Source organism: Staurois parvus, unplaced genomic scaffold (genome assembly GCF_062004578.1).
Source record: "Staurois parvus isolate SC_StPar_1 unplaced genomic scaffold, SC_StPar_1.0 ptg001002l, whole genome shotgun sequence".
NCBI lineage: Eukaryota > Metazoa > Chordata > Amphibia > Anura > Ranidae > Staurois > Staurois parvus.
Genome location: NW_028318798.1, coordinates 1,014,234 through 1,086,322, shown reverse-complemented (window position 1 = coordinate 1,086,322; position 72,089 = coordinate 1,014,234).

Sequence of the window (72,089 nt, the reverse complement as noted above, 5' to 3'; positions counted from 1 at the left end):
AGAGGCCACCCCACAAGTCCCCTGCCTTGCTTAAACCTAGGGGGGGTAGCCCCATCCAGGCAACCTCTGTACCCCACTAGAAGACCGTTAAGAAAACAAACAAACAGGAGCAGTTCTTCCTGGTCCGGAGGAAACACTAGTACTGAGGGTCTCTGGGGGAGAGAGGCTACTTGTAGGAAAAGAAGGTGGAAGGGGTGTTTCCTGGGAGGAGCCTATCTCTCATGTGAAGCTGTCCTAGAAGATGACTAGGGAAATAAATAATTAACAAATGGGAAGTGCTGTAAAACACACTGACTCTACTTCACTGTTCTTCACAACACCACACTACACTCCTAACACACCACTAACTACACTAAACTCCAGCAACACACTACACAAGGCTTCTGTGTCAGCAGCCTTATATAGTGTGGGGCATGGATTTAGCCATGAGCCATGATTGGTCACCATGACTTTGGCCAATCATGGCTCTCACAGTGCATTGTGCTGTGATTGGCCAAAGCATTGCACCTGACTGTGGTCAGGTGCATTGCTTTGGCCAATCATGGCGCTCACAGTGCAAGTCATTTAACATGGAAAAATAGGTTTATGATGTCCTATGCCTCTAAAGATCATTTTAAAACATGATTTTTTGGATGGAGATTGTTCTTTAATTCAAATATAACACATATTCAAAAAGTATTTTAATGTTATTTATATATGTATAAAGTCTATCGGATTGTTTATGTTTGTATATACTTCTGTAGTACTTTCCCAGAACACGTCTTCAAGTGAATAAACTTACAACAGAGGTAGTGAGCCAGTCAACAGTAAATCGCTTCAAAAATGCTTTGGACAAGCATAGATCAATACTCAGACAAAAAAGTTAACAAAAACAAAACAAAAACCAAGAAAACAACCCCCCCAACCCCCCCCCAAAAAAAAAACAGGCAGACTCAATGGCCACTCAGTCTTTTGTATGTTTCTATGTAAGTGTCAGACAGTGGCGCCCTTCAGCTCCAAAAGACAGCCTTGGCTGAGTAAGGTAAAGGCCAGGATCATTTTTATGTGTTTATTGGGAACCAAACATAGTTATATAGTTAGTCTGGCTGAAAAAAGACAAAAGTTCATCCAGTTCAACCATAGAAATAAAAAAAGTTATAATCCTATACCCACAGTTGATCCAGAGGAAGGCAAAAAAAAAACCAGCAAAGCATGATCCAATTTCCACCGGCTGGGAAAAAAATTCCTCCCTGATCCCCCGAGAGATATTCCCTGGATCAACTTTACCTATAAATGTTAGTATCCAGTTATATTCTGTGTATCTAAGAAAAGATTCACGCCTTTTTTGAAGCAATCCACTGAGCTGGCCAGAACCAACTCTTGAGGGAGTCTATTCCACATTTGCACAGCTCTCACTGTGAAGAAACCTTTCCATGTTTGGAGATTAAATTTCTTTTCCTCCAGACGTAAAGAGTGCCCCCTTGTCCTCTGTGTTGACTTCAGGGTGAATAGCTCTGCACAGAGTTCACTATATGAACTTCTGCTGTATTTATACATGTTGATCATATCCCCCCTTAATCTCCTCTTCTCAAGAGAGAATAAATTTAGTACCTCTAATCATTCCTCATAGCTGAGCTCCTCCATGCCTCGTATCAGTTTAGTTGCCCTTCTCTGTACTTTCTCAAGTTCCCCAATGTTTTTTTTGTGAATTGGTGCCCAAAACTGAACTGCATATTCCAGATGAGGTCTTACTAATGATTTGTACAGGGGTAACATGATATATCTCTCTCCGGAGTCTATACCTCTTTTTAATACAAGATAGGATTTTGCTTGCTTTAGAACCCGCTGTTTGGCATTGCATGCCATTATTAAGCTTAGGATCTACCAGAACTCCCATATCCTTCTCCACCATTGATTCCCCCAGTTGTACCCCCCCCCCTAGTATTTAAGATGCATGCATATTCTTAGCCCCCAAGTGCATAAACTTACATTTATCAACATTAAATCTCATTTGCCACATAGTTGCCCAATTAAACAGTGCATGAGATCGGCTTGTAAGTTGAAGACATCCTGTCAGGACGTTATTCCACTGCACAGCTTGGTGTCATCTGCAAAGACTGAAATGGGATTTTTAATCTCAGACCCTATATTGTTTATAAATATATTAAAAAGTAAGGGTCCCAACACTTAACCCTGGAGTACACCACTGATGACCCCAGACCATTCAGAGTATGAATCATTAACTACTACTCTCTGAATACGATCTTTTAGTCAGTTTTCTATCCATTTACATACAGATTTTTCCAAGCCTGTAGACTTTACCTTTCAAATTAGCCGTGTGTGGGGAACTGTGTCAAACGCTTTTGCAAAATCCAAGTATACCACGTCCACCGCCACCCCTCTGCTCAAGGTTTTGCTCACCCCCTCATAAAAAGAAATCAGATTTGTTTGACAACTTCTGTCTTTCATGAATTCATGCTGTCTGTTGCTTAAAATATTTTTTTCCAGCAAGAAATCATCCATGTGGTCTTTTAGTAGCCTCCCTAGCGGTCTGATTATGTCCATATTTCTGTGCTTGAAGCTGTAAATTTTTTTGCATGCAAATATGTATTTTTTTTGTTGTAGGCCTGTAATTTTTAGGAATAACTCACTGAAATCTGTCCGAACAAAAGTCTAGTAAACATCCCGGGTATGTTAAATTTTGAAACACAAAATCATACATTTTAATTTAGTAAATAATCATAAAATATAACAATATAATAATAAATGTAATTCAATAATATAATCAAACCAAAAACACTGAAATTTTAAATATAGCGCCAAGTTCACACATCACTGAGCAAAGTCGCAAAATCATTTTCAGTGTCTGATGACAAATTTCCCCATGAATCATACAGTAATGTTTTACTATGTTATTTTAGTGAATTTAGTGAATGTCACTTTTGCAACTTTCAAATTTCCCGCCAGTTCCGTCCCCTGTACGTCCCGACATCGCAGGGAACGGAACCCAGAAGACAGATGCCATCATCCGCCGGAGGACATTGCAGGGGACACTGCAGAGGGACATCACGGGAGCGCAGGACAAGGTAAGTGAAGAAGAGGTCCTGGAGCTGTGCTGCAAGGTATTCCCGAGTGTAGCTTTTTTCTTGCAGTACCATTACTCCAGTCAAATTCCAGGTAGTTAAAATCCCCCATTATTATCACTGTCCCAGCCCTTTCGATCTGTGCAAGGAGCTGAGTTTCCACCTCCTCATTAACACTGGGAGGCTTATAACAAACTCCAATGATTACCTTTGTAGTATGCACCCATGTGCAGTTCCACCCACAATACTTCAGCCTCATCACACTCACTCTGAGATCACTTCTCACATAGAGACATACACCACCACCTTTCCTATTTATTCTGTCTCTCCGAAAGGGAACATAGCAAGGAATATTAATGGCTAGTTATGCGAAGAATGAAGCCAATATTCAGCAATACCAATTAAATCATAGCTCTCTTCTTGCAACAACCTATTTTGCTTGGCAGACTTTTGGCATTGGTGAACAAACACTTTAATTGATTGACACCTTGCTCACACGTATTTTGCATATTTTTTATTTTCATACAAATGGTACCAATTCCACTGGTTGTTTGTAACATGGGAACCTTCTTATCATCTGCCGTAGCCTTCCCCCCATCTTTCCCCATTCCACCCACCAATCAGTACTGACCCCTGTCTGATCTGTCTACCCTGTTATAATCTAATTCTCCCTCCCCCCTCGATACTAATTTAAATACTCCTCCAGCCTTCCCATAAACCTCTCCCCCAGCACAGCAGACTCCCTTCCATTTAGGTGCAGACCATCTCTAGCATATACCTTGGAGGTCCTTCCCTTCAACTTGCAGCCTAGTTCTTTAAATTGATTCTTAAGAAGCCTCCACCTTCCATGTACTCTGTCATTGGTTCCAACATGAACCAAGACAGCTGGGTCATGCCCAGCCCCTCCCAGTAATTTATCAACCCGGTTCACCACATGCAGAACCCTGGCACCAAGGAAACAGCAAACCATTCGGTTGCGGCAATCCTGGCGACAAGTTATTCTATCAGTCCTTCTGATCATAGAATCCCCTACTACCACCAGCTGTCTAGGCCTTCCTGCACTACCCTCACCACCCCTCCCAGATGGTCTGCCCCTCCGGCTGTTAGGGATAGCAGTGACATCCAGGGCTGCCACCCCTGAGCTTACCACCCCCACATCTTCAACCAACTTGGCCAATCTGTTTGGGTGCTCAAACCCAGGGCCAGCCTTTCTTTTCTGTGAGCCCCTACCACTCCCTCTCATTACAGTAACCCATCTTCCTGCCTGATAATCCTGATTAGCCCCTCCGCCCCCCACATCAATCCCATTAGCTACCTGCTCAGAGAGCAGAAGACCCCTTTCAAGGTTGATAGCTCTGCCCAGTGTTGCAACTTTCTCCTCCAGACCTCTAACACAAGATTCCAGAAGGACAAGCTGCTCACATCTGTCGCAGCGGTATCCATCCTGGAGCTGTTGCTCCATTGCTGCATACATGCGGCACACTGTGCACTGCACAAAACCTTCACCCCTGCTAGCACTCATATCCCAGTTACAATATTAACAGATAAGATCAGTTGTCACTTACAGGTTAATAGACTCCTGTTATAATCTCCTGTTTTCAACTCCGTTTTTTTAACTCCACTTATCAAAGGTCCGGCAAGCAAAATACAGGCAAGCTCAAGAGTGAGCGCTACAGCAAGTTATATAGGACCTGTATCACCTGTGACCAATTAACCCCTCCCCTTAATTAGCAGAGTGAAGGAAGACAAGGAAAGGAAGAAAAAAAATGCTATTCAAAAAGTGACAGAAAAAGGGATTTAAAAAAGTGAAAGCTTTTAGCAAGACCCAAAGAAGAAAATAAAACAACTACAAGCACCAGCAATCACCAGCAGTCAAAAGTAAAACTTTCCCACTTTTTTTAGTGATCAGCCAGCATAAAATGCCAGACATAAAACATCAGACTGAATACTACGCCTATAACAAAAAAAAAAAGATTTTATTTTAAATACCTTGATTGCATACAAAAAGTACAAATACACTAATTCAGTTACAGCTCTGATATCTTTATGGGCTTTGTATAATGTTAAACATAAAAGATCTAAATTTGGATCTCATAGAAACTAAGAAGAAAAGCAGATTCTATTGCTGATGATTCTATTGCTGATGATTTACTAAAGAAGTATTTTCACCCTAGCCCTAATGCTATTCTCAAATCAGGTCTAGGGGAAATGTCTATTCTTTCAAGTTCCCAAGAACCTGATTGAGCATTTGAAGAAAATACTTTATAGAATAAGGTAAAATTATTCCTTTATTACCTAAAATTCAAATAGGTGAAAATAGCCAACATTATGCTTCCATTGTTTCATGCATGCTACAGAAGCAGATATACAGTAGATATATGCTACAACCTATATAAACATCTATGAATCAAATTGAGTTTCTCTAGTGTCTAACTCATGTAATATAAAAGCAATATTTTTTTTCTGCAAAAAATTATTTTTACCTGACCTATGGGACAGATACATTAGTTACAGTATATTAACCCCTAGATGCCGAGCACACACAAATATGCGGACTCTCGGTGTCTGGGCCTTGAAACAGAGCGGCCTCATATTTGAGTACCGTTTAAAAATACATATGTGATGAGAGCGCACACTGTGCACGCTCCCAGCACATATGTCCGTGACTCACGGACAGGTCCCGATCTCCCCTTGCGACGGCGACCTTTTCCGATCATGTGACCGCTGTGACAGCGAATCACGGCGGTCACATGACCCTAAAACCCCGCCCCGCCTCCCGGCTTCTGAAACCTCTTAAAGGGTCAGGAGGAGCCTGCGCAAAGGGGTTAAAATAACTCACTACTACTACATTAAAATTACTATTGCAGTTATGCTGGGTACACATCTCATGCTAGTTTAAACTTGATTACTTATAATCACTATTTGAAAATGTATATGCAATGCTTAGCTTTACAAAGAAAATGTGTTTCTGTGTGAAAATGGTAATCTTAGTAGAGGCAGGGATATTGCTTCCACATGCCAGAGCCTCCAACAAGAATGATAATGATAAGTTGTTGCTCTGCTGAATGGAACCTTGGGATGGCAGTGGAAAGCGATACCTTTACTGCTGCTAAAGGTGACAACTTCCCCTGGTTGTAAGAAAGCCTGCAGCCTCTGGGTCCTAACAACCATAACTCATCCCTGCCCAGCACATTCAGTTGTCAGATGGGGATTCCTATCTGACAAGACAATGTATACAATGGAATGTGGATTGTGTAGAAAAAGTTGTGGGGTCCCCCCATGGGTTGATAGGTACAAGGGCCTCTTCTCCACATCCCTGACCCAGTGGATGTGAGAATCTGTGGTGAGGGTGTACTATTCAGATCCTGGAAACCCCATTTAAAATAATATCCACAAAAAATTAGGTAGTAAATAAACACACCACGTATTTGATTAAGCCCTTTATCTACTTGCAGACGGGCCACAATATTCCCCCCCCCCAGCCCCACAATTGTGGATTCTGGTAATCAGTATGTGATCACATGATCAAAATGTTAACAAAGCTGTTATGAATCAATCTGATTCATAACAGCTTTGCTTTTCTTCCGTATGAGCTGTGATTGGCCCACAACTCTCACATGGTACATATGACAATCACAACACCCCATACCATGTGATTAGCTGTAGCCACCACACTGTGAGAGAACACCACACTGTGAGTAAAAGCACTACATTTTACATACACACATTAGATTAGCACATTTAACCCTTTGATTGCCCCTATTAACCCTTTGATCATCCCTGCCACCCAGCCAATGCCATTAGTACAGTGTCAGCATTTAGAATTTTTCATAGATATAAAAAAGATAGGTAAGTGAGCGCTAATTGAGAATAGATATTAATATTTAAGTAGCTGTTGGCACTCAGGGTGTAGGCAACGATCTCAGCGCCTGCGCACCAGCAAAGTGTCCGACAGCATAGATGGAGATGAGACGGGCTGAGCAGACGGGAAGTGACTGGACATTTATACACATTTAGAATTTTTCACTGATCACTTTATTACTGCCACTAGCAACATCAGTGTCAGGGTCAGCTAGCATTAGATTGCCCGTACACTATCGCACTTACGCTATAGGCTGTTGATCACCACCATTTCTCGTATAGTATTTGTACAGATCAATATATTGATCATGAACAGAACTATACTAGTGCCCCCCAAAAATGCAGCGTTAGCAGGATCAGCTCCATTTGCTTCCAGAACTAGCATTTAGCCCCACCACTGTTTTTCACAGAAGATTTGTAGCAATTGATTGTGGACCAATACCCTGCCGCCCACCCGAATTCGGCTCTTGCCAGACAATTCACATGGAAACCTATCACAGTTTCTGAAATTAAAACTTTTTTGAGCCTAACTCTCAATATGGGCATTACAAAATAGAATATTGGTCCACAGTCAGTAATCCTCTCACATTGGTTTTATACATTTGATCACTTTTTTGTACATAGCCTTTTGGGTTACTTTATCATAACCATTCACTTGTATGTTGCCCTTTGGCAACTTTGAACCTTTTTTCTCTTTTTTTTCTACAATTTTGGTGTGATTTTCTAGCACATAAATAATTCATATGAAATTTTATGTATTTAAATATATTTTTCCTGATGTCATGTTCTGTTCAAGATTTTCTGCATATCATCTTTTAGGTTTTACCAGGATCAGTGTTGTTTGATCACCTGTATGATGCCATGGTATTTGATCTTGTGTTCCTGTTTTGCCATTTGAAGAATAGATACAGTATCACCGTATTTATTTTAAAGATCTTCGTTTTACTGTGTAGGCATGAATGTTGTTCTAAATCCTGGATGATGCTATGTTATCTTCTATCTTCTGTCTCTAACTTCAGATTCTTTAATTAAGTTTTGACAATAAAGAGCAGAAACTGGTTAATATGCCCAACTGCACTAGATTCTGTATGCACCAGTTTTAGGGCTAATTCACACAGTGTGCAGTGACAGACGTTTTACTGCATTGTAAAATGCCTGTTACCACAAGGGCTCTCAGGAAACAATTGTTTCCTATGTGTCCTAGTCACACTGCAACACAGCCTTGGGCTTCACTGCAGCATGCTGTTACAAATCACAGTGCACTGTACAGGATCTCATAGCACAGTACGGCAGCACAGTACATCAGGCTGCTGTACAGTGCCACGAATGAAGATATGTTTTGTACACAACAAATAAAGTTTGTAAAGAAAAAAAAAAAGGGAGCCAAGTGATGCACTGAATTGCTCATCACACTGCCCCCTACTGCTGCTAGCAATGGACAGATGCTGGAGTTGTAAAGAGATCCTGGCCTTAGTACACTGTGTGCACAATTATTAGGCAAGTGAGTTTTTTTTATGAAATCATAATTTTTATGCATGTTGTCTAACTCCAAGCTGTATGAACTTGAATGCTTATTGGATTAAAGCATGTCAGGTGATGTGTATTTGTGTAATGAAGGTGAGATTGTGGCATAAGGAGATCAACACCCAATATCTAGGTGTGCATATTTGCTAGGCATCTTATTTTCCTCAGGCAAAATGAGCCCAAAAAAATATGTAACTGACTTCGAAAAGTCAAAAATTGTAAAAAGTCTTTCAGAGGGATACAACACTCTTGAAATTGGTAAAATATTGGGGCATGATCACAGGACCATCAAACGTTTTGTTGCAAATAGTCAATAGGGTCGCAAGAAACACGTTGATAAAAAAAGACGCAAATTAACTGCCAAAGATTTGTGAAGAATCAAACGTGAAGCTACCAGGGACCCATTATCCTCCAGTGCTGTAATATTACAGAACTGCAACCTACCTGGTGTGCCCAGAAGTACAATGTGTTCAGTACTCAGAGACATGGCCAAGGCAAGGAAGGATGAAACCCGACCACCACTGAACAAGACACATAAGTTGAAAAGTCAAGACTGGGCCAAGAAATATCTGAAGACAGATTTTTCAAAGTTTTTATGGACTGATGAGATGAGGGTGACTCTTGATAGACCAGATGGATGGGCCTGTGGCTGGATCAGTAATGAGCACAGAGCTCCACTCAGACACCAGCAAGGTGGAGGTGGGGTACTGTTATGGGCTGGTATTAGTACTGTAATAATACCAGCCCATACCAGAACCCCATCTCTACCTTGCTGGCAACACCCTGTTCAGGTGCTTTGTATTAAGAAAAATGCAAGCAAGTCTGGAACAGGAGTCACGTGACCTGTGATGCAACATGTCGGGCAGAGCTTAGTGATGTCACTTCTGATCTGCTCAAACTGGCATGAGTGATGTGAGGAACCATTTTGATTGATGGCTATGATATGCTTTTGATTCACTATTTTTGTGAGTGCATTTTTTACTTGAATAAAGTGTTCATATTTCATGGGGTTACACTATGATCTATTCCCTTTATCTTTGATCATATACACCTTATTTACACTGGATGTCTGAGAGCATGTTTCCTTAACTACTTGCCCTCTAGAGGATTTACCCCTCTTAATGACCAGGCCTGTTTTTGCTACTCAGCGCTGCATAATTCAACTGATAATTGCGCGGTCATGCAATGCTGTACCCAAATGAAATTTACATCCTTTTTTCACACAAATAGAGCTTTCTTTCAGTGGTATTTGATCACCTGTGCACTTTTTATTTTTTGCTCTATAAACAAAAAAAGACTGAAAATTTTGAAGAAAAACTATATTTTTTGCTGACGGCTATAAAAAGTACCGTATTTTTCGCTCCATAAGACACACTTTTTTCCCCCCAAAAAAAGGGGGGAAAATGTCAGTGCGTCTTATGGAGCGAATATGGAGCGGCCGGTCCGGTATTTCCACCGACGCCGTGTCAGAATACCGGGCCGGCCGCTCAGCTCTGCAGCGGGACCTTATAGAGATGACTGCTGACCTTTGGGGAGGGGGGGGAGCGGGTACCTGAATTGGACAGGTACCCGCTCTTACTTCTTTGTTCTTTGATCTTACCGGTTCCTCTATCCAGCGGCGCGCTGTCTTCCCGGCTTCTGTAGTGTGGGCATGACAGCCGGGTGCCAAGTGCGCATGCGCAAGAAGCGGTGCTTTTTGTGAATGGTAAGGCGGCACCTGGGACACATGACAGATCCCAGAAGCTGCCGGACCAATCACAAAGTGCAAGTGCTTCTCGCTCATGCGCACTGGGCACCCGGCTGTCATGCCGAGCGCCATTACAGAAGCCGGGAAGACAGCGCGCGGCTGGATCGAGGAACAGGTAAGATGAAAGAACAACTCCGCGGAAGTGGGAGCGGGTACCTGTCAAATTCAAGTACCCACTCCCCCCCCTCCCCAAAGGTCAGCAGTCATCTCCTGTACTATCCACAGTCTCTGGTCATCCCTGTGCTGTCCGCAGTCTCTGGTCATCCCTGTGCTGTCCGCAGTCTCTGGTCATCCTTGTACTGTGTCCGCAGTCTCTGGTCATCCCTGTACTGTGTCCGCAGTCTCTGGTCATCCCTGTACTGTGTCCGCAGTCTCTGGTCATCTCCTGTACTGTGTCCGCAGTCTCTGGTCATCTCCTGTACTGTGTCCGCAGTCTCTGGTCATCTCCTGTACTGTGTCCGCAGTCTCTGGTCATCTCCTGTACTATGTCCGCAGTCTCTGGTCATCTCCTGTACTATGTCTGCAGTCTCTGGTCATCCCTGTACTATGTCCGCAGTCTCTGGTCATCTCCTGTACTGTGTCCGCAGTCTCTGGTCATCTCCTGTACTATGTCCGCAGTCTCTGGTCATCTCCTGTACTATGTCTGCAGTCCATTAGTTCAGAATTTTTTTTTTCCTGTTTTCTGCCTCTAGAACCTAGGTGCATCTTATGGTCAGGTGCGTCTTATGGAGCGAAAAATACGGTATATAGTAATCTCAAAGTTAGTTATACATTTAGGCCAAAATGTATTCTGCTACATGTTTTTGCTAAAACATTTCCAATAAGTTTATATTGATTGCTTTGTGTGAAATTTATAGCATCTACAAACTATGGTATAGATACTGCAATTTATGCCATTTGTTTTGCTCATTTCTGTCATAAAAAAAATATCCAAAACAAACCTAAAATTTCATCATAAATTTAGGCCAAAATGTATTCTGCTACATCTTTTTGGTTAAAAACCCCAATAAGTGTATATTGATTGCTTTGTGTGAAAGTTATGGTGTCTACAAACTATGGTATAGATAGTGGAATGTACACAGCTTTTACTTTCTGAGTGCCCATCACATTTCTTGAGGTGCTAAAACACCAGGATAGTACAAAGACCTCCAAATGACCCCTTTTCAGAAAGTAGACACCCTAAGCTATCTGCTGAGAGGCATATTGAGTCCATGGAAGATTTATTTTTTTCCCACAAGTTCCTAGAAAATGACAAAAACTTTTTTTTTTTTACACAAAGTTGTCATTTAAATGATATATTTCTCGCACAAGCCATGGGTATATGTAGAATTACACCCCAAAATAGATTCTTCTACTTATAACGAGTATGGGGATACCACATGTGTGAGACTTTTTGGGAGCCTAGCCACATGGAACCTGAAATTCAATGATAGCCGGGATAGCACCAACCCCCCCCCCCAAATTACCTCTTTTTGGAAAGTAGACACCCCAAGGAATTTAAAAAGAGACATGGTGAGTATTTTGCAGTTCTCATTTTTTCTCGCAAGGTTTTGAAATATAAAAAAACAAAAGAAAAAATATGTTTTTGTTTTTTTCCTAATATTCCAAAAACTTGTGGCAACAAACGAGATCTGCAAAATACTCACTATGCTTCTTATCAAATTTCTTGGGGTGTCTACTTTCCAAAAAGGGGTCATTTGGGGGGGGGGGGGGGGGTTGGTCCTGGCATTTCAGGACCTCCAAAACTGTGATAGGTAGTCAGGAAGTGTAATGAGGATATAAAGCCCTTTAAAAGCCTAAAGTTGCTTATTGTATTTTGGGGTCCTGTACTTGGCTAGACTACCAAAACATCTCTCACATGTGGTACCCCCATACTCGGGAGAAGTAGCAGAATGTATTTTGTAGAGTAATTCCACATATACCCATGGCATGTGTGAGCAATAAATCATGTAAGTGACAATTTTGTGTAAAAAATAAAAACATTTTTTGTCATTTTCCAAAAACTTGTGGTAAAAAAATAAATTCTTCTATTGATTCAACATGCCTCTAAGCAAATAGTTTGGGGTGTCTAATTTCCATAAAGGGGTTTTTTTGGGGAGTGGGGGCATTTTATGCCCAGCATTAGAAGTTTATGCCACACATCACTAACTCTTCAAACCACCTGAAGACCAAGCCATTTCTGACACTTTTTGTTCACATGAAAAAAATCTGTATTTTTTGCTAGGAAATTAATTTAAACCCCCAAACAGTATATATATTTTTTTAAAGCAAACACCCTAGTGAATAAAATGGTGGGTGCTCCAATTTAAAAAAAATTTTTTTTTTACCTTTAATGCACAAAAACACAATATATTGGCCAATTATTTGGTAAAATATAAAAGATGATGGTATGCCGAGTAACTAGATACCAAACATGACATGTTTTAAAACTGTGCCCCATGCAATAGCGACAAACTGCATACCTTTTTAATATCCATAGGCAAAGTTTTAAAAGCCTTTACAAGCTACCATTTTAGATTTACAGAGGAGGTCTAGTGTTAGAATTACTGCCCTTGATCTGACATTTGTGGTGATACCTCACATGCATGGTGCAACTGCTGTTTTTATACTGGCACAGGGTCAACGCTCACGAATGCAGGTGCGCACGTGCACGGGGGGGGCAAAGGTACTTTTTTTTTTAAAGTTATTTTGATTTTTTTATAATTTTTACACTGTCTCTTTAATTTTTTTATCACTTTTAATGCTATCACAGGGAATGCAAATATCCCCTATAACTTCAATGGGCATAGTCATATATTCTTTTTTTTAGAAATCTGGGTTCTATCAGATTATAGATATCTCCTCTGGCCTTACATTATCTAATCAAACCAAAATCGGTGTGATGAGATGCTTTCCCAATTTACAAATGGTGCTGTTTATATCCTGTGAAACTGAAGTGATGAAATGCTTGTAGCTTCCAATTTCTTAGGCTATAGATATGATCGACACCATTCTGCTCTCCAATCAGCTCTATGGTCAGATGGCAGAAACACCGGCTGCAATCTCAGTGTCAGGACTCCGGGTATGACCAGAGGTATGTGAACTGACGCAGGGAAACGCAGGCTTCAGATATGTTATAAACAATATAATTTATTAAAGACTAACAATACAAACATAAACGCAGTGCACCAAACCCCAAGCTAACACAAATACATACAACAAGGTGAAACAAACCCAAACCTAAACTGATACAGATACACAGGTACATACACATATAGAGCACAAAGTAATCAGGCAGGCCGGGTCGATAACTATAAGGCAGGTAGGTACAGGAGGAGCAGGCGGAGAGAATGGTCAGGGTCACAAGCCAGGGATCAAAACAGGAGAAGTCAGCAGAGGTCAGGATCAGGCAGGGTCAGCAACAAGTCAGGCAGAGGCAGAGGCAGAAACAGGAACAGGAACAGGAACGCAGGTTTACAAGATACAGGGGCCCATGGAAAAACACACACCAAGGCACAGACTGCAGGTCTGGCCATTCCTTAAATACACCTGCATAATCAGCTTCAGGTGTTTGGCTGACTGCAGGGTTGAGTCTCTGATTGCTGAAAGCACCCGCTGGACAGCCCTGGTACTGCAGCCCACAAGGCAGGTGAGTCCCACCATTACTGGCAAGTCCATTCCTGACACTCAGGTTCCCCCGCTGCTTGTTAAAGCTAATTAGCCACTAGGATTGCTTTTACATGAAAGCTGATCGCTGGCTGAAAAAATGATACCAGGATGATGCCTACACCTGTAGGCATCATCCTGGTATAGCCAATCAAAATCCAGTGATGTACCAGTACATCGCTGGTCCTTGTTGGTTATATATGCTATGTTCATTTTTTTATTGTATGCAGCCTGTGGGCTGAATGAAAAAAAGAGAAGAAATCTCTGCCAGAAAAAGTGTGCGGTGTGCCCACCATTAGAATATACCGCTCTGCATCCACCCACTTCTAATGGTGGGCACACATTAGGTCACACGGTGCCACATGTGCCAGTTCTAAGATTGTACAAATGTCTAAATGGTGGCATGCTTGAATAACAATTGTCCACGTATAAGTGGTACCCCATATGGAAAAAGGATGACGCCAAGTCCCAAACTATCTTGCCTCTGCTCCCCATGTAGTTTGGGCATGTGGGGGGCTCTATGTGACTATCTTTTCCCTCGTAAATCTGAAACTTATAAGTATAGCCTGTTGTCCTCTCACAGGTCTTCTACATCTTGACCCAATATCTGGCACACTTGCTGGGGAGAAATTGTTTGAATGCAAGGCGGCCAGAAAAAGGAATGAGTGACTCAACAATGCAGTTTTTTGCTGGGGAGAATAGACATCTGCAAATCTTTGGTTAAGGTGATTTACGAGGGGCTGAAATTTGTGGAGCCGGTCAAATTCAGGGTCACCTCAAGGACGACAGAGTGTATTGTCGTTGAAATGCATAAAACACATTTTACTCCCATATCTATACCTGGCCATGGCAGAAGAGAACACGGGCATATGATAAATCGCGTCTGTGGAGTAATACAACCACAATTAATTTTTTTTAGTAATGCCCATGTTGAGGGTTAGGCTCCCCAAATATTTTAATTCAGAAACCGTAATGGGTTTCCATGTGAATGGTCTGGCAAGGTTTGAATTTGGGTTGGTGGAGATAAATTGTTGTGCATATAAATTGCTTTGATCCACAATCAATGCAGAATGATATTCTGTGAAAAACAGCTCCAAAAATTAAGGGGAGTAGTTAAGTTTGCTGTTTCCACCTGAATTCCGGGTAGGGCAGTGAATGGGGGAAGTACGGGTGCTGCAGAACTTGTGGGCTGCCAATTAGGATTTGCAAGCACATCCAGAAGGACACTAGGTGCTCTATGGGCCTGTGTGCGAATTCTTGGTGGTTGCGGAACAATACTTGTGCTTGCCACCGCACCAGCTTGTACTGCACTTATGGGACTCGCCACATCACCAAGTGATACTGCAGTGCTGGTATGTGAAAGACCAGGATGTACTAGGCCGCTGGTGCTCGCCAGTTCACCTAAAGGTATTGTGGCACTAGTACTGGCACTCTGCTGCATATGAGAGTCATCAAAATTTACCGGCAAGTGGTAACAGAGATCAGGCCTGATTCTGCCAACACTGCAGTTTTGTTTGCAATGTATCAAGTGACAGTGACCTACTGACACTGCACTTGCTGGGGGAGAAGGGGGGGGGGGTAAGCGTAAGGGCTAAAGGTGCTGGCAGGTGCCGGGGCTGACCCCGCTAACACTGCGTTTTTGGGCACTCTATACAAACGTGAACGCTGATATAGTGATGATTTGATCAAAGATATTGATCCATTCAGACACTATACTAGCAATGGAGGTTTATTGTGTATGAGCGTGTTCTTTGCAATCAAGGGGTTAAATGTGCTTACTGGTGTACTGATGCTATCTGGGAGGGGCGTGAAAACCACGGGAGCGTAAATCACACACATATGTATATACTGTATATATATATATATATATATATGATTTTGCGCACCCATGCCACTCAGTAGCAGTATTTCTGCTATAGGGCGGTCAGGAAGTGCTTACATAAGCGGTTTGTGTTATGGCGCTGTGTCACTTTGACTGACAATTGTGCGGTCATGCAATGCTGCACCAAAATGAAATTTACGTCCTTTTTTCCCCACAAATTGGACTTTCTTTTGGTGGCATTTGATCGCTTGTGAGTTTTTTATTTTTTGCGCTATAAAAAAGAAGGTCGACAATTTTAAGAAAAAAAAAATATTTTGGACATTTTGCTATAAAACATGTCCAGTAAAAAAAAGTAAAAATCAAATTTCGTCATAAATTTAGGCCAAAATGTATTCCGCGACATGTCTTTGCTAAAAAAAAATCCCAATATGTGTAAATTAATTGGTTTATGTGAAAGTTATATTGTTTACAAATGGCGATATAGATACTGGGTTTTTTTTTAAATACTAATAATAGTGGCGGTCAGCAACTTATGGTCGCAATCAGCGGCTTATGGTGGGACTGCGGTGGACATTCTGACACTGGGGGGGAACTGACTTGGGGTCACTGACATCCCCAGTTACAACAATACAGTGATCAGTGCAAAAAAAAAACACTGACACTGTACTAATGGCACTGGGGAGGAAGGTGTTAACATTTGGAGGCAATCAAAGGGTTAACTGTGTGAGGGGAGTGTTTTTCTAGGGGGCAAGGTTGTTTTCTTCCTTCTGTTACACACTGTTTCAGAAGGCTGTACCCAGCAATCCGGAACAGTGTGCTGAAAACTGACAGGGAGGAGAGCTCCACTGAAAACAATGCAACCTTCCTCCCCGTCAGTGACCCGGGACCCGGTGATTAACACCCGTGTCCACGATCGGTGCCGCAGGTAGGGCTGTTGTGCGTTTATATACGTGATACTGCTCACAGGGGCCACCTTGTAGCAGTATATGTGCTGTGGGTTGTCCCCTAGTAGTTAAAGAGCCAGAACTAATGAAACAGCTACTAAGGATCAGCAGTGGATAAGCAGAATCTGGTTTCATCCCCAAGCATGTATGACCTATCTGTTAGGTCAGGGAAGAAGGTGGGTGCATGGTGCACCTACCCAGTGATGGGAAACACCACAACATAGTCAGCACGGTGGAGTAATGCATATATATTCACCATAATTTGGAGTCACATATAATTTGTTTAATGTGAGTGGATATTGTAACACGTTTAATTTTTGGTTATATAAAACAGTGTTGCACTATGGTATGTTTTTGTTTTATTTTGCACGGATCTGGAGTTTAAAGTAGCATAATACATGGAAGGAACACGTCATGGAACAGAAATTTTAGAGACACATTCTCCTTCTAAAGCGTGTTTTTGGCCTATTATAATTTATAGGTCAATGGTCAAGGTGAGCAGGGAGTGGGGCTACAAGTCAAGCACGGTGTTGATTATGGCTGGATGCAACATATGATGAATTGGAATGTTTATTATCTGTTAAACTTTTTTGGACTGTCACTTTATGCTTTCAAAGCTTATGGTTATATTTATGATGAGATAGCGCACCACATTTATTTAATTTATTTATTTTGAGTGTGAGTACATCAGAGGAGTGAGTGCAGCAATCTTCTTCCCTGATATTATTATTATAGTTAAAACATAGAAGCGCAAAGGTCTTTAGCATTTGCAAGTCTGGAACAGTGGTAAGCAATAAAATGTAGTGGGAAATTGGGTAAACGTGCATCAGAAACTTTGGAAATGGTGAGAAAAGCTTATGGAGAAGCTGCACTATCATCAGCACAAGTGTACTGTTGACACAAGGCTTTCAAGGAAGGAGAAGAAGGTGTTGAAGACAAACAATCAGGATGCCCCTCTTCATCAAAAACAGAACAGAATATGGATGCAGTGAGGTGTGTTCTCTTATGTGACCTACGGCTTATTATCATAATGATTGCAAACAAAATGAAAATTACCAAATGTATGTAAAACATATTCCAAGAACTTGACCAGAAGGAACACTGTCAACTCGTTTGCCAAGACATGTTGGCCCATTTGGAAAGACAGTCTGATTTTTTGAGTTGAGTGATCACGGAAGATGAATCCTAGGTGGTTGAGTATCCTGAGATGAAGAAACAAAGTTCAGAATGGCCCACACCCACATCACCTCACCCCAAGAAAGCTGAAATCAGCAAATCATAAGTCAAATCAATGGTCATTGTTTTGTTTTTTTTTTTTCACGTGGAATTATCCATAAGGAATTTGCACCTGAGATCATCTCAACTTGGACCCTTCACAGTGCTTTGGAGAGTTTTTGGCTGACAAACACATCATGGTGCTTCCACTCTACAGCCCCAACTTGGCTCCATGCGACTTTTTCATATTCCCAAAGATGAAGAAGGGTATCCTGGTGAATACTTAGCGATCCTCGCCAGGACCAAATACCATTGGGATAAGACCTTCATCTCGACTGCTACTACATTCTGTGAAGAGGATTTAGTCGCTTGCCAAATGCGGTCCCAATCCTCGGAGCTCGGCAGGGAGCCCAGATCCTTCTCCCAGTTGATGACATATGAGGGTCGAGGGGAGGACTCAGGAGTTGAGAGTTGGGCGTATAGAATAGAGATAAGGCCACGTCTGTGTGGGTCATTTTTACAAGCACTTACGAAGGAGGTTGTGGATCTAGCAGAACAACAGGTGGTAGAGAGGGGGGAATAAAAATGTTTTAATTGGAGGTAGCGAAAAATTTCGGACGTCGGAAGAGAATGGGTTTCTCAAAGAGATGGGAAAGATCGAACGTCGGAGTTAGTCAAGAAGTGGTGAGCTCTAAGAAGATTAGCTGAAGACCAGAGAGCAAAGGAGTGTGGGGAAGACCAGGCAGGGGGGAAAGCAGGGTTGTCGGGCGATTGAAGAGGGTATCGGGATTTGAGTCTATCCCAAAGAGCTACAAATTGGGAGGTGACTGGATTTTGGATAGCGCGTCGGTGAGCAGGATGAAGCCAGAGTAAGTTAGCTAAAGAGAGGGGGTCAACCTCAACGGACTCTAAAATCACCCATTGCAGGATCTCATAGGATGCATGATACTTTGGGAGTTGAGCCAAATGGGCTGCTTGATAATATTTTGTAAAATCCGGGAGACCCAGACCCCCTTGAGCTTTGGCAAATGGATGGTAGTGCGGGGAACTTGAGAAAGAACGGATCCCCAGATGTATGTGTGAACACGGCGCTGGAGTGCGCGGAGATAGTGTGTTGGGACAGGTATATGGAGAACTATGAAAAGATAAAGAATCTTGGGTAAAATGGACATCTTCACCACTGTAATTCTACCCAGCCATGCCAGTGGAAGAGAAGACCAATTGCACATTAAACCGGTGAGGTGAGCGAGCATGGGAAGGTAGTTAGCGGAATATAAATCAGAGAGGGAGGCTGTCAACTTGATACCTAGGTAAGGTATAGCGTGGTGAGGCCACCAAAAGGGAAGAGCTTGTTGGAGATGAAGAGTCTTTTGAGGGGAAAGGGAGATGTTTAGGACTGTTGACTTTTGAGGGTTAACTTGAAGACCTGAGATAGTGCCAAATACTATAAGAGTCGAAGTAAAGGGGGAGCAGAGGTAAGTGGCGAAGTCAAGAAAAGAAGTACGTCGTCTGCGAAAAGACAAAGTTTGTGATGGGACCTGCCAACCTCTAGGCCACGGATATAGGGGTCAGCTCTTATCAAAAGGGCTAGGGGCTCGATTATTAGGGCCAAAAGGAGTGGGGAGAGCGGGCATCCCTGACGGGTACAGCAAGCTATCGGGAAGGGGGCCAATTTATGACCTAAGTAGTGGACCTGAGCTGAGGGATTACGATACAATGAAGAGATCTATGTCAAGAAATGAGGACCGAAGCCCCACCGGTGCAGGATAAAATTAAGAAAGGACCAAGAAACTGTGTCAATGGCTTTCCTAATGTCTAAAGACAAGAAGCAGGTAGGGATATTGAGAGCGCGGGCAGATGGGAAAGAAGGGCCACGCGACGTATATTGTCACCAGCTTGTCGGGAGGGGATAAAGCCAGTCTGATCATTATTGATTAGAGAACCTATAATGGGATTTAAGCGGGTAGAGAGAATTTTAGCAAGGATCTTGACATCGATATTAAGAAGGGAGATCAGCCTATAATTGGACCAAGTCAAGTCATCTGTATGAGGTTTCGGAATCATAGTTATAATGGCGGAAACTGTATTTGGATTCAAGGAATGGCCTGAGAGGATGGCGTTGAAAGCTTTGGTAAGGACGGCAGAGATTAAGTGAGCAAACTTATTATAATAAGAGGCAGAGAAGCCGTCCGGTCCGGGGCGCTTTCTGAGCTTAAGGTCTTTGATAGCAGACAATGTTTCAGTTTGTGAAATTGGCTTTTCCAAGACTACAAGGTTTTGAGCTGTTAAGGTAGGAAAAGAGAGGTGGGCGAGGAGGCTCTCGGCTCGAGATTGGTCAAAGGGCTTGGTCTGGGAGTATAAAGAGGCTAAATGTTTACAGAAGACACAAAGTATTCGGGTAGGATTGTTGGTATAGTCACCATTGGAGAGTTTGAGGCAAATTGGCTTAGCGATATGATCCAAACTATGGAGTGAAAGGGCTAGGAAAGTATCAGGTTCATTTGCTTTAGTATAATATTTGTGACGAGATCTGCTTAAGGAAAGCTTAGCTTGGTCTGTCAAAAAGAGGTCAAGTTCTACACGGGCCAGCTCCAAAGCTTTGCGGTGGGGGGGGGGGAGAGTTGGACTGAAAAAGGGGATGAGACTGGTTATATGCCACCTCAAGGCGGAGGTGAGTTTGTTGCCTTTCTTTGCGTAGGAAGGATGATTTACTAATACAGAGCCCTCGAAGGACAGGCTTATGTGCTTCCCATAACAAGAGAGGGGAGATATCCGGGGTGGAGTTCAACTCTAGGTATTCTTTTAGAGCATTTTCAAGATTGAAGCTATGTGTAGGGTGGGAGAGTAAGGTTTTGTTAATTACCCAAGAACTGTCAGAGGCTGGGGGGACAGTGATGAGAGGGATGTAAGGACTGCGCAATGGTCAGAGCATGGAATAGTGAAAATGTCAGAGGCTAACAGTCTGGAGGAGGTGCCAACGGTTACAAGAATGTGGTTGATACGAGAGAATGATTTATGTGGGTGGGAGTAGAAAGTATATCTGCGCTTTACCAGGTGAAGTTCTCTCCAAGAATCTACCAGAGAGTGGTGATTAAGGAGTTGTTGGAAAGAGCGTGGGGGGAGGGGGGTTGAGGAGACTTATCAAGAAAGGGGTATATTGTAAGGTTGTAGTCTCCGCAAATTAGCAGGGTGCCGCTTTTGTGGTAATCTACAGTAGTCAGCAAGTGGTATAGGAATGGGAGGGGATCTTGATTAGGAGCATAGTACAAGACTGTAATGTAGATGTGGGATTCAAGTGATTGGACTGAGATGTGATCAGTAGCAATATGTAATTGTAAATTTAGTTTCATTCCTTGTTATTAAAGAAATATTCAGTCATAGGTATTCAGAGATATGTGCTCACCCATTAGCATCTGAAAAGACAGAGCAGCTTCCAGGCTGGAAGTGACAACTGGGTGCCAATAAGATTTGTCTATATATATATATACTCAGACTTTGCTACCTTCCTGAAGTTTAAAAGAGGAACGTCAGATATTTCGGCTGCAGGAGACCAGGGGGCTCCGATCTGTCGGGGGAGCTTTAAAGTATATACACAGATCAAAGGAATAGATTTCATCTCTCATAAAAGCTAAAATGTTAGTTGCAGAGAGATGAAAATACTTCCTTCTGATTGGGCACTCTGCTGGCTGCATCTGCATGTAAAAACCATATTTGTGGAATATATAGAATTCCAGAAAAAAGGAGGCAATAGTTATGTGGCGCCGGATTGCGACAGCTGAACAGTGATTGGTACTGTTGCTATCGGACTGATGTGCTGGTGTCGGAAATTCAACCCCTGACTTGGTGATTCAAGCCGTTCCTGGTCCAATCGACTTTGGGCATTTCAGCACCCAGAACGTCCTGTGGGCTGGTACGGGAACACCCCCAGGGTTGATTGGCCAAGGAGTAATGTCCAGCCTACGTCCATATTCCCATAAATTGAGGACTTGAGGTATGGACATTGGGATTCGTACAGAGCCCGTCCTATTGACTGACGTATCGTGGACTTTCTCTGACTTGCTCCAGTCGCAGGATAAATCTTGGTAAAAGTTTTATTTCTGTTTTATTCCCTTTTATTTTATAGTGAATAGTCAATTGTGCGTCTTCTTGTATTTTTTGTATTTTCTGTAACTTTTTATACTTTGTACATATTTTATGCACTGCCCACTTTCGGGATATTAAATCATAAAATGAATAAGTGACTTCTGGGTACTTAAGCAGGCTCATATCTCTGGAGAGATTAGATTGTATTGTATTTTAGTGCCTTTATATGCTCAGTCAAGTTCATTGCCAATCTGTATGCAATTGCACTGCGTGTTGGCAGATTGCGTGCAGATTGTAAGAGTGGCAGGTCTGCCAGACGGAGATCTGTGTGTGTGTGTGTGGTGTCCCAGCAGACCGTTCTGCGGATAAACTGGTGGGTGGTGGCAAGCTACTGTTTGTGGTGTATCTGGTGTGGGGGTATGTGGACAGGGAAGAGTGATTAGCACCAGGGTTCTGGCTTGTAGGATAGCTGGAGGAATCCTAGAAGGGTGTGTGATTGCTGGGCTGCTCCTCAACGCTAATTAGTGCACCAGATTGTATGTAAGATATTGTCTGCCTGTGTGTTTGGTCAGCCAGCTGCATTGGAGTCGAGTCTCCCTCCAGTGGTGGCCAAGAGGTAGTGCGGGCTGTGAAAGTGTATCACGGCCGGTCTTATATACTTAGATATATTCAGATTAAGTCTCCCTTATTCCCTCTTACCCCAAGTCAGGGCCGCACGTGCGCACCTCGGTTAGCTAGTCGCTGTGGGCGTGTGCGTGTGGGTTGGATCTGTGACAGATTGGAAGCAGCGTGCAGGATCTGCGTAGTACATTAGTGCATGGTTTATTCATTTAACTCATGTACTAGAGGTTGGAAGCTTGGTAGAAGTAACTGACCCACAGAAGCTCACTCAGTGCATAATTTTTGTTTTGTAGTAGATATACTTGGCTATTTGCTCCCCACCCCTTCTTTGTTTTTCTTGTTCTATCTTTTATTTTGGCAAAAACGTGTAGATGGTAACCCAGGAAGATAAGTTAATATGCTGCTACCTGAGACAATCCAATGGCTGCTGTTTGACGACTCCCCGGACCATCGTGCCCAGTCCCAGGGATGCCGCTTATAGTGTGGAGGAGTCTGTGAGGGTGGAGCGGGTTGGGAGTGGCGTAGATGAGGCTGCTTCTCCCGCTCTCCAGCGGAGCCTCAGGCAGGCATGTCAGCGCATGCACACCCGAATAAAACTATTTTTTAAATATAATTCGCACTACTATCTGGACATGCCTTGTATGTCTCACATAATTTTGCATGTGCATATATCTAGGCTTTGAGTGCTTTTGTATAACCTGGGTCTCTCCAGTGCAGGTTTTTTTTTGAGTCTCTCAGCTCTTGGTTTCATATAGTGTGTTACCAGTAGAATTTTGCTTCAAAAACAATAAAAACATGTCACAAAACCTACAAAATAATTACTACTGGTAATACCTACAAGCAGGGCTTTTTTTCAGTGGGAACGCAGGGGAACACAGTTCCAGCACCTCCAGAATTGAGTGTAATGGCCAGGGGTGCTGGGGTGCGCTGGAATGTCTATTGAAGCTGGTTGCAGGGGGATCTATTGTCACTGGAGGGGATCCTTTTTTACATTAGGGTATATTGTTGCCGGTAGGGGAATATTTTATTGCTGGGGGGTTAGTTGTTGCTGAGAGAGATTTACTGTTGAGGAAAAGGTCATCTGTTGCTGGCTGCTAGAGGGTCTATTAATGCTGGGGTAGTATATTGTTGTGGGGGCCATTGTTGCAAAGGGGGTCTAAAAGGGGTTGTCCTGGGAGGTGAGTAGGGGTGAAACCAAGGCACAGTTCTCAGAGGTGATCAGATGGGGATGGCAACAAGAAGTGAGTCAGAGGGGGGAGTTCCTGCACCTATTCTCTGAGAAAAAAAAGCCCTGCATACAAGTATGGATTTTATTGCATAGTTACATTGGTCCAGCTTGGACCATTGTGAGTATAAATATTCCAATGTAAAATATGAATATGCCATACCTTTGAGACTGCTGTGGAAACAAAGCAGCACTGTAGTAATAACTGATACTACAGTGATCGCTGCTGCCCTTTGAGTCCTATAGTAACCAGTAGGGGTCGCTCACTCAACATGGGCACCATTCATAGAATGCCTTGCATTTTTCCTGATGAATGCAAGACGTTCTCTGATTGAACGAGGTGGTGAGGTGGGATGGGGATGTCACAATCTCCACCTCATCCAATCAGAGGACACTTTGCAGTTATTGAGAGAAAAATGCACTAACACATTCTCAGAGCCCATTAATGCAGGCTCTTAGGTGCCTATATCTTTAGGTTAGTATTAACTCAATCTGGCTGTTTTTCTTAATTGCTGCTTTCCAATGAAAGTTATTATTATTATTATTATTATTATTATACAGGATTTATATAGGGCCAACAGTTTGCTTAGTGCTTTACAATATAATGGGAGACAATACAGCATCAATACAGTTCAATACAAGAGGGTTAAAAGGTCCCTGCTCCTTGGAGCTTACAATTCTCACATACCATAAAAACTCTCAACATCAAAGCTTTCCTAGATGCAGTGATAATGCCAGGAGGATGTGTGGGTGTGCTATAGCACTCAAAAACATTCTGCTAACACCCCCATCAGCATTGAATGTCAGCCCACTAAGTCTAACAACATTATTAAAATATACATTTTGCAGTTGCAAATTTTGCTTTGTTCCCTGTTAATGGTAGAGAGGGGGACTTTTTTTATATAAACCATCTGTCTATGGAATAATTCTGTGGCTGAGGTTCATTTTGGATCCTGACAATTTAAATAAAGTTTCACTACCTGCTAAGTCAATGAAGGATGCAAAAGGGCTTAGCAGGGTGGATTGATATTGAACTTAAAATAGCCAAGAATTTTTTCCTTCCAACATTTCACTTCGGATATATTAATTACATTATTATAGCAGAACGTTTTTCCTGTCAGAGTAAAAAAGTAAAACTATTGAACACTTTTGAATTCTGGGAGTTTATTGCTATGTTGGTGGTTATTAATGTGCTTGGGGTTATTACTTCTCCTGACACTTTGTGCTTACTTTTAGCCCTGGTTCACACTGATGCAAATTGCATCCAATGATCACCAATGAAACCATTCTACTTCGCCAGAGTCGCACCAATTAAAAAAGTAGTTACTGCACTACTTTTGCCGATTTGGGGTGTGACTTGCATAGACATCTGTGCATGACGTCTCACAAATGTCTATGAAGTCACACCTGAAGTCGGCTGCCATCCGACTTTGAAATCTTGCAACTTCAAGTGAAGTTGCACAATTTCAAAGTTGGATCCAGTGTGAACTAGGGCTTACTGCTGGGGGTTATCCTTGCTGGCCCTGATACTTTCTGAAGGTTATCATTTGCTGCCTTTGTCACTTATTTTTTGGGTTATTTTTGGTAGCCCTGACACTTGCAGGGAGTTATTATTCAGGATTTTCATTGTTGCCCCTTAGACTTGCTGAGGTCTATCATTGCTCACCCTAACACTCATTGATGGTCATCGTTGTTGGCCCCAGTTGGGCTTATTTTACTCCCACAATCTCCTCACAGTACCCCCACACCATATATTTTTGTTTTTACAAAGTAAAAAGCTTGCACATTGCCAGCCATACGCAGTGAGGAAACAACCACTTAATGAACCATGTCCACTTTTTACCAAACCTAGTTTTTGGCCATGCCGACAACTACGCAGTGGATAGTGCCACATTAGCTACCTCACTTCAAGCACTAGTATAGCATCCTCCAAACAATTGTCTGCAGCAGCCCCTGCCTCGATGTTTGTTAATGGGAAAAGGGGTAAAATAAAAGGTGACTAAAAAACTTAGTAGCATGCTGTTTCCAACTAAAAAGGAATACTGAGTTAAACTAGCAAAAATGCATAATGGGAAAGTAAATAATGACAAAAAATTATTCTGCAAATTAGATTGTGAAGGGGAAAACCAGCAAACTACCACAATACCAGTTGTTATAAGTCCATTAGTTTCTGTATTCACTGAGACAATATTGAACTGTCCCCATCAGCTAACTTTTACAGAAACACTAGTTGCTTGAAGTTTAAGTTCTCTTAGTTTTGGATAAAGTAACATTAGCTTCCATTATGCAAGGATACTATGAGAGTGTATTCAACTTTATAGATAGAGTATAAGTGGTTTCTTTTCTAATCAAAGGTCTACTATCTGCAAAGACAACTGATTCACAGTTTTAAAAGACGGAGCTGTGATTATAATCAGATTCTTGAACACATTACGGGAGCTTCTTTTAATTTAAATGTACGTGCATTTTGGTATGCTGATTACGAAAGACACCCCAATTCTACAAGATGAATGCATCTAAATGGTAATGGGGAAAAGAGACCTTCTACAAATCAAATCACTGTTTCACTGGTTAGAACTTGTAATTTCCCACTTTTCTTTAGATTTATGGATTTGATTAAGAGGAGTAATAAGGACTTTGGAATTATTCAAACAGAAGCCATAAAGGATTTAGATTATTTCAACAATATGAGACAAAACCAGGGCATCTCTTTAAAATGGATATTTTCCTTTCCTTTTTTTTTTAAATAAAGTCAAAAGACTGAATTTTGAATTTGGAATAACAATTTCATAGTATCCACTATTCTTAATCCTTGTAAGCTAACATAATGTCTTTTTCATTTGTTTATAGATACACATACTGATCATATCCAAATATTACTGCTTTTAAGCTTGATTCCCAAAGCAGATGTTTCCAGTACACAAAAATGCGACATTAGTGTTTTGAGTTCAAATATCTTATTAGGTAGTAAACATGCCATCAGGTACAAAGCAACTATTGTTAAGTATCTCAAAAAGATATAAAAGATTTACAGAAAGATGCACAGTAAACAATGCAGATCCAAACTTAAGCTCCTCAGCGAGGTCTGCATTTAAAGCCCGTTTGTGGTCTGGTTGACTGTGGCATCAACAACAGGTTAAATACATTAGAGGTGAAGAGTGAGAGATAGCCAGCATTTGAATGTTCCACCCCAACCAAAGCTCGGGGAATAATAAGGAGCCAATAAATGGTGGGGAATTGAAGAATGGGATGGGAGGAATGAGAGAGGAAGGGATGGTTTTGGAGACTGTACTGGTGATGGTCCTAGAGGTGAACATTGAGGACTTTAATGAATTATAAAACAGATTAGGGCTCCAAGAGTGCTGTGTCAAAGTCAGGGGGCAAGTATCTGTCAATCCAAGGCCAGACTTTAACTACTTGCCTACCAGGCACTTATTGCCCCCTTCCTGCCCAGGCCAATTTTCATTCACTTTGACTCCCAATTGCAACACTGTACCCAAACAAAATTTTTAGCATTTTTTGAGACAAATAGAGCTTCTTTTGGTGGTATTGGTTCACCACTGGGGTTTTGTCTTTTGCTAAACAAAAAAGACCAAAAAGTTTGAAAAAAAAAGTTTTTTTTAGTTTCTGTTATAAAGTTTTGTAAATAAGTGATTTTTCTCCTTTACTGATATGCACTGATGAGGCTGCACTGATGGGCACTGATGAGGCTGCACCAATATGTGGCACTGATGGGCACTGATAGCCAGAACTAAGGAGGCACTGATAGCTAGCACTGATGGGTACTGATAGTCAGCACTGATGGACACTGATACAAAGCACTGATGGTGCTACACCAATCATCAGGGCACTGGTGATCAGTGTAGATGTCCCCTCGGAGAAATGATGCTTACTGGATCTCCTCTCCTCACGTGCTGTCAGTGTGAGGACAGGACTGCCGCTGTCATTTTTGAGTTACACTGTGATCAGCTGTGATTGGACACAGCTGATCCCATAGTAAAAGGTGGCTCATTACCTGGACACGTAACCAGCTGTGTCCAAAGGACACAGCGATCACAGCTCGTACCCGGTACACACCCCAGGGGGCAAGCATGGGGTGTGGTTCTGGGAGGACATCCATGGATGCCCTCTCAGAACTAGCCAACCATGTTGTAGCTGTCTTTTGGCTATAGCGCAGTCCAGAACTGGTTAATATATCATTGCACCCTTTCCTGGAGTGTTGAATTGATTTTTGTATGTACCATCGCCTGAGTAACTCTGGTTTTAGTAGCGATCATACAAAATGCAGGTATCTTTCAAGATCTGGCAATTGTCTGTTTTGTAGCTTTGTGATGTAAAAAAGGAAGCAAGTTTTGCTCCTGGTCAGCTCCGAGGGGAGACATTTAGCAGTACTCTCTGTGGGTCGAGTGAATGGTTCTGTCAAATAGGTGCGATAAAATAGAAACTTCCGGAGCTGATGGTGCAAACTATGATGAACTAATAGATCCTTAGTGTCGAGCTGACACTCACCTATTGTAAGTGTGATACGTTTGTGTGGCTAATACATTTATTATAATTTTTACACTATTGGCACTTCTCTCTTCCCTGACATGTGACCGAGCATCATAATGGGGAAGAAAGGGGATTTAAGCAACTTTAAATGTGGCATGGTTGTTGGTGCTAGATGGGCTGTACTGAGTATTTCAAAAACTGATGATCTACTGGGATGTTCATGCACAACCATTTCTAGGCTTTACAGAGAATGGTCCAGTGTGTGGCAGTTGTGTGGACAAAAATGCCTTGTTGATGCCAGAGGTCAGAGAATGGGCAGACTGGTTTGAGATGATAGAAAGCAACAGTAACTCAAATAACCACTTGTTACAACCAAGGTATGCAGAATACCATCTCTGAATGCACAACACGTCGAACCTTGAAGCAGATGGGCTACAGCAATAGAAGACCACACCAAGTGCCACTCCTGTCAGCTAAGAACAGGAAACAAGGCTACAGTTCACACAGGCTCACCAAAACTGGACAAAAGAAGATTGGAAAAATGTTGCCTGATCTGATGAGTCTCGATTTCAGCTACGACATTCAGATAGTAGGGTTAGAATTTGACATTAACAACATGAAAGCATTCATTCATCCTGCCTTGTATCAATGATTCAGGCTAGTGGTTGTGGTGTAATGGTGTGGGGGATATTTTCTTGGCACACTTTGGGCCCCTTTGTACCAACTGAGCATTGTTTAAATGCCATGGTCTGCCTGAGCATTGTTGCTGACCATGTCCATCCCTTTATGAGTATAGTGTACCCATCTTTTGATGGCTTCTTCCAGCAGGACAATGCACTATGTCACAAAGCTCAAATTATCTCAAACTGGTTTCTTGAACATAGCAATGAGTTCACTGTACTCCAATGGCCTCCACAGCCACCAGATCTTAATCCAATAGAGCACCTTTCGGGTGTGGTGAAATGGGAGATTCGCATCATGGATGTGCAGCTGACAAATCTGTAGCCACTGCATGATGCTACAATGTCAGTATGTTCCAAACTCTTTGAGGAATGTTTCCAACACCTTATTGAATCTATGCCACAAAGAATTAAGGCAGTCCTGGAGGCAGGAGGGGTCCAATTCGGTACTAGCAAGGACATCACCATGCTGCAGCTGGCTGACTACAGGTACCAGCATACCCACAAATAGAAACTTTATAAAAAGGAAGCAAAGAGGTATGCCACTATCTCCTGACTAGCCATAACCTTAAGTAGTTTAAACTGCTGTAACAGTTATCCTTAGCTGCTATTCTTGACTCAGCCTTGCAACCTAAAATAGGGGGTCTTCCACCCAGGAGTGGCTGAACCTGGACAGAGATGGAAAAACACCTGGAATCTCAATCTTCAGTGTGTCTGGAGCTGGAACAGGGATAGAAAAAGAAAGCTGATGAGGGGCTTATTCAAAATTATGGCCAAGTTTATATATATATAGTGGGGCAAAAAAGTATTTAGTCAGCCACCAATTGTGCAAGTTCTCCCACTTAAAAAGATGAGAGAGGCCTGTAATTGGCATCATAGGTAGACCTCAACTATGAGAGACAAAATGAGAAAAAAAATCCAGACAATCACATTGGCCGATTTGGAAAGAATTTATTTGCAAATTATGGTGGAAAATAAGTATTTGGTCAATATCAAAAGTTCATCTCAATACTTTGTTATACAGTATATCCTTTGTTGGCAATGACAGAGGTCAAATATTTCCTGTAAGTCTTCACAAGGTTGGCACACACTGTTGCTGGTATGTTGGCCCATTCCTCCATGCAGATCTCCTTTAGAGCAGTGATGTTTTGGGGCTGTCGCTGGGCAACATGGACTTTCAACTCCCTCCAAAGGTTTTCTATGGGGTTGAGATCTGGAGACTGGCTAGGCCACTCCAAGACCTTGAAATGCTTCTTACGAATCCACTCCTTTGTTGCCCGGGTGGTATGTTTGGGATCATTGTCATGTTGGAAGACCCAGCCACGTTTCATCTTCAATGCCCTTGCTGATGGAAGGAGGTTTGCACTCAAAATCTCACGATACATGGCCCCATTCATTCTGTCCTGTACATGGATCAGTCGTCCTGGTCCCTTTGTAGAAAAACAGCCCCAAAGCATGATGCTGCCACCCCCATGCTTCACAGTAGGTATAGTGTTTTTTGGATGCAACTCAGCATTCTCTCCCCTCCAAACACGACGAGTTGTGTTTCTACCAAACAGTTCTATTTTGGTTTCATCTGACCATATGACATTCTCCCAATCCTCTTCTGGATCATCCAAATGCTCTCTAGCAAACTTCAGACGGGCCCGGACATATACTGGCTTAAGCAGGGGGACACGTCTGGCACTGCAGGATCTGAGTCCCTGGCGGCGTAGTGTGTTACTGATGGTAGCCTTTGTTACGTTGGTCCCAGCTCTCTGCAGGTCATTCACTAGGTCCCTCTGTGTGGTCCTGAGAATTTTGCTCACCGTTCTTGCATTTTGACCCCACGGGGTGAGATCTTGAGTGGAGCCCCAGATCGAGGGAGATTATCAGTAGTCTTGTATGTCTTCCATTTTCTAATTACTGCTCCCACAGTTGATTTGTTCACACCAAGCTGCTTGCCTATTGCAGATTCAGTCTTCCCAGCCTGGTGCAGGTCTACAATTTTGTTTCTGGTGTCCTTCGACAGCTCTTTGGTCTTCACCATAGTGGAGTTTGGAGTGTGACTGTTTGAGGTTGTGGACAGGTGTCTTTTATACTGATAACAAGTTCAAACAGGTGCCATTGATACAGGTAATGAGTGCAGGACAGAGGAGCCTCTTAAAGAAGACGGTACAGGTCTATGAGAGCCAGAAATCTTGCTTGTTTGCAGGTGACCAAATACTTATTTTCCACCATAATTTGCAAATAAATTCTTTCCAAATCAGCCAATGTGATTGTCTGGATTTTATTTTCTCATTTTGTCTCTCATAGTTGAGGTCTACCTATGATGCCAGTTACAGGCCTCTCTCATCTTTTTAAGTGGGAGAACTTGCACAACTGGTGGCTGACTAAATACTTTTTTGCCCCACTGTATATATATATATATATATATATATATATATATATATATATATATAAAAAAAAACATTTTTTTAATTTATTGTTTATGGGAGGGGATCAAATTATTTTGCCTCTTGACAGAGGTGATTTAATAACTATACTGAGTCATAGAAAACAGCAGCCAGACTGGTCCTACTGTTAAGATGAAATGATATCTGCACCCTCTGAGCCAGGCTCAAGCTATTGGAAACAGCATCCAAGTCTGCAGAGGCAAGTGTGAAAAACCTTTTACACTCATTGCCCAATCAGACAAGCTTTCTGCCCAAACTCTATGGTGGTCAGTCTTTCATCACCCAGGTCCGCTTAAAGCGTGATCCATTGGGATCATAGGTTTTCCTTATTGGCCCCTCAGGTCACCAAGAATTTTGCCTTGATCCCACCACTCATGTGGGTTTTTGGTATTCAAATCCCATTCCTCCACTCTAGCTGATGTGCAGGCTTAATATGAGTGTATTGGGCAAAGAAAACACTATAGCAAGATTATTCAGTCCAGGATAATGCAATTGAGGTATACATACTGCTTCACTTCTGCTTTTCTGTATAGGTCTTCACCCCTAAAAAAAAACAACTTTTTTACATTATAAATTAAGATTTTCCTGAAAGACAAGAATCACTTTATACAATTTACCCTACTAAAGGCTAGATCACAAATATAATTTTATGTGCTTGAAAGTAAATTAGCTTCAGCCAATCAAAGACAATATTACCTACATATCTCTATTTTCTGGAAGACCAAATACCTTCATGCATAACAAAATCCGTTTGTTACATTGCAATTTCATGTATTCATTTGTTTTGTTTTAGAAAAATGTGCATAATATTTCTTTAACAAAGACATTTGGGATTTTTATATAAAATGTCACTGAAATTATCAGAGTAGAACAGTTCTGACAGGTCAATTGCCACAGATGGCATGTTCTTTGTTAATTATACAGGAATTTAGAGACAAATGCAAAATGCCTATTCTCAAGAGAAATTTCTCAATCAATCTGCCTGAAGCAGTCCCATAACTGAATTAATGCAGTATTTGTGAGCATAAGTTAAGAATCTACTTGTACAAATAAATCACTTCTACTCATTGAAAAATATAAGCGTAAATAATGAGCGTTAACGGGCAATGGAGAAATGGCAGGGTTTAATACAACATTGTGGGCTCCAGGGTGAGTGAAGTTAAGTGGAGTGCATAGGAACGATTGTGTAAAGACAAATGCAGGCATTAGAGAGATGGGAATTATGAAAGTGTTTATGAGCTGATCAGTTTGAATATCAGGAGAAAAAACATGGCAACACTGTCTCAAAATGACACAGGACAAATGTAATATTTTTTTATATTTGATTCTAAGAAAAAAACTCTTAACATTCAACCAGAAGAGTAAACGAATATCCAACCAACAAAGAAAATAACCTATAGGCTCAGAACATTTGACCAGAAGGGAAAACACCATCACATCTTTGTGCAGTGAATAACATTTATGAGTTGCAGATTCATCCACTGTTTGGGAGGTTCAGCGATCAGCCAAACGAATGGGTGTTCAGCCAAGCAAAACCTCCAGGTGAAGCAAGAACTGAAACATTTAGCAGTAGTATTACTACCGCTAATAAATGTGAAGGTAGGCTAATTGGATCCTGTCTAAATTGGCCCTAGTATGTGTATATATGAATGTAAGTTAGTGACTTTAGATTGTATGCCCCTTGAGGGTTAGGGACTGATGTGAATGTACAATATATATGTAAAGCGCTGCGTAAATTGATAGCACTATATAAGTACCTGTAATAAATAATAATAAATAATGCTTCCTGCGAAGGGCTCAGAGACGTTTGCAAAGAAAATTTGTTATACTGTTCATAGACACCTATGTATCATAGTAGATTTTGCAATGCAGATTATTTCAGACTGATCATATGTAAAGTGGTAAGAAAGCACTGACATCCATTCTAATGGTCTGTTCTGTCATAACTACTTTCCCTGCCTGTTGCGCTAAAAACACGGCAAAAACATGTATGCAGAGCATGTCTGTCAATCACAGGAGAGGGACGTGGCGACAACTGTTTTTTTTTTACTGTGTCAGATATTTTTACTGTAGGAAACCGGGGTGTATAACAGATGACAGGCTGCTCCTTTTCTGGCCAGACTGGGTACAAATGAGTTCTCCTGCTTTACTGAGTGAAATGGAATGTTTAGTTTAATTTTGTTTTTTTCGGGTTTAAAACCAGTTGAAAGTAGAACTCCGGGCAAAAACATTTTTCCATGTCCTTGCTGCTGATCTTATACCTTCACTGAATATGTCCTCCATCTACTGGTTCACTCAGTAGTTACTCTAAAATAAGCTGATGATTTTCAAATAAAACCATTAATCCCCCATGGTTTCCTGTTTGTAAGACCAGTGTCTGCTATTCCTCCTATTTCGCCAGCTACTGGTCTTGGCACAGCCCCTGTGTAGGTCTTCCTCCAGGAAGCTGTGCTGTATTTCCTCCCTGCTCACTGTAGTGGGAGGAGTCACACTCCTGGTCTGTACCTCCCACCCAGGCAGTGTTCTAAGAATGACAGCTCAGGACACTCTGGGGTTTATTTACTAAACCTGGTTGACTCAGAATCTTGTCCACTTCTGCATAAAAACCAATCAGCTTCCAGGTTTTATTGCTGAAGCTTAACTGAACATGCTAAGGTTAGAAGCTGATTGGCTACCATGCACAGGTGCCCAAGATTCTGAGTCAACCAGTTTTAGTAAATCTCCTATTCTGGGTCTGTCCCGTTCAGTATATACTATACATACACATACGTATATACATATACATACTAGGGATGCACTGATATCTCAGCGGCTAAAAATTGTTTTATCGGCACTTTGCCGATAGAAAAAATGTGCCAATAGTGGCCACCGAAAATGCGATTTTACCCACGAGTTTGCTGTGATTTTATCCAAATTTGTACCCAGGATTTTGCCTCAATTTTACTTGCAACTTTGCTGCACTTTTACTCCTGATTTTGCCACAATTTTACCTGTGATTTTACTTGTGATTTTGCTGTGATTTTACCTGGAATTTTGCTACAATTTTACCCAGATTTTACCACGTTTAGGGTGCATTTTTCACAGGTAATATGACTCAAAAAACACATCATTTGCTGCATTTTTAAAGCATTTCAGGTCTGGTTCAGAAAAAAGCCAAAAACATTGTGTTTTGTCTGTTTTGCAGTGCTTTTTGCACTGTGTTTTGCATTTTTGTATGTGCATTTCTGGTTGATTTTTTAATGCGTTTTTTGAATTTTTTCTTTTTTTTGGGGCAACTTGTTGCTGGGCAGATTAAAAACACAGATTCAGCTCTATTCACACTAGCGTGTTTCAAATCATGGGCAGAATCACTGTAATTAAAAAAGCACTGTGAAATGTGAAACTACACGATCGTGTGTTCAGATGCCATTCATTTCAATGCAGGGCATTTTTGCTGTGATCACAGTGCATTTTTCTGCTTCGACAAGTGCGCCACAATCGCACAAACAAAACCGAGGGACATAATTGCATTGTGCAAAAAAACACAAAACACATCAATAAATGCGCCAAAAACACATATGCAAAAATGCAAAACTCAGTGCAAAACGGACAAAATGCAAGCTACATTGGTTGTTTCATTTTTCTGAACCAGGCCTGAAATGCAATGAAAACGCAGCAAAATTGCACGTGTTATATTTTTAATGTGTTTTGTGTTTTTAATCTGCCCAGCAACAAGCTGGCCACAAAAAAAAATAAAAAATAAAAAACCGCATCAAAAAACACATAAAAAAAGTGCATGCAAAAACGCAAAATGGACTCAAAAAAGCATGGCAAAATGGACAAAACACAAACTACATTGATGTGAACCAGGCTTGAAATGCATTGAAAACACAGCAAAAACACTTAAAAAACACACACGTTATGTTTTTGATGCGTTTTGCATTTTAAATCTGCTTAGCAACAAGTTGACCCCCCAAAAAAAACTTTAAAAAATGCAAAATGCATCAAAAAACAGTTCAAAAATGCACATGAAAAAATGCAAAATAGACAAAAAGGAAACTGCATTGGTTTTGAACCGGGCCTGCAATGCACCGAAAATGCATCAAAAACACACATGTGCCATGGTTTTTATGCATTTTTTTGAGTCACATGACCTATGAAAATGCACCCTATACATGGTAAAATCATGAGTAAAACCATGGCAAAATCACAGCAAAATGGCAGGTAAAATCACAGGCATAATTCCATGTAAAATCATGGCAAAATCACAGGTAGAATTGAGGCAAAATCACAGGTAAAATTGAGGCAAAGTCATGGGTAAAATCGTGTCAAAATTTTGAGTAAAATCATGGCAAAATCGCAGGTAAAATTGTGTCAAAATTCTGGATAAAATAGCGGAAAAATTGTGGGTAAAATTGCTGCAAAATTGCAGCAAAATTCTGGGTAAAATCACGGGTAAAATTGCGTCAAAATCGCAGGGAAAATCATGGGTAAAATGCAGCAAAATCACAGGTAAAATCACTGCAAAATGCATTTGTCGAGCAGAAATATTTATGGCAAAAACAGCCTGTGTTTTCAGATGCCATTGAAATGAATGGCACCTGAACACGTGTTACGTTTCACATTTTCACAGCATGTTTTCAAATGAAAGCAAATTCCAGGCCACAATCAGAAACATCCTAGAGTGAATGCAGCCTTATGTCCTAATGCTTTGTTTCTGTTCCGTTGTGACCGAGGGTGTAATGACATAGAAGCATACACACAGCGGAAGAAGAATTCTAATATTTAATTCTAGCAGACAACAGTGGATAAACAATCTAATTATGGACATGTGACCATATTTATTCTGGGATTAAAAACAGGATGTCAGGGCAATTAGTTCCTATTCTGTTGCGACTGGAGGGTGAGTGATCACATGTGAGGATAGCAGTGGCAGCTGGGGAATGTATGGGCATGTTTTCTGTTGAAGTGGGTGAGTGCACATTCAACATGTACAGGCCTAGTGTACCCACCCACATTCACTACAATTCCCAAAGGTTGATGGGAAGTGTAGTTTCCTGAGAGGAGAAGATATGATGTAATCTCTGCTGTTACACTTCCTCCTTAGCAGAGCATATGCTGTTATTTTTTGAATTACAGAGATGACTTCCTGGAAATTCAATCAGACTTTTATCTTCAATTGTAAGGAATTTCACAAATGTATTAACTGTTTAGTGGTTTGTGTAGGGTGGTGTACTAATGGGTGATTTTTTTTTTACGTATCCTGGAGTTCTTCTTTAAGTTGTCCATTGGGCTGATAGACCTGATAATCATCACGAAAATCTCAGGGTCCTTATGAGTCCAGGACATGCCTTGATGATGGTTGTCAGGGTTGGCCTCAGCAAATATGTTTACTGGTGCTGTGCTGGTAATGAGAGTTTAAGTGGAGGAGCAAAGTCACCAATCCTGATAATGAAGTTATCATAAAACAGACATACCATATTGAGAAACACTCAGAAAATAAAAATAAATAAATTATAGCACCCATAGGCATGCAGAAGAGAGAAAAGCTGGGAGCTATAGAGGATGGTGTGCATGGCCACTTTTCAGTGAACAGTTGGTGTGTCTAAAAGATTATGGTTAGCTATAATGTGTTTTTTTGCCTATTTGGCTGTCCAATTGTGGTGAGTGTTTTCTGGAAAGACTGAGAAAGTGGAAGGACAAACACTTGCAAACACTGGTACAATATTTGAGTTTATTAGGGACATTATTATTATTATACAGTATTTATATAGCGCTATCAGTTTGCTCAGCGCTGTACATTACAATGGGAGACAATACACGAGACAGTACAAAAACAATACAATGCGATACACAAGGGGTTCGAGGGCCCTGCTCCTTGGAGCTTACAATCTAGGAGGGAGGGGATAGTGGTACGGGAGGAATAGCTGTGGGGATGGAGTGGTAGGAAGAGTGGAGAGTGGAGCCCTCGCTGAGGGCGAGGTAGGCTTCCCTGAAGAGGTGGGTTTTCAGGGTGCACCTAAAGAAGAGGAGAGTAGGTGATAGTCTGATGGATTGGGGTAGGGAGTTCCAGAGGATGGGGGAAGCCCTGGAGAAGTCCTGGAGATGGGCATGAGAGGAGGAGACCAGGGAACTAGAGAGTAGGAGGTCTTGTGAGGAGCGGAGATTACGTTTTGGGTGGTATTTGGATATCAGGTTGGTGATGTAGTTTGGGGCAGTGTTATGGACAGCTTTGTACGTCAGTGTTAGCATTTTGAATTTTATCTGTTGGGTAATCGGAAGCCAGTGGAGGGATTGGCAGAGGGGGGTGGCGGATACAGAGCGGTTAGTAAGGTGGATGAGTCTGGCCGTGGTATTCAGGATAGACTGAAGCGGGGATAGCCTGTGGTGAGGTAGGCCGGTGAGGAGGGAGTTACAGTAGTCAAGTCGTGATATGATAAGGGAGTGAATGAGTTGCTTAGTAGTTTAGTAGGGTTAGGAACGGACATATTTTGGAGATGTTGGGGAGGTGGAGTCTACATGAGTTTGTCAGCGATTGGACCTGGGGCTGGAAGGACAGATTGGAGTCTAGGATGACACCTAGGACTCTGGCTTGCGGGGTGAGACTGGTGGTGGCATTGTTGGTTGTGATGGAGAAGTCAGGGGGGGGCGCGGGCTGGGGGGAAAACTAGAAGCTCGGTTTTGGAAAGGTTCAGTTTGAGGAAGTGGAGTGACATCCAATCCGATATGTCATTCAGTAGGCTAGTGATTTGAGCGGAGACTGAAGGGGTGAGGCGAGGGGTAGAGAGATAGATTTGCATGTCGTCGGCATAGAGATGGTAGTTGAAGCCGTGAGAGTGTATCAGTTGGCCAAGGGAGGAGGTGTAGATGGAGAGGAGAAGGGACCCGGGAACAGAACCTTGAGGGACCCCAACAGAGAGGGGGAGTGAGGGGGAGGTGGCAGCATTTTAGGTAACACTGAAGGAGCGCTGTGATAGATAGGAAGAGAGCCAGGAGAGAGCGGAGTCTCTGAGGCCAAGAGAGTGTAGTTTTTTGAGGAGGAGGGGGTGGTCGACCTTGGATGGGTCGAGGAGTAGGAGCACTGAATAGTGGCCATTAGCTTTGATGGTTAGCAGGTCGTTGGTGAGTTTAAGTAGGGCAATTTCGGTGGAGTGTAGGGGACGGAAGCCAGACTGTAGGGGATCAAGGTATTTGTTGTCGGTGAGGTGGGAGCTTAGGCGATTATAGACTAAGCGCTCAAGGAGTTTGGATGTAAATGGCAGCAGGGAGATGGGTCTAAGGTTGTTCAGGTCGGTGGGATCCAGGGAGGGTTTTTTAAGTATGGGAGTGATGTGCGCATGCTTCAGAGGGGAGGGGAATGCGCCAGTAGAAAGGGAGAGATTAAAGATGTGAGTGAGGGAGCGTAGGATGGAGGAGGAGGGTGATCGTAGGAGTTGTGAGGGGACAGAGTCGAGGGGGCAGGTGGTGAGGCGGGCTTCAGAGAAGACCTTAGTGACTTCTTCAGTGGTAGCAAGGTCGAAGGAGTGGAGTGTTGAGGGGGTTTTAGTGTGAGGAATGTTAGGTGGGGTGGAGGTCTGGACAGTGGCGAGGTCGTGGGAGAGGGGTGTTGAGGGGGTTTTTGTGTGAGGGATGCAGTGGCAATGTCCCTATGAATTGCGTCGATCTTGTTTTTCAAGTGGTTGGCAATCTCGTGGGCGGTGAGTGAGGTACTGGGTGGAGGTGGGGGCGGAGAAAGTAGAGAATTAAAAGTAGAGAAGAGCCGGCGAGGGCTGGAGGAGAGGGTATTGATGAGGGTCACAAAGTAGGCTTGCTTGGCAGCGTGGAGGTAGGAAGTGTAGGTGAGGAAGGCAGATTTATATCGGGTGAACGCTAGTTGGGATCTGGTTTTGTGCCATAGGCGCTCCAGCGCACGACTGCGTCGTTTGAGATTTTTGGTATGATCAGTCTGCCAGGGCTGAAGCGGTCAGGGTCTAATGCTTTGTGTGATTAGAGGCGCTAACGAGTCTAGAGCAGTTGATAGCGAGTTGTTATAAACAGTAGTGGCCAGGTCAGGGCAGGACAGGGGAAGGATACTGTCGTAAAGTTGATCAGCTGCAGAGTGGAAGGGGGCAGGGTTCATGTTGCGGATATTTCGGCTGTTGATAGTTTGACATTTGGAGGGGTAGGTGTTTGAGGACGAGGAGATGGAGAAGGTAATAAGGTTGTGGTCAGAGAGAGGAAAGGGGATGTTTGTGAGGTTGTGGGGAGTGCAGAGATGAGAGAAAACAAGGTCCAGGATGTTCCCGTCGGAGTGAGTGGAGGACTGTATACACTGTGCGAGTGCAAAAGAAGAGGTTAAGTGGAGGAGTTGGGATGTAGCCGGGTTATTGATGTTGATAGGGATGTTGAAGTCTCCAAGGATGATGGTGGGTAGCTCGGAGGAGAGAAAGAAGGGTAGCCAGATGGAGAAGTCGTCGAGGAAGCGGGACACGGGTCCAGGAGGCGGATAGATTACAGCAATCCTCAGAGGGGTTGGAGAGAATAGTCGGATGCAGAGGGCCTCAAAGGAGGAGAAGGATAGAGAGGGGCTGTTTGGGAGCACTTTAAGGAGTTTAGGATCCTTGCTGTATGGCACTGCCAGGTTTGAGCATTCACAGGTAATCATCGCATGTTTTATTACATGTGAATGTCTGCAAATGGTTGTGGGAGCTTTCCGTCTCCCATTGCTGTGAAAGGGCCTTCACACTCACAGCTTTTAGCAGGAAACCCTACTGAAATTTTAGTCAGCCACATACATAAGTGTGAATGAGGCCTAAATCAACCACCTGTGACCTTTCAGCCAATAATGACTTCCACAACCTCAGTGCTATGTAATCTCTGTCCAAGAATAGATCCTAAGACTTTGTTTCACATTATAACTGCATGAGTTTTTTTTCTTTCATCTCCTTCTGGCGTTTAGCCTTAAAGGTGTAAAAAAAAAGGAACAAAATTAGCAGCAGCAACTGTTTTTCTGGTTTCAATCCATCTTCATGTACAGTCAGACACACCTCATTACCTGCCCCGTTAAAGGTAATGTAGTGGCTACTACGGTGCTCCATTTTTGTTAAGAATAAATGTTTCCAAGTAAGAATCAATCCTCATTAAATGAAGAAACAGATCACACTAATTTAGTCAATATTGCTGCTCCATTTGTGCAGTATAATAATTAAAAATAAAACGATGAAATTATATATAATGTAGCGTTATTATTTTCTATTGCTGGTAAATATACTCCATAAGGTGAAAAGTGTATTCTAGTTTTAATTTTGTGATTGCAATTATTTCATTTGTTTACAACAGAGGAGGTATAGAATTGTAGTTGAACAATGAATATGAACTGGGGATGCAGATTCTAAAGATTTCATACATAAGGAAATTGTGTTTTTTCCATAATAGTTTAAAGGATAAGTTCACCTTTAAAAAAATAAATAAATGCACATTTATTTGCAGGTAAAAAAATGTGAAGTTATTATTTTTGTCTTGAGGAGCCTGTAAACCATTGCACTAGCGATCAGCACATCGCTGGTGCCATGCAGGTCTCCTGCAGATCTGTCAGTATATCTACTTGCTCTTACGGGATGTACGAGCAAGCAGATATACTGACAGGGGAAAGAATAAATGAACTACCACGGTGCTTCACAGCACCGTGGTAGTTACATATACACATATAGTTCATTGAGGACTACAAGCCGACAGCCGCTAAGACTGTGAATGAGTGACAGGGGAGAAGATCCAACTGCTAGCTGTCACAGCGGGGGCCGGTCTGATCATAACTTGTTAGACCCTGAATATGAGTGTAACATGTTAAGAAAAGTGAACTTATCGTTTAATGGCACACCCTATTCAGAACTGAAAATGAAACCTTTAAATGCATACAGCAAGCATTGGCATGCCTGCTGAGTAGTTTGGCCTATCACACACTGAGAGCTGGATGTTAAAATGCCAATACTAGTCAGTTTCTCACAACCACCAATCAGATTTAACAGTAAATTGAAAGTTTGATGTGAATAGGGATGCTAAGAGAGAGAGAGATCAAAGCTTTAGGAAGTACAATCCTACTACCCTCATACTTAATCTCCATAGAGTTGGGTGTGCTTTTTCTCCAGGGAATTTTAGGAGCTCAGATGGAGGTAAATACAGTGACCTTTTTGGCTTTGTCACAATTGAGTGTGGACTTAATAGCATTACAAGCTCAATGAATGCTTTAACTTGTGGCCCTACCACCCCTCCTGTCCAAGTTCGCTTTCCTTCAGCTGCCTGGGCCCTCTGGCTGCTGTGGGGATTGTTTCAGGATGTAATTTACTGACCCCTTCTTTTTCTGATCACTTTTCTGATCCCTTCTTTATCTGGTACTGATCACTAACTGTGTTTATTCATAACTGAAGCATAGTAAACTGTATTTACTATGTCTCTGTTTGTGAATGAACAGGGAGACTGTGCAGATTACTTCCTGCTCATTCATTCTGTGTAGCTGAGGCTTCAGAGATGGAAATTGGAGATTGTGCCCTCCATATCTATTCTGATACATCAGGGGTCTGTTTAAACCCCTGATATTTCATCAAAGACCCTCAACAGGGCTACAACAATGTACAAAATAAAAAAATTAAATTGTATAAAAACCCACAGCATTGTAAAAAATAATTAAAAAAATTAAAAAACTACTGACATCATACACTGCCATACTGACACCAACCTCTGCACTACTGACACTGTCCCCTGACCTACTGACTGAGACTGTCAACTGCCGTACGGCCACCAACCTCTGCCCTACTGACACTGTCCACTGATCTATTGACACAGTCCTTTTCCCTGTTGACACCTTCCACTGTTCTACTGACTGACATGTCCGCTGCTCTACAGACACCGAACACTGCTCTACTGACTGATACAATCCACTGCCTTATGGCCACCAACCTCTGCCCTACTGAAAAAGTCAGCGGCTCCACGGACACTGTCCACTGCCCTACTGACACCAACCTCTGCCCTACTGACACATCCATTGCTTTACTGACAATGTTCACTGCTTTACTGACATCTTCTACACATAATCCACTGCTCCACTGACACTGTCCAGTGCTGTATTGATTGACACTGCCCACTTTTAAAGTAGGCTAAGATGTTTTTTTACAGTGAGTTTTATTTTTTTTTTTAAGCTTTCCTTACTATTTAGTTAGGTCTTGCTAGTTAATTTCTTCGCAAAAAAGGGTGCCAACCCTGGCATACACAATAATGTTGTTTAATTGTGCATTTTAGGAAATTCTCTTCAAGCATAAATGTGGTCTAACCACAATGAAAGGTAGTGAAAGTTCTCAACATATTTAAACCACACACCTCTCTTATCTGTGCCATTTATTCTGTTAAACATTTCAATAAAAACATTTTGCTGTATGAAAAAGTGCAAAAAAGGTGATCACTTCCTAAGAATAAACAGCCTTCCTAGTTCTTTTAGGGACTACAAATGGATTAGCTTTTATGTTGTAAAGTCGGAAGAGTGGGAGAGTTTGAGCAGTTTAGCAAAAGAAAACTGGACAGGACTTGATATCACTCAGTCCACAAAAAAAGGCCACTCTATATATTTATTTCCTTCTATGACGAGTCAGCTCTGCTCTGGCAATGAAGCAAGATACCGTAAATCTACCATAATCTACCATAATCTGGGCAAAGAGAGGCAATAAATGTTGCAAACTGATTTTATATTGCATGAAATTCAGAGGAATAATTGAAATAATAAGAATTATAAATATAGGAATATAGGAATTATAAATACCTTGCTTTGCTGTAAAGAGACATTTATTCCAATTTATTTTAACAGCAGGAGCATAAATAAGGTAAGCATGTCTCCTAAATCTAAATTGCAATGGTCTTGCATATGCTTGTCTTGGCTAACAAAGTTTAACAGAATTTGGATACAATATTTTGAGTGTGCCTCCTGTGACAGATATACCAGGTTAATCCATTGCCAATGTATGTAGCAATCATTGTTTCTAATCTCATGAAACCAAGAATAAATTAAAACAAGCACAAGTCTCTGCTATTGACAAAATGCAAATCAAACTCAACCTATGCAAAACCGAGCTCCTAATATTTCCTCCCCTACGTGCCCCTTCCCCTGACTTCTCTGTCAAGATCAATGGTGCAACCATCAACCCGTCTCCGCATACCAAGGTGCCAGGTGTAACCCTGGACTCTGAACTGGCCCACATCCAATCACTTTTCAAAGCTTGCCATCTAAACCTCCGCAACATCTCCAAAATATGCCCCTTCCTAACCAATGACACCACAAAGCTTCTAACTATCTCCCTGGTCATCTCCCACCTTGACTACTGCAACTTCCTCCTCATTGGATTACTTTTACATAGGCTATTCCCCCTGCAGTCCATCATGAATGCAGCTGGCAGGCTCCTCCACCTTACCAACTGTTCAGTGTATGCTACCCTTTTCTGCTAATATCTGCATGGCTGCCACTCACCCAACGAGTTGAATTCAAAATTCTAACAATTACTTCCAAAGCCATCTACAACTCGGCCCCCAGCTACATCACTAACCTGGTCTCAAAATACCAACTAAATTGTTCTCTTTGTTCCTCCCAAGATCTTCAGTTCTCTAGTTCCCTTCTCACCTCCTCTCATGCTCGCCCTCCAGGACTTCTCCTGAGCTTCTACCATCCTATGGAATTCTCTACCCCAATCTGTCCAACTATCTCCTTTTCTGTCCACTTTTAGGCGATCCCTGAAAACTTTTATCTTCAGAGAAGCCTATTCTGCCTCCACCTAACAACTGTATATGAATTAGATTTCAAATTGTAGTGCAAACTGTTGGCGCTATACAAATCCTGTATTATAATACTAATAGTATTTTCAGCAAGCCAGCAAAGTCAAGAATGTGAAATAATTTATTTAAACTTTACTACCTTTTGCAATGGCTGTAATTCATTAGCATGATCCTTGTTGCTTGGTGCTGGCAGGATGGTGTAAACACCTACATCACAACTGGAGGTAGATTAGTGTTACATCTCCACTGCAGACATAATTAAATGTATCTACCTTGAGCACCTTCAGACATTCTTATATACACCAGTTTTACCAGGCAAAAACGTACCTTATGGTGTTTGCAGGTGTTTTAGCAACCTAAATATTTAATTTACTTTCTTTGCAGACTTTCTCAGGGTACAGTGTGTGAATTTTAAAACTGGATTATAAAAGGAGGTCTAAATTAACTAAAAGTACTTTTTAGCAGTCTAATATTAATGAGCAATTTCACTTGGCTTAAATCATTCATTAGTAGAAACAGGGCCATGCAATACATTATGGATGCTAAAACTACCAACTTTCCCAGTTTTGTAAGGGATAGTTTCTTTGGAATCAATTCTTTTTTCTTTAAAACACATCCATTTGTAGGTCTGATGCCTAAATCTGTAAGGACATTACATATATATATATATATATATATATATATATATATATATATATATAAATGTATATATGTTGCATGTTATGTAATGGTTACACTGTAGATGTCTATATTGCTTATTTCAAAAATGAATATAAAAATGAAAAGTGTGACACAATGATACAATGATAGTAGCCATGAAGCACAACTTGCAATGGCAAACATTACAACGACAAATTCTTCTTAAACCTTGCAGATATTGGTAACAATGGCAGAAAATAGCTTTAAAATAAAATGCTGGTGTTCAAAGTAAATTAAACAACTGTATACCACTGCAAAACATTTTACTTTTCTCAACACAGGACTAAGAAGTTTTCAACAGAATATATCCTTCTAGAAAATGCCAGTCTTACTAGATAGTGGTTTGTGGGCTTTACATCCAAAACTGTTTTACAACTAAACATCACTATGTGAATTGGTGTATTTTTTATACATTTTATGGGCTTAAACTATTCAAGTCTATTTTCTTTTCCACCTTTATTACACAGAATGTGAAAAAAGTCAGGTCAACTCTGTATTATAAGCAGCAATGTAGATTTTGCTATAATGACTGTGGATATGGATAGTCAATTTTTGGGACAAAAAAAACAAAGTTTCTTGTAAAAACAAGTCACTGATTTTTCCTCATAAAGTGCATATTTTAGAACACTAAAGTTTGTAAATATATTGTCAGCTCAAAGATGAATTTTAAGAATTCAAAAGTCTTCTGTATCTCTTAGTTATATGCATAACATATACATTTAACCACAACCTTTTTATAAATACAATAGCAGACAAAATGCAAGGAAGTCTTCATCCAAATACATACTAAAAAGACAAAAAATGGTTGTAACTAGGGATGAGAGAATCTTCTTTGGCTAAATGCATTCCGCATTTGACAAACCCACATTCCAGAAACTGTGAACTTTAATCTGAACCCGATTTAAAGTCAAAGGAGGGCAAATGTTGAAAATCAGTTCTGGCCATTTTAAGGCTAAAAGGCACAAAGGACATGAGAAACTGGGCACTTCTATAGGGAACCCTGTAACAATGGGGTAAAAAAACATTTTAAGAAATACTGCTAAGTGGAGAAAAGGCCCTCCATAGTAAGAAACTTCAAGGATGACATAGGAAAAACACCAAGCGTCATCCAAACCGTATACTGGCATAATATAATTTAATATAATTTGCATATGTATTTTTTTTTTTACTTTTACATTCCTTGGCTTATATACAGTAGCAGCAACCCAATTTTATTAATTTCAACTTAAAAAAGTACTTTTTTTTCTGAAACTTGATTTTTTATCTAACAGTGATATACCAGAATTGGAATTATCAGACATAACTAATATAAAAGCTATAGGAAAGTTTACATTTGCAAAAAAATGAAGAGCGAGCAGCTTGGTTGTGTACTGGGCAACCATTGTTCAAAGGTTCTCTACATCCACCCTGAACCTGAGCACATGTTCAGGAGCTGCCTGTAACCGCTTCCAGGAGCCAGGCCTGGCCTATGTTTTCTAAAGGATGACTTTAAAGCCTCACTGAGGTTACTGCTACCACCATGGGAGGTTTTTTTTTTTTCATTTAAAGAAGCTGTAAATGAATGTCATGTGTTGGAAATGTAAAGTTTAATTTTTTTCTTTGCCATTTTTATGTACCACAATCTATAGCAAGAATGAAAAATCCCCTAAGGCTGGTATTAAGGGGGGCATCTCACGCAAAAAAAAAAAAAATTGCGTGGACCCCAGGACCTCTAGGAGTCTGGTATGAATTTTAAGGTGGAACCCATGGTTAATAGAAAAAAAATGCAAGGTTTGCCTTAACTGCAATACCAGGCACTTTTACCCCTTTTCTGCCCAGGCCAATTCTCAGCTTTCAGCATTGTCGCACTTTAAATGACAATTGCGTTGTCATGCAACATGGTACCCATAGTACATTTTTATAATTTTTTCAAACAAATAGAGATTTCTTTTGGTGGTATTTAATCACCACTGTGTCTTTTATTTTTTGTGCTATTAATGACAAAAGACCTCTTTTCTGTTATAAAAGTTTGCAAATAAATAATCTTTCTACAAAAGTTTAGGCCAACATGTGTTCTGATACATTTCTTTGGTGAAAATAATCCAAACGGTGTTATTATTTAGACTGTAGGAAAGTTATGCAGGCCATAGATGGGGAGAAAACCGGCCGATTTTTCTTTAAAAAAATGAAAAATCGGTTGTTCAATCGGCCGACGTTACCAGGAACGGTAAAAAAAACTGCTGATTTTCATCCCGACTACAGCCGGCAAAAAGAGTCTCTGCAGAGAGCTCCGCTATTTCTTTGACAGTGCTTTGACATTTATAGCGGCTGCAACATTGTATCTATTTGTATCCATTTCAGATACAGATGTTTTTATTTGGAAACAGATACATTGTTGCAGCCGCTATAAATGTCAAGGAACTGTCAAAGAAATAGCGGAGCTCTCTGCAGAGACACTTTTTGCCGGACTGGAATTCTTCTTCATCCTCTTCTTCTTCTTCATCCTCTTCTTCATCTTCTTCTTCTGCATCCTCTTCTTCTTCATCTTCTTCATCCTCTTCTTCTTCCTCTTCTTCCTATTCTTCCTCTTCTTCTTCTTCTTCATCCTCTTTTTCTTCTTCATCCTCTTCTTCTTCATCCTCTTCTTCTTCTTCATCTTCTTCATCCTCTTCTTCCTCTTCTTCTTCATCCTCTTCTTCATCCTCTTCTTCTTCTTCTTCATCCTCTTCTTCTTCATCCTCTTCTTCTTCATCCTCTTCTTCTTCATCCTCTTCTTCTTCTTCCTCTTCTTCTTCCTCCTCTTCTTCTTCTTCCTCCTCTTCTTCTTATTCTTCCTCCTCTTCTTCTTATTCTTCCTCCTCTTCTTCTTCTTCCTCCTCTTCTTCTTATTCTTCCTCCTCTTCTTCTTCTTCTTCTTGTTCATCCTCTTCTTCTTCAACCTCTTCTTCTTCATCCTCTTCTTCTGTCATCCATCCAGGCAGGGAGAAAGTGTTTGGACACGAAACGCATTAGGAGGTGCCCCTAACCACTGTGCATGCACCGCAGGGCCATTTTTGGAGACGGCCGGTGGCCATATTGGATTGGGAAGCTGATGTGTTTTCTGTGGCTTGAAATTGTGCATGACCCTCCCCCTGGTGGCTGTGACTGGCATTTCCGGAAGCTCGATGCTCTGCCTGGATGGATGACACCTAGTGGTTGCAGCACTGATGACATCAATCCTTTCTAGTATTACACATCCAGAATAGCAGGAGTAGGTCTTATATGCTCCATGCGCATTAAGTTGCGCTATCTGGTTAGTGCTATGTTTGTCCATCTTCACTATCACAAGAGCCACATCTATTGACTATTTGCACACATCACTTTAATTATCCCACTATACGGGAGCTCAGCACCTAATTTAATGTGATTTAGTGTGATTTAGTGTGTTTTTTACCGTCATTTTAAGGTTTTTTAATATGTCCTTCATCATGTGTTTACCATTTGTGTTCAACTATTAGCGCTGCATATTTATTCTATATATGATAGTTCAGCTACCTGCTCTGGTGAGTCAGAGGACTGCATCTTGGGAACTGTTTGCAGCATAACCTTTCTCCACCTTTTTATCCCTCTCAGTACCAATTGGTATCCTCTCTATCTTAGCCTGCTTATGCATTCTCAACTTTATACTTTGTACCTGCATTCCCTAAGACTCCTGTACACCTCCTTGTTCCTGGTACATTTCATCACCCCTGTGTACCTGTAAGTCCAGCATCTTACTGCTGTAAGATACCCTTGTACTTTTTTGTCCCTGTAAACCCAGCACCCTGGTACCTGTAAGTGTCTCTTATTAGTGCATCTGTCTGCCCTCTGACTTTTATTCAAGTATGGCACAGAAAGGTTTTCTCTTAAAATGTCAAACAAGTTGAGTTATAGTGCTACAGGAAAATCAGCTGGACATGGCCTTGAATGAAAAGGTTCTGCAAAAGAGTCAACGAAGCAAAAACATGTCTGTTGAAGAAAATATCAAAGGGAAAATGTCAATTAGTTATTTTGACCCAAGAAACACAGCTGGAGAGGAGCTATGCAAGATTGTGCAAAAGAGCAAATTAAAGAAAAGGGAAGTGAGAACTGTACAACAAATTGACAATCACCCCACTGCCTTAGCAGCAAGGTGCACATGTTAGGGCAAAGCACATCACAAACAAACAAAAGATTTCCCAGCACACTTACCAACAGTCCTGCAAAACAACAAAAGTGGCTCTGTCTAACAGTTTGCATAAAAAACAGAGGGTTTTGTTTGCATACATTTGCAAATATAGGCATAAACTGCATTGCCCATGTCAAGGGGACCTCTGTATATACTGCAGTCCTAACTCTAACTTTCCAGAGCCTCCATAGTAGGGGGGCAAGGACACACTTTATACTTTTGCTGCAATTGTGCTCTTGCTGGGCATCACATGCATCCTTGTGCTTTTAAGGAAGTGTGGTCTCCCTCCAGGTATACCTGCCCTTACTCTATCCGTTCTTATATGTGCTCCTAATATGGAGTCTTTGGAAAATATAGAGTTAGTACCGCAGTATATACAGAGGTCCCTTGACGTGGGCACTGCGGCTTACGTATATATTTGCAAATGTGTGCAAACAAAACCCTGCAGGCTGGTTGGTAAGTGTTCTGGGAAATCATTTGTTTGTAAAGGAAGAACTGTGATATATTGCAAAACATTAGGTTCAACTACAGAAAAAATAAAATATCCACCCTTACTGTGACCCCCCTCCCCTCCCAGGAATAATTTCTAATTTAATCTTGGGGCAGGGGTTTAGGAGTAAATAGTTACCTTATTCCTCTCTCTAGCAAGGTCCCTCCAGTGTTGCATTAGGTTCCCCACAGCTGCTCTGTAAATTGCAACCTACTTCAGTTTCATTTCAGCCTCCTCAGCATACGGAGTTAATGTCTGTGAATTGTGATGACACAAAGCTCTACCCACAGACCAGAGCTTTGGGCAGAGGAGAAAAGCACTGGAATTGGATTGTAAGGTAATGTTTGGATATAACAATCATTTAAGGCTTGAAGTGGGGGGGGGGGCAGTGCAAGGGTGTTTTTGTTTTCATCTTCCTTGAGTTTGGCTTTAACCTAGAAAAAAGATTAGGTCAAATGGAAAGCGACGATGAAGTTCACTAGACACTGCAAGGAGTCATGGTAGTGGTAATGGTATTGGATAAACTAATTAGTTATATCAGACACAATAGTGACACAATATAGTTACTGAGAAGAAAACACATTATAAGGCCCCAGTACACATACAGAAAAAATACCTAAATGCAAGGGCACCTCTGGACACTGCTCAGAGGCCCTTTGCACGTGGGGGCACCATGAATTAGTTGCCAACTGTCCTGTTTTTTAATCAGCTGTCCTGCAGAGGCTTCGTGCCAACTTATGTCTAAGGACTGGAGCCTTGGGGACATCTGCAATACTGTATGGTGCCCAACACACAGAGTGGCAGTGGTGTGAAAGGTGCTGGAATTCTGTGATCTCCGCCCCAGTACAAACAAAGTCCTGGCCAGGAGAGAGGGATGCGGGAGCCTGTGCTCATGTGCTGTAAGTGATTACAATGGGAGAGAGGGCTTTGACTGAGGAAGGGGAATTCATTGCCATTCCCATTGATATAGGAGTGGGGGATGGGGGTTAACGTTCATTACCATGACCACTAATACATGTGGGAGATTGGGGTTAACTTTAATTGCAAATAACCTCCCCCCTGCATTGGTGGTCAGTGGCAGTGAAAGTAAATCCCCCCACTTGGAATGGTTGTCATGGTTGTGGAATTTTAACCCATCATTCCCCCTGCATTTGTGGTCAATGCAGTGAACATTAACCTCCCTCCCCCTGCCACATCCACTTTTAGCACTCGCTGCACTAAGCAAGCTGCAGGTCGCCATTTTCCTGGTAGGAGCCCTACTGCATTACTTTGCCCAAGGGCCCATGATGCTATTAAGACAGCCCTGTTATACCCATGTGGATCCATTCCTGAAACTGGTACAACCAGCCTGTTGGATTTTTTTACATGCGATTACTGCCAGTGGCTCAAGACTCCTGGCTAGCAGAACACAATAGCTCAGCAGGAGGCATTTTCCCATCAACACTGACAATGTTGATGAAGGAATTGAGTAATTTTTTTTCCTGCAACCCATGGGAAATAAAACTGAGCCATCTGTGGCTTGCCTAAGGGCTGACCCATACCACAGTGCAATGAGCTGCAACACAAGCCATACCATGCATTACAATAAATGGCATTTCAAACCAATGTATGCAACGGGCATTATCACACATTACCACATATAATGTGTTGTGAATGAGCCTTTCCTGGAAAATTTTAAAAAAGTCCACCTAAAAAAACGCAGGATCAATCAAATAAGAACTCATGACACAAAAGGAGCTTTACCTCTTTTATTTTTCTTGTAAGCTATATATTCAGTTGGTACGATGCAATGGATAATAGTGGAGGTACAAGCACACATTTTTTTAGTCAAAAAGTCAATTATTAAACAAAATCTAGCTTTGAATAAAACCATTTTTTTTTCTATTTTTAACCATGATTGTTACCATCATCATACAAAATAATTTAACAGCTACTGTAAAATAACAGGCCAAGTCATATACTTAGTATATTTTAAGAGAACATTTAGCACACTTAGAACATTTTTCTTTGGATAATGGCAATGATTAAAATATAAAATGTAAAAAAAAAAATAATTGGTCAAATATGAAATAATGCACATTAATGTTGTAATGATACTGTAATGTACAGAACTAGCCATAGGCACTCAGTATATGGAGTGCGTAATGATCATTTTAGCAAGCAATTTAGCAATTGTGAATACCATAACGAATGTGTAAAACCAGACTTTTTATTTCAGTTAATTCACCTGCTATATTTCCCTTATTCAGGCAAGCATTCTGTTTTTGGCACATGCAGAGCAGCGCAGCTGCTTGCAAAAAAAAAACAAAACTGAATGGTAGCCAGCTGTTCAAAAACTATGTTAGCTCTGTGCTCTCACGAGAGATATATTTTTTTTCCTAGAAAATAAATTATAACATGTCTAAGTGGTGCCTGACAAAGCTAAATGGAAGACATGCTGCTCTACTGCAAATTCAGCTGCAATCTCTAGATACATAGAAAGGCAAATAAAAACACTTCATCAAATTCAGTCCAAGAAATTTAGTAATGCCCAGGGGAAGCACTAAACTCTAATTACTAATCAATTTCAGCAACTTTTTTTGTCCAACTGCAAGCCCTGTCAAGCAGTGTCACTTTGTTTAGCCAGAAACATCTGCCGTGTGTGAGAAACAACCTGATATTGAACATTGGGCAGCATGGGGGAGGTGGCAAAACACTCCAACAGCATTTAAACAATAAAGAAGAAAAATATGTTATTGGTGTGACATTTCTCGTTTGTTTTGCCGCCACTGAGGTTGTAAGCAAAAAAACATCACAAGATGTTTATTGTTTAAGATGTTTGTTGATACATTTCTATAGCTTTTATCTAAACAGTTTATATTGTTTTTATTTATAAAGTGACATAAATAAATGCAAGAGTAACGCATTGGAATACAAGCCTGCTATTCCCAGTTTTCCTAATTTACCAGCTGTCCATTGTACTTCTTCTCAAAGACACAGCACACATTCTATCGCTGGCACAGTATGCTGTATTATTGAGCCTATCATACAAGTGAAAATAATTCAACCCTCTAAGGGCAGGTGGAATTGTGGTATACATGATCAACTGTGAAATTTTTTTGTATCAATCCTCATTGTGCATGAAATACTTTTGTATTGATTGTGACACTGAGCTCCCTGTGAAAACTTAGTATCACTCAGGAGTTTGTGGTGTTGGATGGGAATTTTCTAAACTCATGTCATGGTTCACAGAGTGAGCACACTGTGTGCCAATAAAACAAACTACTCACATTCTCATGGGTACTCAGTTATATTTATATCTACCTATAATAGCAAGCAGTAATGACTGAATTGCTTTGCAAATCAGGTAAATTAGCAAACAGAATTTTATTTTTATGTGCCTAAATACGTGTAGGCACAAACTCATATAGTTCGCAAATCACAATTATCTGGATTTTTACATTGAATGATCCTCTGCAACCTAGAGAGTTCTAGGTCCAGATAAATGAACCATTAGAAAATCGATGGTTCTCCTGATCTTATCTTCACTGGTGTCAATTTAATATAGACATTGCAAAACATATGAGAGCTGAAAATACAACATTACTCAGGTCCAAATAGATTTATGTATATGCTGCTGTTCTTATCTACATTTTTAAAGTAACGTAAACCCTAACAGAATAGCATTTTGTTTGTTTTTTTTAAAATAAAGCACTTATTTTAACCTCTTTTATGATGTATTGTTTCTCAATTCTACTGATTTCTTCCAGCCTCTTTGCAACCAGTTCCTTTCATGAATGTACTCCAGTGATTGCTGCATGGCATTTCTTAAGGTTTCCTGATGGTGACCACATTGGACCATACCTGTGTAATGTCTGTAACTATATATATATATATATATATATATATATATATATATATATATACAGTATATATATATATATATATCATCCTTGACTATAAGAGCTTAATTAAAAAAATGTTCTTTAGCAAGGAACATACATTCCACTACTACCAAATTTACTGTATGCTGTAAACTGCCTCCAGCATTATTCCTGTTTCTTCTTCCCAAAGGCTGCCATTTTGCTGAAGCCCAGAGCCCCTGAACAACAATAACTCTTTAGGCTGTAAGCAGATCAGCCTCTAATGGCTCTGATTTTTGGCACAGTGCCAAAAAATCGAGAGCAACTGAGCATGCACAGAGCAAGATGAGACACGGTGTTACTGTATTTTAAACAGTATAGATACTCATATGTTTTACATAGCTATATATGCAAAATAGACAACCTGAAAGGATCTAGCAGGACTTCATTTTCTGACTAAATTTACACTTTCAAACAGATAATTGTTGAATCATTCAGAGATCCATTGGACAAAGAATAACAATTCAGGACTAGGGATGAACAAATGTCTAGGGGTTCTGAAAATTATGAACATAAGACCAAACTCCATTGATGTCCATGGGTGCTAATCTTGAAAATAACATTTGTCCATTTTCAAGGCTAATATGCGCAGGATTGTCATGCCTGCTACAATGTGCATACTGTATACAAAATGCTAGGCAGAAGATCAGTCAGATCCAGGCAGAGGTCGTGGACAGGCAGCAGGCAAGACAGTAGTCAGGTCTAGACAAAGGTTGCAAGGCTGCAGGCAGAAAAGTAGTCAGGTCAAACCAGGTCAACAACAAGCAAAGCAATCAGGAACAGTTGGCAATAGGGTACAGCAGCAGCCACTTCAAAGACTGGTGCTTAAATATCCTTTTGGTCAGAAGACAATGTCATTTCAGGGAATTATGAAAGTCCTGGTAGGGATTCTGTGAGGTACATTGGACATTGGAAGGCCTGGCAGAGAGTTTGGGAGTACAAATGGAAGTCCTGGCAGGTATTTTGGGAGTCCTAGCATAGATTCTTAGAGAAGAGTTCTGGAAGTCCTGTCAGAGATTCTGATAGAAGAAGTACTGAAAGTCCTGGCAGACATTCTGTGAGTACAGTAACAAAGCCTTAATTAAAGTGAGAAGTTCTGCTTTTTTGCCTCCTTCCCCCTCCTCTAACACCTTTGGACACACATTTTTGTTTTTGGGAAGTGGGTACCTAGTTTTGACAGGTACTCACTTCCAGTAGGAAGCTGACTGTAAAGCTGCTAGAACTCACAGCTGACTTGCCATAGTAAAGATGCCAACACCTGGCACCCAAAAGACCGGTGAAGAAACCGGTCGGGGGAGCACAGTGCTGAATCCCTGGACAGGTAGGTGTCCTTATTTTAAAAGTCAGCAGCTATAGTATTTGTAGCTGCTGACAATTTTTTGGGGGGCCACTGAAGGTCATCTTTAACTGATAGAACAACAGATCTAAAAAGCTATAGGAAAAAATAAGGCTAAAATGTTCAACTACGGATGATTTGTCCAGTCACAAAACATTTTCATAGTATATAAAGCTTTTTTTGCAGCAGCACAATTTATAAAATGTGAAAACAGATTGCACAAAAGATCTTCAATGCTAGAAACCCACATTCCCCATACTGCTTCCCATTTCCGTATCCCCAATTTTTCAAGACATATTCAAAATATTCCATCTTAGGTATATGTCTCGAACATCTGCTGTTCGTGTGTTTGGCAAACACACAAACGATAAGGGGGTTCGTCGGGCATGGGGGTTCCCCTCAAAATCCATACCAGACCCAAAGGGTTTGGTATGGATGGGAGAGGATTCCACACAGTTTTTTTTCTTAATATTTTAATTGCTGTCAATTCTTTTTACATTCAGCTGTCAGCAGAGAACCCTGATGACAGCTGAAACATTAAAGAATATTTTCACTACTAAAATACTGCATGACTTAATAATATAACTTATGCGGTATTGTAGTATTATAGTTTATGCTAGTGTCGGCTTATGACACTTAAAAATGTGAGTTGCTTGGATTTAAAGCTTTTAAATAAAAACCTGTTATACAGTATTACACTATTTCCTGCTCTTTTCTCTTCTTTTGAGCTTATATGGTATATGAAGATCTGTACATCATAGGAAATACCTTATGTTGCCGGTCATCAGTCTGCAGACCATTGCTCCCAGAACCAGCACGCGATTTGCTGGTTTATAATTTTACTAGCAATTTGCTCTGGTGAGTTCATTCAATTCTATTGGCGATCGAGTCTTGCACAATTGGTGGTGAATTTTCAACATTATGAAGCTTTTGATTTGAAAGACATTAGAGACATTTTTTTGAATCTCTTTATTGAATATTTTGTATTTTATGAATATTTGCACAATTTTTTATATTTTTTTTTTGGTTTATGCATCACTGTCACAAAAATATGTTTGCTTAATTAGCACTACCTTTTCACTTTGGTTTTCATAAATATTAGAGTGTATTATTTCAGAGATAAGAGCCAGAAATATTGTACAGTGACTGCACAGTATGTCAGCAGCTTGAGTATGCCACATTGTAAAAGAGAGGGACCAGAAATTATTTATCTTGAAATAAACATTAGAATGTATTATTTCAAATCAACAATAGCCACCAATATTTTTGAGTGCCGCAGCACTGGAATACATCGCAAATTAGAAAACACAGCATAATATATGTGCATTGCAGCAAACATTATACATTTTGCAGCTGAGGCACTGCTATAGAAATATGTGGCACCTTTACTGTGTCAAAACACTGGGAAAGGCCAGGAGAGGTGGCAGGGACCTGTAATGATAGCAACGGCAAGCAAGGAGAGGTGGAAGGAGCTGGTAATAATTGCAGACCACCAGAGGTAGCAGGAGCTGGTAATGGTGGAAGAAGTAATGTATTTTGTTGGACAGGATGACAAAGAAAAATCTAGTCAGTAGCATCAGCTGCGGAGTTTTTGTAATCATTGCTGATTTGGGACTAGTTCATTTTCAATGAAAGTGAGCCAGTCAAGAATGTAAGATTTATTTATCTGCCCACAAAATTGGCACTCCCACTGCTGCTGCTCCTTTCAGGGATTTGAAATTTGGAGGCACATTGGGAATAATTGGAAATCCTGCCAGTAATATGTTCGTCCACAGTACTTCTTATAAGTGGCATATTGTTACTCCCTTTAGGATGACAGCATAAAATCTGCCATTTTCTGTACTGGAGATCCAAAAGGATAGCTACCCAGTAATGGCCCCTCATAGCTCAAATACTGGGGTACTTGCACAGACATTTCAGTATGAAAGAGCTGCTTTATCAAAAATTGTCTGCAACTAGGGGAACCCAAGTTCTTGGTGTTTCTGAGGACAACAGTGAGACATCCCACTGGAGGCTTGCTTCTTTTCCCTCCTCCTCATCACTAGCATCTCATCCCCCCCACACTCCTCTTTTTCTTCCTGCTTCCTCTGTCTTACAGGGATGGATACAGTAAGCATAGTTTGCTGCTTGGTCTGAGAAGGAGGAAGTCCTCCTTTTCCTCCTGCTGTTGTGCCCCCAAAGCATGTTTATCACACCAGTTTGTGCTCCAGCAGGAACAACAGAGAGGTCTTGAAAACTAAAATTACTCCTATACAATCACCAAAACCAAATTCAAACAACCCACCAAGTGCAGTGTAGCTTATATTATGCACTATATAAATCCCCATTGTGAATACTGAATAATTCGATACACGAATATAAATATATTGCTTAAAAAAAATTGAAATTATTATCCAGTGTGCTGGCAAATATATACACTCTTCTTCAAATTAAGTATCAATTGCACATTAAATAAGATATATATCTGCATAACACTACGTGAACAAGTGCAACATATAGTCGGAAATTATTCAAGAAAAGTTCTTCCTTCTCCAAATCCATGCTCCAATTCCACATACGTGAATTATCTGTGCTCTCCCACCTTTCACATGTTCTCACCTTCAGTTACAACCTATAGATCAAATAGGTCAAATATAGCCTTCCCCTTTAAGGTGTTATACACCTTAAAGCTCTTCCAAGTATGGTCATACTCTTTCAGATAATCTCCACTCTTTAAAGGTCAACTTGCAGCTTTACAATTCTTTTCAGGCAAAATAGCTCTACATGCTACTCATTCCTCCATTTCCTTCAATAATGGCCCAAAGTAAAAAAATAAAACCATTATAGTGCTTTCTGTCTTAAAAAAAGTAATGTTTTATTAAGAGCATTAAAATGTGCTCACATTTCACTGTGCACTGATATCTGGTGCACAACACAGTAACCACATTTAATCCTGTCCCCTTTAAAATAAACAGGCATTCATAAATTTCACTGTCACAGTTCCTTGCCCTATTTCCTGGCACTAACATTACCGGCTCCACCCTATGCATTATATCACACATAAGAGACTTGTTCAGGCGATTTCCTGAAGGAGAAAGAGTAGGGGATGGAGGTGACTTCATCACCAGCTCCAGAAGTGTGCCCCATCTTGCATCCTTCACATCTGCCAGCAAGTTTTTCCAATATGCCATGAGGAAAATGCAAGGAAAATGCCCATGTATGCTGGACTGGAGTCTATGGTAATGTGGATCCTGCAATGAGGAAGGCTGTTACAGTTGAAATGTGTTAGCATATTACCAGTGTGTTTTATATGTAGCCAATAAAGAATCTTCATTTTACAGGTTATACCAATGCTGATGGAGGGCAGGTATGGCCTTCTGGAAGAAAAAAATGGCAGCTGGGTACCTGCTACTGTGGTGCAACACATTGCATTAAATAATGATAGTTGCAGAAGAGACACCTCCCTGGTCAATGATGCTGCTAGATAAGGATTAGAAGACTTTTGTCAAGGTTTAAGTCCACACTTAATGCTACTCTGCAAACTGACTCTCCCACTGTAAGTCAAGTCCCTGAAACGCCTTGTGAGACTAGCATTCCTATTGTTTGAGGCCAATGAGGTGGCAGTGGATTCAGATGTAGAGTTGTGTGAGGGAAAAGGGAAAGGTGGAAAGTGAGGAATGAAGAAGTGAAGACATATGGGCTTTTTCCTGCTGACCGATATAATTGAGGTGCTCCTCCCACCAAGCTTTGTGGTGTGTAATTATTTGTCTGCTTGTGCATGTGATATTCAAATGACTGGTAGATTTGCCATGACTGATATGCTGCAGGCAGAGGGTGGAGGCCCCAGTGCTGCTTTTGGCAGCAAAAATGAAAATGTGAAAATGGTGCAGACTTCCCAGACATTGAATGGTTGGTGAGGTGAATGAGTCTGGCAGCAGCATTCATGATGTAAGGTAAGGCAATGAGGGGGGAAGTGCAATAGTCGAATTAGAAGCTTTATGGAGTCATTGGTTAAGAAGGGGCTTATTTTGGAGATGTTGAGATGGTTGAGTAAGATTTGGACAGTGATTAGTATGTGGTGACAGACTGATAGTTGTGTCATCAATCTTGACAGAGAACATGGCATGCAAAGGAGCAAATACTATGAACACAGTTTTGGATAGACTGGATTTGAAGAAGTGGTGTGACATCCACACTGATATGTTTGTTAGTAAATTCATGATGTGTAAGTAGACTGGGTTGGGTTGAGGGGTAGAAAGGGAGTCAGTATAGAAATGGTATTCAGACTTATTGGAGGCTATTAGCTGACTCAGGAAGGAGGTGTAGATTGAGAGTAATAGAGGTTGAAGGACAGAACCTTGATGGCCTTGATGGAAAAAGGAAGGTCAGAGAAGGGGTTGTACAGTGACTGATCACTATGGTAGCCAATCAGAGGTTATCACAGGTATCAGGTAATCAGGAACTGGGTTTCCTTGTTACAAATCATTAGTATAGGACCCAGGGCTCTCAGGAGAAGCACAGTCTCTGTGCTGGGAGTGTGCAAAAAAAACGGCCCCATAGATAGAGACCCACTTATGTGAGGCTGCAAATATGTGTACAGTAGGTGGGAAGAGGTTAAGGGGATGAGATTCTTCTGTATGGGTCCAGCTGTGGGCACTACATAGTGTCACTGCAGCTCTGAGCACTTTGTGAAGTTTCTGGCCATCTGCAATATTTGCTTTTTGAAACATGCAGTTCCATGTTAGTGGATATTAATAAAAAAAAAAACTGGCAATATGGTGTTACACTATGTGGCTCTTTATCTCTCCTTACTTGTGAGAAACGTTGAATTTCTTATTAGGAGAGCTATGACCTGTCTGGGAGTCTTTTTGTTTACAGGAACATGCATAAGTCTTTTTTTACCTGTCTGATATATTGTATGTTGGTTCAGGTCAAACCTAGAAGGTGAGTGCATTTTTACAGTGAAGAACACGTGATATGCGATATGTGTAATTTGAAAAGGATCTGAATATTTTCACGGTTTCATCTGGAGGTGGACCACACCCTTTCCAGTGAGGGTTTTAATTGTTTGAACACTTTGAGGACCCGTATTGAAATATAAATTTAATGTGCAATATTTTTATAAGGCTATTTGCTTTGGACTCAGATGACACTCTGTCATATGGTGAACGTACTGAATGGGTTATGGTAATTGAGATTTATTAATTTGCATTTGTTTATGTTAGAGGTAGCCCAAGTTACATCTTGAATAAAAACAATAAAAAAAATGCAACTAGTAGAGGGTGGCATCTAAGCAGGATTTGAAATACAGACAGAGATCCTCCTGCGCAAAAGGGAAATACACCTACTGGAAGCTGCCAGCACTTCACCTGCTACCCAAACAGTGTAAATAATATTAAAATTATAAATAGTGCAGCGCTCAAGAAACAATACTAACTCAAATAATACAATAAATGTGCTCACATGCAATAGTGTCACAAAATTAATCAAAAACAAATCATTAAGTGAGATATCTTCATTATAAAGTGCCACTCAGTATTATTCCCTATCACTTAGTGCCCACATAATCAAACAAATATAAAAAATAAACTACCATTTGAAAAAACTATTTTCACAGTGCTCCAAGTGTAATAACGTGACCACATTTAATATACTACTCAAAAAAGTCCAGAAAATTGTAGAAATGTCCATAAAAAACTGATAATAATAAATTAATGCAATGTGCAAACAAAAGTGCAAAACGAATGTGTTCTTATTCCGCAATCATGCCACTCTTCACCTCCTAAGGCTAGATTGCCTCCTCACCTCCTTAAACCGACCCCTAAGGGCCAAACAGCTTTCAGGATCACTCTGAATCCTTATCCCCTGGCGACAAGCACTTCTCCTGACGTTGTGGATCACTTTAGGGGACATCCATTACCCCCAATCGGAAGCCTCTGGAGAACAATTGCTCACAAACCCAGTGAACAAAAAAGAAGAATCCTCTAAGTGCAATATTAAGGCCAAAACACTTTAATGGTAATACTCAAATATACATAGCCACTCACATACAGTATGTCCATAGTCTTCCTTAGCCAGTATGTGGGTGTGCTGCAGGTAATCAGAAGGACTTCCTGGGTATACCAAGATGGCGGCTGGCGCCGGAAATGCGTCACCGCGTACCGGAAGTTTGCGTGCTAACGTGCCTACGCGTTACGTCACTATCACTAGTGACTTCCTCTATGCCCAGATAGGAGTGCTTCTGATTACATGCAGCACACCCACATACTGGCTAAGGAAGACTATGGACATATGTGAGTGGCTATGTATATTTGAGTATTACCATTAAAGTGTTTTGGCCTTAATATTGCACTTAGAGGATTCTTCTTTTTTGTTCACTGGGTTGGTGAGCAATTGTTCTCCAGAGGCTTCCGATTGGGGGTAATGGATGTCCCCTAAAGTGATCCACAACATCAGGAGAAGTGCTTGTCTCCAGGGGATAAGGATCCAGAGTGATCCTGAAAGCTGTTTGGCCCTTAGGGGTCGGTTTAAGGAGGTGAGGAGGCAATCTAGCCTTAGGAGGTGAAAAGTGGCACGGTTGCGGAATAAGAACACATTCGTTTTGCACTTTTGTTTGCACATTGCATGAATTTAGTATTATCAGTTTTTTATGGACACTTCTACAATTTTTTGGACTTTTTTGAGTAGTATATTAAGTGTGGTCACATTTTTTACACTTGGAGCACTGTGAAAATTGTTTTTTCAAATGGTAGTTTATTTTTTATATTTGTTTGATTATGTGGGCACTAAGTGATAGGGAATAATACTGAGTGGCACTTTATAATGAAGATATCTCACTTAACAATTTGTTTTTGATTAATTTTGTGACACTATTGCATGTGAGCACATTTATTGTATTATTTGAGTTAGTATTGTTTCTTGAGTGCTGCACTATTTATAATTTTAATAAGCAGGATTTGAAGTTGTTAATGACACAAAAAAGGTAGCCCTAGAAAGGGCTGCTTGGTCTATGCACATAGGGGGTACATAATTATGTAGCTCATCACACTGCTATTCAATGTAATAGTATACATCAGCACTGTAGAACAGTGAAAACCACTGTATAGCCCACCTCACTCTCACAAATTATCAGCTTTTCCTATCTACTTGAATACACACTAGCAAATGCCTGCTGGAAATATTGCCTTTTATAATGAGGGGGCTGGTACTTAAAGTCCTTATTATTGTCCACTCTAAGCCACCTGACCTAACCTCAGAGTCCTGGAAGTGCATTACTCATAAATGGTTACTCTGGTGACCAAAAATACAATAGTTAGTGGTCTCTGTGAATTATGAATGGGTTGGGTTTGGTGTGAACCCAGCCTAAAACCTAAAGCTCATCCTTATTCATGAGTACAGATGGGAGACAGGGACAAAACGCTCTCACTCTATAAAGTGTTTGAGGGAGTGTTTTCTTGGCAGGACCATCAGATATTATTTTAAGGAGAACTACAGAAAACATATCAAGGAGACCTTTGAAATAACATGTTACAAATTATATGAAATTTTAGTCACTGGGTTTGCATTTAAAGTATTTTAAATGTATCTTCCAGATTTTCTGATATGAGATAAAGGAGCATTTTTGCAGATTAACACTTTCAGATATACACCAGCCCTGGAAACAGGTGATTAATAATCACCCAACTGTAACCCATGTGGATTAATGTGCAAAATGGCAGATAAAAGGAGATAAAGCGAGCGCTCATAAATTCATTTTGAATATGTAGCAGCTAGAACACTTGAGGGAATCACAATAACCTCATACACTAATAGTAAAATAAATGAAGTGCAGCGCTAAAATGTCATATAAACAGCAGATAAGTGGTAGATAAATGGATAAAAAATGTCTAATATATATCTAAATGATATGTAAAGATGACAGCTAGTCCATTATAGGAGATCATATAAACCTCAAACAATATGGATAATAAAAATGAAATTCATAAAAAGTTCATTCAATTAATAATCGTCCACTTGACTAAATGTGGTAAGTGGCACCAATAATAATTTCCACAACAGCAGATGACTCCAAAACCAGTGACAGGGAATATATGGCAAAAATGAGCACTCACTGACCGCACATAGAATATGCGCATATATGTATATATCTCCACTGGATGGGGTGTAACCAGCCTGCAGATGGTGGGCTTCCTTCAGGAAAGAGAGGTCATCAGGTTTGGATGTACTGTAGTACTGATCTGCTGGATCCAGAGGTCTCCTTTAGGTAGTCTGGATGTACAGCCTGGGTACAGGGCTCCCTCCTCTGGATGTTGGATGGTATAAAGGATGGCTCTGTGGATTTAACAGCTCCTCCAATCAGGAGCAAAGAGGGGTGCCAATAGTGTAGTACTTCAGTGTATTTATTGAATAAACTTAAAATCATAAGTAAACAAATAGGTGAAAGTACAGTACACAATTATGTGAAAGAATGCAGAGTACTGCAGCTCTGACCTCAAGCAAGATGGCCGCCGGACCTCCTCATGGTCTCGGCGGTGGTGACGTCACACGCTGTCAGCTCCTCCTTAGGCCTTTTGTGCTAAGGCACATCGTCAGGGGTTGACCTCCCCTCTTTCTGAAACTCACAACTTGAACAGACATACCCAGATTGGGTTTGGTAGTTGTGCACTGTGATCAAAGTTTACTTTGAATGAAAACACCAATTTTCTCTGATTAAATTACACCATAAAGCTTAAGCTGCATCATTTTTGAAATTTGTTTTTAGGAGTACCAAGTTGCTCTAATACAATCAAAAATAATGTTGCATGGTAATGTATAGAAAATTTCAACAGTGTACAGGTGTCAATGAAATAAATAAATCGTTTTTTTTTTTATTCTTTTGAAATTTCACTGCATCTGCCAAAGCTTATTTTAGAAAAAATGCAGGGCAAAATTTAACCAGTGCTCTGACTGGTGAAAACTGAGTTGTCAGCTCAGAAGTCACACTGATTTGTCAGCAATTTCTTTCCACAGTGAAGCTGCATTACATTTATTTATTGTACCACTGTGATATCATTTGCTAAGAGCTGGAACTCAATTTCTTGTGCATTTTGCTGTTCTGTTCCTGGGGACATCCTGTAGTAAAAGAGTTATCTTCTGTAGTGAAATACTAAGAACGGTCTTTAGGGAAAGACAAATAAATAATGTCAAAACTGGTAAAACTAAAAACAGATGCATGAAGAAGAGTTCCTTCTATTCTAAATGTAAAAAAAAGTAAAAACACTTTTGAGCTTTTGCTCTTAACTTTAACTTTTTTTTTCTTTTTTTAACTAAAGAGAAGACCTAATGTGGAACAGATGAAGCAAGAAAACCTCAACACTTGGTATACCCATGATTTTTCCAGGATATAGGATAAAGGAACTCCAAAACATCATGTACCAATTATACTCAATTGTTCTGTGTAGTAATAGCAATATGAGTTTTAGAATGGTGTTGTTATATCTGTTCAAGATAACTATTATCACAGGGTTTAAACCTTTTACCAACAGCAAACAGGGTTTACTCTGTCAACATATGCACAAGTTTATTGTTCCCTCAACTGCAACCGTATTTTATATTTAATATCTCAAAATATCACTATTGCAAAAGATTATATATGGGGGTTAGAAAGCAAGATAATACCATCTTTTTTTTTAAATTTTTCATCTTATTTAGAGCCATAGCATGGATCCATAATTTATTATCAGAGCTTACTCTTCAGCCTTTACAACTGCTTCTTGCATCCACCTAACAATCTGCAACATTTTAAAGAAGAAGTCCATACAAATCTTCAACAGATCAAGTTGGGTTGGCATGGTCACTAATCCTGTGATGGCAACATTTTTGCAAGTTTGGGTTTGCTAATATTCAGAGTTACGTTGTATTTACTTACATGAGTATGTTATCACAAATGTCATCCAGAGCATGAGCCATAATTGTGGGGATCTGGTAATTAAATTGGAGGGTTTTTTTATTTATTGATTTTTACAACAATAATAATAATTATTATTATTACTATCTGACACAGCTCCCACATTTGTTGCAACAATACATTACTTACAGTAGAAGAGCATAATAGATCTCGTTATGATTATGATTACACCCACGATAGCACTTATCACTATAGCAAAGATCTGCTGCTGCAGGTGGAGGCAGGAAAAAGGGTGTCAGTAATTAGCCATGGTGACCTACAATAAATCATCATAAATATCATTGAGGCAGGGCTTGAAAAAATCAGATACATTTTCTTGGATTTTTAAAAAAGAAGCATTAAAAACATTTAAAGTTTTAAGTGGTTTTTTACATGTATGTTATTAAATCCATTAGTCTGACATCTTCCAAGCCAACAGCCCATTAGCCAATGCTTTATGGCATGACATTTTAAGCAAACAGTGGAAAGCAGACCATATTCTCTCATTGCAGAGTCAAAATGTATACACGATTTAACTCCTGAAATTATCACATTGTGTTAGGAAAAAAGAGCATTCAGATGCATCAGAATAATTTAATATTATTTTAAGACCAAAATATTCCTATATTATGAGGTGCTGGAGGCGAATTAGATATTCTATCACCTCAGTGATTCAGGCGTCTGATACATGCTGCATATTTAAATTAATTCAAACTGCATTTCTGTTCAGTACAATAATAAAATGGTTACCAGACTGTAACCTGTGGGCAAAGGAAAATATTAATGTATTTACAAAACTGTATCTGAGGGAGGGGCCCCTGAACTGAACTGAAACATTTGACAACCCATCAGTCACTCCTGAGATCATTTGGTTACGTAATTTCTTAAACCGCTCTCCTCATGGTCCACAAAAAACTGGTACAACTGCAGCTTGTCAACTCTCCATTTTCCATTAAATTGAGGAACATATGTCACGAGTCATTTTGAGGGTCACTGATTTAAAGACATCTTATCAGATCATAATATATTAATTGGATTCTGGAACCAAAGATCAAAAACTTCTTGTAAAACGTTTTTTATTTTTGTTCCCATTTATTTTGCTGTTGCTACTAGTATCTATTTTGTATATTATTTTTTCGTTACATATTTTTCTTGAACAATTTTTCCTTTTCTTTAAACTATATTTTAAAATCGTTAAATCTTAAGAAGGTAAAGAAGTCCGGTTTCTTTAAAGAATGCTACTATATTTTTAACCACTGTTATATCACTGTCAGGTATGACAGAGTGTATTACAGATGTTTCTTAGAATTAATAAACACATAATGGCAGCCATGATGATTTTGCACGGGGTTAAATTCAGAATTAAACTACCCCAGTAACCATCACCTTAAAGCAGTAGTAAACTGCAGGAAAGAAAAAAAGTCCCCTTAATTAATGTCATAATGTGCTAGTATGCATCGTATACTAGTACATTATGTAAAACTTACCTTAAAACGAAGCCCTCCAGTGGTGCGCTGTCACCGCTGCAGAAGCTTCCGTCTTCACCTGGTCTTCCTCCCAGGTTTGTGAGCTCCGGCTGTCTGACGTCACTCTAGCGCATGAGCGTGGGAGTCCTTGGCCACGGCACGCAGCTCTGAAGGAATGACACAGGTATACCATTCCTTCAGAGCACATGCACCAGCTTATAAAAGAGAGAATGTCTCTTAAACAGTGCATGTTTAGGAGATATTCATTTTACCTTTATTATAAGCTTATCAGTGGGTAAAATTTAAAAAAAAAAAATGAATTTACTACCACTTTAAGTCTGCTGACACATGGATTTTTGTCCCACAGGCTGGCAAATATCTGTGCAGGGCAAGGCTGAAAGCATACTGGTGAAAACAGCAGGTTTGAGACATGGATGTTTTCACACGCGCCTTAATTTGTTTAAAAGAAACAGTTTCAGTTTAATGCAAAACATTTTTATAAAATTACTAAAATATTTCCCTAAATTATTTTTTCTTTATTTATCTTGAGTACAGGGACAAATTGTGCTTATTTTTCATTTTCAAGATATTAGGTATTTTCTATTACTGTAAACTGAATTCAGCTTTTTTTTCCCACACTGTACACTGCCTGTCTCAGTACTTTGCTTCCCCCCTAACAGCTGAAGCTGCTGTGAGCAAAGAGAAGTTACTAAATGTACCATGCAGCAAAAAAGTTTGTTGCTGAGCACAAACTTTCCTTTGATCACCTAATTTGCTAATCATTACAGATCATTACAAATAGATAGCTAGAGTCTCCAGCTGGACTGTGAAGTTATCTGCAGGTTATCAAAGTAATCTCTTAAGTATGGACAGCAGGAACTGTCAGGAGTTTAATTAACACCCTTCTGGCATGGAGAACTTTCTGGGAGGATGTTAATTTTCAGAGCGGTGTCATGGATTCACTAAACATTGCAAAAAATTGGGCTGCCTGTGGTTGTTTGATTACTGCACCTACCTTATTTAGCTAATTTTTCATCTACTTATGCTTGCCTTTGTCCCCCAGGTAGGCAATTCCCCTTAATCACTTGCCTACCTGGTACTTTTACCCCCTTCCTGCCCAGACCAATTTTCAACTTTCAGCGCTCTCATACTTTGAATGACAATTGCACGGTCATGCAACACTGTACCCAAACTAAATTGTTATCATTTTTTTGAGACAAATATAGCTTTCATTTTCTTTTTTCACCGCTGTGGTTTTTATTTTTTGCTAAACAAACTAAAAAAGAAACAATGTTGAAAAAAATGTTTTTCTTAGTTTCTGTTATAAAGTTTTGTAAACAAGTAATTTTTCTCCTTCACTTATAGGCACTGATAGGCTGCACTGATGTGCACTGATGAGTCACTGATGGGTACTGATAGGCTGCACTGATGGGCACTAATGAGGCTGCACTGATAGGTGGCACTGATGGGCACTTTTAAGCTGCACTGATGGGCACTGTTAGGCGGAACTGATGGGAGCCACTGATGGGTAACACTGATGGGCACTGATAGGTGGCACTGATGGGTACTGATAGGCGACACTAAGATAGGTGGCACTAATGGGCACTGTTAGGAGGCACTGATAGGCACTGTTATGTGGCACTGATGGGCAGCACTGATGGGAACTGATAGGCAGCACTGAATCAACTGATGGGCACTGATTGCCAGCACTGATTGCCAGCACAGATGGGCACTATTGGCCGCACTGATGGGGCTACACTGATCACCAGAACACTGATGATCAGTGTAGATATCCCCCTTCAAAATGCTACTTACCAGCTCTCCTCACCTCACGCGCTGTCAGAGTGAGGAGAGGACTACCGATAGCCGGCATTTCCAATTTACCCGGTGATTAGCTGTGATTGGACACAGCTGGTCACATGGTAAAACCGACCTTGATTGGGCCATTCCTTAGTCATGTGATAAGCTGTGTCTGAAGGACACAGCAATCACAGATTGTGCACAAGGGTTTTAATGAAATTAACAACAGGTGCACTAGATGGGCAACAATGAGACGATCCCCAAAATAGAAATGGTTTTACAGGTGGAGGCCACTAATATTTTTCCCTACTCATCTTTTTCTGATGCTTTTTCACTAGTTTTGCATTTGGCTAGGGTCAGTGTAACTACTGGTAGCATGAGGCAATACCTGGACAGACAGTCCAACTCCTCCAGGATGGCACATCAATATGTGCCATTGCAGAAGGTTTTCTGTGTCTTGCAGCCTAGTCTCAAGAACATGGAGGAGATTCCAGGAGACAGGCAGTTACTCTAGGAGAGCTGGACAGGGCCTTAGAACGTCATTAACCCATTAACAGGAGCAGTATATGCTCTTCTGTGCAAGAAGAAATAGGATGAGCACTGCCAGATCCCTACAAAATGACCTCCAGCAGGCCACTGGTGTGAATGTCTTTGACCAAACAATCAGAAACAGACTTCATGAGGGTGGCCTAAGGGCCCATTGTCCTCTAGTGGGCCCTGTGCTCACTGCCTGGCACCATAGAGCTCAACTGGCATTTTCCCATGAACACCCGAATTGGCAGGTTCACCACTGGCGCCCTATGCTTTTCACAGATGAGAGCAGATTCACCCTGAGCACATGTGACAGATGTGAAAGGGTCTGGAGAAGCAGTGGAGAATTTTATGCTGAATGTAAAACCGTTCAACATGACCGTTTTGATGGTGGGTCAGTAATGGTCTGAGGAGGCATATCCATGGGGGGACACACAGACCTCTACAGGCTAGACAATGGCACCCTGACTGCCATTAGATATCGGAATGAAATCCTTGAACCCATTGTTAGACCCTACGCTGGTGCAATGGGACCCGGGTTCCTCCTGGTGCACAACAATGCCTGGCCTCATGTGACAGGATTATGCAGGCAGTTCCTGGAGGATGAAGGAATTAGTACCATTGAATGGCCCCCACGCTCACCTGACCTAAATTCAATAGAACACCTCTGGGAAATCATGTTTCTGTACATCCAACGCCACCATGTTGCACCTTAGAATGACCAGGAGCTCAGTGATGCTGTCAGGGACCCTGAGCTTCGCGGAGGTACGCGAGGTGGCGCATGCGCAGAACGCCGATGCCCACTGGTCGGTGGGCGGTAGGACCTGGGTGACCACGGCAACAGCGGCGGCCGCACATGCGCACTCGTGATTGCGGACACGCGCCTGGCACCAATGGCAGCACAGGGCGCGCTATTTAAACGAGCTGGGGGTATGCAACATTGTTGTTTGGTCTTGATTATCTGTTCCTGCATTCTGTCTGTGAATTTTTCCTGTTGCCGACCTCTGCTTGATCCTGACCCTGCTGACTGTCTCCTGCTTGATCCCTGGCTCGTCCTGACTACTCTCTCCTGCCTGCTCCTTGTGATTGATCTCCCGTTGCTGAACTTTGGCATGACCTGACTATTCTCTGTCTGTTCCTCTGATACCTCGCTGCCCGCATGTTACCGACCTGGCCTGCCTGACTATGCCATACCCCACGGTCTCCCATCCAGCCATCCCACACGGATCCAGTCCCTGCTACCAGGCCTGCCAGCCTCTTCACGTCAGGCTCTATTTCTTGCATACCTCTGATGGTACCCTCTACCATAGCCGGACGTACTCAGGGGTCGCGACCTGGTCTCAGTCTGCTCCAAGTCCATCCCCACCATCAGGGGCCCTGGTGAACAAGCAGATTGGGACTTAGACTCCACGCCCTGAGGAACCCCGCAGCTAGAGATACCGCCAGGCAGTGGCTGACAGGTGCCCTGGTAAAGATCAAGGAGAAAATACCCCAGGACACCATCTGTCATCTCATTAGGAGCATGCCCCAACATTGTCAGGCATGCATACAAGCATGGGGGCCATACAAACTACTTAGTATAATTTTGAGTTGCTGCAATAAAATTTCAGCAAAATGGACTAGCCTGCTGCATAATTTTTTTACTTTGATTTTCGGGGTGTCCTTAAATACAGTCCTCTATAGGTTGATAATTTTCATTTCCATCAAATGATGGGGCATCCTTACGTTCCTAACACACTACCCAGTCCATATCAGTATAGATATCCATCTTGATATTTTTCCCCATTGGAATTGGATGTGTTTTCAAAGCGTTCCTTTAATTTTTTGAGCAGTGTATATATAACATGAGCAGGTGTGCTTTCAAGCAATTCATAAATATTATTTGCTGCAAATGCATGTAAAGACATTTAAATCAATCAATAAATAATATAGTAAAAATGAATACAACATGCTAATCCATAAGTTGGTGCAAATTCAAAAAATGCAAGTACAGGTATAGACCATAAGGTAAATCAATCAATAAAATATATAAAATAACAGAAAAATTAATATATCATAATGATCAATAAATAAACTTATGCAAATTCATTCTGCAATTATATTAACATGTAAATTCAAGTGCCAAGTCCATACAGATTTTGTCCAAAATGTGTTAAGGATACACAGCAGGTTAGTGTTTCTCCCCGTGACTCCTCCACCATGAATCACTCAGTCACTTACCAAATGCTGTTGATCTCCTATAATTACAGAGGTCAATATGTGCTCAATATGTACAGTATATGCCTTTAAGGGCTGCTTGCTTGCACCAGTATCATCCACCAGACCTCCAGTCAGCGTAATAAAGCACCTTTTGCAGTATAATCAACTTCCAAAAAAAAAAAAGGGGAGCCAGCATAGTGTTATACTATGTTATAGACTCCTTTATTGCGTTAATCCACAATAGGCAGGTACTTCTGAGTGGCCCAGCTGAACCTGAAAGAGTGATGAAGTCTGGTGAAATCTGTGGAACCTGAGCATATATGAGCTCTGAAAGACTTTGGTAAACAAGCGTTATTTGACCATTCATTTTAGAGGGTTAATATATTCCGGCTTTATACTGTACATTCAATGGTGGTGGAACGTTGGAATGATTGTCCTGAAGTTTGCTTTTCAAGCACATTAAAGGTGTACACAATTTCTGGATTCTTTCTTGGGATTTTATTGTAATTATTCACATATACATTGTTTTATATACAGTATTTTGAGTGTTGCACTTTATTTTGATTTATGTAGTATATACAGGACTGATTCATAGTAACAACCAATCATAAAATAATATTACCTTTTAACCAGTTGCCGCCCAGCCTATAGCCAGATGGTGGCCAGGCGAACAGCTTGTCCCTCCGGGTGGACGCCATATGGCGTCCTTTCAGGATCCCACATTGCGCATGCCCTCAGGACCGTGTCAACAGATCTGTGTACCGGCCCATATGCCAGTACTATATGACCTTCTTTGACCAATCACAGCAGATCACATGACAGTTGTATACAATGGATGGCTTCCTTTCATGCCATCCATTGTATACAAGTTTGTCTAGCTGTGAATGGTCACATCGATCATATGCAAAGGATGGGCCAATCACAGCCCAGCTGTGTCATGTGATTAGCCGTGGCCAAATCACAGCTAAGCACGAACCCCCCCCCCCCCCCCGAATGAATCGATTTCATTCAGGTAAATGCATTGTGTAAGAAAAATAAAAAGTACTGATCACTTCCCCAAAGTAGTACAATGTTACTATGGTAACATTGTACTACTTTGGTCATAGTGAAATATGAAAAAAAAATCTTTAAAAAGAGAAAAAGAATTAATAAAAAAAAAAAAAAAATGTTTTCTTATACTGTCACCAGTCAGTTTCCCTGATCACCGCCATGCCAGTTATATGATGACGCTCTACTGCACTGGTGACAATATGTAAAAAAAAAAATAGTGAAAATAATTTTTTTTATTTCTTAATTTTACGAAAAATTATGACAAAATAATTACAACTTCAAAAAACTTGCCATGCCTGTTATGAAATATGTCGGACTGTCTACTTTGCAAAAAGGGGTCATTTGGGGGATATCTGTACTGTTCTGACATTCTTGGACCTCAAGAAATTAGATTGGCTGTCACTACATCAGGATTGATCAATTT